At 38.3% G+C, this 72,089-nt stretch overlaps 1 long non-coding RNA gene across 4 annotated transcripts; it reads right to left on the minus strand.

Moving 5' to 3' along the window:
* Positions 1 to 5,048: 5,048 nt before the first annotated feature.
* Positions 5,049 to 55,830, minus strand: LOC131578193 (uncharacterized). 4 transcript variants are annotated; one of them, XR_009277406.1, is made up of 7 exons: positions 55,692 to 55,830; positions 53,586 to 53,693; positions 51,734 to 51,842; positions 46,561 to 46,781; positions 38,683 to 38,843; positions 10,646 to 10,711; positions 5,049 to 6,777 (listed from the first exon to the last, which is right to left on the minus strand). It is a non-coding gene; the product is annotated as an uncharacterized LOC131578193 (long non-coding RNA). The 4 variants fall into 4 exon arrangements; XR_009277404.1 differs by lacking the exons at positions 5,049 to 6,777; positions 10,646 to 10,711 and adding an exon at positions 19,858 to 20,984; XR_009277407.1 differs by lacking the exons at positions 5,049 to 6,777; positions 10,646 to 10,711; positions 46,561 to 46,781 and adding an exon at positions 19,858 to 20,984.
* Between the last annotated feature and the right edge of the window lie 16,259 nt (positions 55,831 to 72,089).

Genomic DNA, 72,089 nt, shown 5'->3' on the forward strand with positions numbered 1-72,089 from the left:
TTTGGGCAGAGCAGTAAGTAGCACTTTCTAATTTTGAGTAAATGGAAGGAGACTGGGGCAGAATCTCCTGCTTCCTCTGTAGACAGTTCTGACTCTTTTTTAAAAATCTTTCTCTGTATCATCTACCTAGAAATAATTCTGTAACACCTGCTTGGCTTTAAATATGTGAGTAGAATAGTGACTTTGATGGGAAAACCCAGATGCTTATATTTGAGAATGCTTTAAAGTGGTTAGCTAAATTAAAGCCTAAGGACAAAGGAAGCAGTTTAGAAAGTGCATCAGCAATACAAAGTGATTGCCTATAACCTGAAATGAACTCAAAACTTTTTAGCTTGGCATTTATTTACTTTAATATTCACACATAACTGCAAGTCCTGCAGTGAGAATTACTGCAATGGTATGATATGCAAGAACAGTCTTGTGATATTTTCTGCACATATAAAAGTGGAAATCTCACAAGGGAATTTGATCTTGAAAGATTTTTACTCTGATTTCTAAAAGAAAATGCATTGTTGTGATTTTGGATTAGCTACAAAAAATTTTGATACCTCCTTCTGAGGTTCAGAAACCAGTGCTAATGCAATGATCACAGTTTAATTTTTAAGCATTAACGAAAAAGAAAAAGAAGATTTTCCTTGGCAGGAGAGGGAACAAATCCACTGATTCACCAGGATCCATTTGTTTACATCAAAAAGCCCAAATATTTTTCATGGTACCCTTAATTTCATAGCCACCACTGCCATTTCCCTAACCACCCCTCATCAGTTTCACACTGAGGATGTGTTATGAGACTAAGTGGGGACATGCAAATCATGCACACATCCCTGGAAAAATGCTTGGCAAATCTGGCTTTTCAGTTTTGCATTCACTTGCCAAAAAATATTCCCTCATCCCCCAAGCCCTCCCTCTGCCATGTCTAATTTAATTTCAAAAGTCAGAAGCTTAACAGGGACATAAGCTTCCTAAACATTCTGTCATCTAACAAGGAATGTGAATTCAAAGCTTATCATTACAATTTTCTTTAAGTGCAGAAAAGACAGTGCAATCCTGTAGATATTCTTGTCCACAAGTGCTAATACAATGACAGAGTTCACATGGCTGCTGGAGACTTTAGCCCCCCTTCTTGCTCCTAAAAAAAATCAAAACACCAGATATAAGAGGTTTTTTTGTCAATCCTGCCTTGCCAACAAGACATGAGGCTTTTGTTGCTGATGCCAGAGGTTCTGAGTTGTATAAATATTCTGCATTTCACTGTAGCAAGAAGCTGAATGACTCTGTAGAGAGCTCAGGGCAAATGAGACTTACTGACCTGCTATTTCTATAACTCTGTTATTTTACCTCTTCAAAGGGACTTGCATACACTGAATTTTCAGTTTCTAAGTAAAAATAAGTCACTCATTTTCAAAGACTTCCCCTCTGCACCTTCCTTTTCTTCAAGCCCCTAGGACCTTAAGGACACACATTTTATGAGTGTGAATACATCTGTGTATGTTTGGGAGTGAAAAAGGGAAATCATAGAGATATCATTCATTTTAATCACTAATTTTGAAACAGCTGGTGAGCCTGGACTCTCTTGCTCACGCACCATCATTTTGTGCCTTCTTTTTATCTCCGGTGAGGAATTATTGCTTAAAGTGAGACTTAAGTATTTGCCAATAACCCACAGTAAATACTTTTTTTTGTCTTTTTGTAGTCCTATGATGACTGGCCTTCTTTCCCCTTCAGTAATCACTGTCTAAAAAAAGAAAACCTCCAGGCGCACTTCACTTTTGTCCCTTCCCCCTGGCAGAATGCCCAGCCTCAGTATGATGCTTTTAAACCCTTCCCCCCACAGACACAAGGTTTCCAGCACATTATTATCCTGTACAGCAGAGGGGGGGAGGCACGGCTGTGGGATATGATACCATTCAGGCAGAGATACAGGGAGATAGAGCTCTTCAGAGCCCCGGACGTTTTGCATTCTGTGTGTGCGCACGGATCCTCACACACATACACACAGGAGAAACCTTTCGGTGTCAGGCATTTCAGAGTTGTCTTGGTGAAGAAGACTTTGCCACAAGGAAAACAGGATGAATATACAATGAGTTCAGATTGTCAGGCAGCCTAAAGTGCATGTGTGTGTGTCATGTGCACACGCAAGTGTGCTGGTTTAATGAAAATCCAGCAGTAGTTTCACCAGGCTGAGAATAACAGCCAAAAAAAGAAACAATGAAGAGCCTTCCTATTGTTGTGCAATGGGCAAGTTCTCAGATAATCACTCTAGATGTGATGCAACACTCTTCACACAAGGAAGCTCCTGGGAATTGTGATAGTGCAGGACAATTCAGGATCCTATCCTGGATAAACAGTGCTATCATCCTCTTAAACAGCACTGCAGGCAGGTGACCAGCAGATGAAGGCTGCATTATTCAAGGCATTTGAATGGAAAAATTAAACTCGGATTTACTTCAAAGAATCATGTCAGCGCTGCAGCTTTATCAGTCATCCAGAGAATCAATATGTTTTTCTGTATCACTTTTGCTGCTGCAGTAAGGCAAAGAACTTTTGTGATAAACTCTGGTTTATTTTTTTCATTCTTGTTCCCAAGTGAGCAGTCCACCCAGGTCATTCAAAGCTAAGTGTCTTGCTTGCTTCCTTGCAGTTCTAGTTTTCTGGGTATTAGCTCAAAGAAATTGCCCAGAAAAGCTAAAAAATACTGTTCTCCTTGAGCTGATGACAATACCATAAAACAATTGAGTCTGATATCTTTATTTTAACTTGCTCATAGCACAGTTTCAATAGAGAAAAAAAAAAATAGAGGCAAGTGTAACTAACCAGAATTAAAATAACCTGTGAAATGTCATTAGATGAGAAGATACCATTCTACTGTTTATCCAGGGAAATGCTGTGGCTGTGGTCAATGACACCAAATGTCAGTTTAAGCTGTCCCTCCTCCCTGCTCCCAGCTGCTCGTTCCTGTTTCCATCACCACAACCATTTGCAGGCTTCCACCAAATCAGGAAACGGATTCAATTAAAAAAAGAACAAAAACCACCAAAACACACAAACCAGAAACCTAAAAATGAAACAATAGAGAACAGGGAGACTGAGGTCAGAACTGACACTACTTATTTTTTATCATCAAAGCATGGTCTTATGCTACATTTTCAGATTTTGTGATGCTGTTTAAGATACTGTCATGCTACACAATATGCTTCCTTCCATAAACATCTACAACTCTTTATTTTTGTGCCACCTTATTTGTTTTGTAGCATAAGCTGCATCCAAGAAAAGACTGAAAGTTGGTTTTGTTTTGTTTTGCTTTCCTGGAAAGAAGGCAAGGAGTTTTTTTAAGTAGATTATTTGGGAGGGCTGGTTGAATGCAGCTACACCAGTGCAAAGAGTATCTGCTAACAGTGGAGAAGGAAAGCAAGCAAGACACTGGGGCCAGGGTGGGAGGAAGAGCTGCCACCAGTGGAAGCTTCTTGAGCAGCTTTAGGCCCAACATGTGGTTTTGCACACACAAATTCAGCTGCAGGCATCGTGCTCACCCAGAAGTTCAACACACATTACTGTGTGACTGCTCAGGCAAGATAAGCCCTAACAAAGACCCTGTACACAGGGAAATCTGCTGCTGAGTTCGATTCCTATCTATATTAAGACAAGATCAATAGTAAAACTAAGGCTTGAACTTCAGCAGAGCTGGGACACCGTTTGACAGAGGATATGGACAGTGCTTCCCAAACCATCCACCACAGCCTTGAGCTGAGCCAATTCACAAACCAAGTGAAAAACCTGACCACACCTTTTACATTTGGAGCCACCTGTATTCAGATGATTAGCTTGTGTGATATGAGGATAGAAAGCTAAATGTTGACACTGCACTCAGTCAATCAAATCTTGCTGCTAAATAAAAAGGATGCCTTGAGCAAGACCCAGCCGACCCAGATTTCAAGACTGTGTAAATACTCTAATCCTGTTTATCTGCTATCTCTCAGGGAAAAGCAAATTCTCAGTGGATTCTCAAAGCCCTCTCCTGTATGTTAGCTGTGTTTGGCCACTGAAGCAATAGACAGGGAGTCAATTCTGTGGCTGGTTACCAACAGCTTGAGTTCCAAATATCAAGCCCTTGAAGCAAGCTGCTTGCTAAAGGGGAATGAGAGGAGACTGTGGTAGGTGATTTTAATAATAAATGCATTTGTGGGACCAAAGTAACTAAACAGGAGAGTCTGCTCTCACACATCCTGGGCACAAAGGAAAAAAACAAGTTCCCTGTGTTAGTAACCAAAGACCATCTCAAAAAGCATTTAACATTAGTTGGGGAAATCCCATTCCCCTTAAAGCAGACTACAAATTACAATTACAGGGACTCAAGGACCACAAGCAGCATCCATAACCCTAACTGCAAATCCAGTGTTATTTATTTATTTAAATGTGAAGGGTTTCATTGTAATTACTAGTGCTATTGCAGATCCTAAGGAGCTGTGTGGAGCAGCATTTACTTCAGAGAGACAGGGAAGTACAACCAGCAACAAAAAAACTGCTATGTTATTAAAATGCAAAAGTCTGGGTCCTTTAGTAAGAAAATTGCATTTAGAATGTGAAATACAGGTCATCTCTCATCTGCAATAAAATGTCCCTCCTGCAGCCTGTCATGGAGTATCTACTCCCTTCCAGTGGGAAGCAGGACAGCCTTAGTGCCCTTCAGGCAAGGAAGGAAGGGACACAGGAGGCCCAAAAATCCAGGCTAGCTCCTTTTAGCACAAAATCCTGAGCATTGTCCCTCTCCCTCTCTTCCATAACAGACAGTGCTTGTAGCTACTCCTGTAAAATGCAGATGTCAACTACCTTTTAATTTTTTTTTTTTCCTTTCAGGGCTCTCAAAAGGTCCAGCAAAGTAGTGTAACACTACCCTGGTTTAGATTGGGCAATGTTTACCAAGGGTGAAAGGAATTTAGTACATACTCCCTCTGCCAGGATCTGCAGGACTTGAGAAGGACTGAGTGAGGCAGGGAAAGAACTGAAGAGTTAAAAAAAAAAGAACTACAAAGCAGGCAATTTTGTTCAACACACATCCTTTTATTTTGTTCTTTAATGCCTGGACAAAAGCACATAAGACACAACAAAAGCACATTTTTTATTTAAATTAGTTCCCTGGATAGATTGCCTTTGCTGTTTTAAAAACACTTGATTTTCATAAAATTCTACACCAACACACAGTAAGGTAGAGGCAGGGAATAGACTTCCTTTTAGTTGGTAGTATGGGGAGAAGTGCTTGGAGTTTTGTTTTTGTTTTTTTTAACCCAAACAATTTAAGCAACTTGATGAATGCCACAAACAAAAAGAGCAGCATCAGTGCAACTGAAAGGTGCCCCAAAGTGAGTCAGGGTGCCAAGAAATAACCCCTGGCAAGAGGTAGGCAATGTGATTCACAATCTCCATAGAACATCTGAATCTCCCCTCAGAGGTGCTTGTCTCCATCAATTATAGATAGGGCTTGGCCAATCAGCCATGCTTAGACACCTGACTCATTCTGTCTGGCATCTGGAAGCAGTAGTGGAGGGTAAGTGATAGTTTTGCAGGGCATTTCAAAATGTTACACATCTAAGGAGCACTGCAGTTCAGATACAGGCATTCTGCATGGACTGAGGACTTGATCGCATGAGGCACCCTGTCCTTCTCTTCCAAGTATTCAGGGGAATTTGCGTACAGATAATGTCCTGCATCTTTGCAAAATCAAATCCAAATCCAACTCAATTATTCAGGGAAAAAAAAAAAAAAAAAAAGAAATCTGAATTTATAGCCGCACCAGAATTGTTCTTCCTTAATACAAACTTCAAAAATGCAAACTGAAACTTTTCTGCATGGTGGGGGTTAATTCCTGATAGACTAGAATGCCATGCTTTGTGTTGTGTAAATTTGACTATACATTAAAGCACAACTGTGACTGATTCATCAGATATTTCTGCTGCAGCTGAAAATGAATTTGTTGTATAGACAGGCACTATCACTTTGTATTTGACCATATTAGTGGCAGGGTGCTGAGATAGGATCTCTGTTTGCCTGCAGGTAGTCATATTCTTTATGCAGTGGGCCTGCTTGTTAGAATGCAATTCAGACTAAAAGTTCATCTGTGGAGAGAGATAGACTGTTCCATCTGCCTTATTTTAGATGTCTAAAACTGAGATGAATCACTTCCTTAAAGTGTCTGTATCTCTCCATGGAGTGTACAGAGTGTCTTGGACAACGGTTACATACATAAGTGAGATGGAAAAAAACCCTTCCTCTACCACTGCTTTTTCCTGTTGTGGCAAACTACTGTGCACAGTCCATCTAAATATTTGCATTTATGCAATAACTACAAATCGATATAACTCATATTACAAACTCCTCACAATTCCCCCAAGTGAATCGTCATCATCATCACAAGATTAACTTCTGCACCTAAGTCTGCTGGTAATTTGTGCTTCAGCCAAGCAAGACCTTTATCATATTCTCACCAGATTTCTTTCTGCAGGTGCACATTTCCCTGCCATAGCTGATGAGCATCATACATTTAACTATGGAGGAATAACTAATGCATAAAAAGCCTTTTTGTGAATACTCATGCCACATTCTCAACAGATTTACATAAAATCACATTCATCCTGTCCTTCTTTCTTCAGTTTCAATGTAACTCATATGAAATACTCATGGGAAGCAGAATTGGAGGTTATATATTTAAATTCCCTCAAATCTTAATTTTGCTGCCTGCTGCAGTTACAGGAATAACATTGTTGTGAGTTCTCTCCATCCAACCTAGAAAACAGAGACAATACCATATATATGAGGAAGTATGGTTGACAGACCCAAATGAAACACAACACAATTCACAGGCCTCAAAATATTATTATAAATTATTAAATTATTACAATATATTATTAAAATATTATTATATTAAAACATAGTTTGATTTCATTCAGGCCAGCAGACCCATAAAGTACAAAAAGTTCTTAGTGCAGCAGAACAATAATGTTAGTTGGAATCCTAAGGTCGTCTAACCATCTACAAAATACAGTGATAGCCAGAAGGATGAAAAATATTGCTCTCAGGTATTCTGTTAATGAAAACCAAAGTATATTATCCATGCAAATTATTTTCTCAGTGGAATTTATAGAGTAACACTTTGAAGACTTCCAAAGCTCTCTTATTTTTTGGAAATAAAATTCCATTCAGGTGAGTGAGTGTTTTCTAGCTCTTTACCTTGACTTTTAATCTGAAAACTTATTTTGCCCCAGACATCACAACCTAAATGTGCAAAGACAGAAAATAATTGACTCTTTTGCACTCCTCTTAGAACAACAAACAAAAAAAGTGAACCAGGGGAGGCTGGCACCTCAGTAATAACCACGTGAAACCTTTTGTTCTGCTAATAATAGTCAAACATGCAAAACCTGTCAGAAAGACCTAAAGATCCCTTCTCTGACACACTCTGAGGTCTTGCAGGTTTGTATTCTATCTGTTTCAGCATGACATGCATTGTCTTTTTGGCACTGTGATTGTCTTTACCTCATTCTCTGCCTCAAAAAAAATACCATTCATGGTGCCACCTTTGTGACTCTTTCGGTTTCAGATAACCTACTTTATGCTGGCTCTCCATATGTTGAGAAATTTGGACTTCACTGCCATGTGGGACTTTCGTGGCAATTCATCCTCTGTCAGAAAGGATTTTTGTTTTCCCTTGCCCTCTCATAGTACATAAGCCTTGTAGAAAAACATGACAATAAGACACGAGGCAAGCAAAAGTAGCACAACCCCTATTGCACTGTTACTGTTCTTTTTTCCTCTCCCTGTCTCCAGAGTTCCCCTGCCTTAGTTTTTCTCCATCATTGCACTAGATTTATTGCTTCAGTAAATTTCTGCAAGAGGAGAAAAAGAAGGCGCTTGAAGACCCTAGGGACTAGCAGCATGGATCCCCTGACCACTCAGTTCTGTGTAGCAACAAAAGCATTCCAGAGGGCTCGGTTTTTTCACCAGTGCTGAACCAGAGCAACTGGAATGAGCAGTGAAGGGGGTGGGGTCAGATGGGAAGGAAGAGGATGCCTGTTTGGAAGATGAAGAAGGAAGGAATGTCTGGAAAGAGAGGGGAAGCAGGGCTGGGCATATTCATGGCCCCAAGGGACATGGGTAACGGGAGGAGCAAGGGAGGAGTGGACAAAGGCTCACCATTCACTGCAAAGAACAGTGTGCTCATGAGGGGCCTGGTTATCTTTGGGGAATGAAGTGATGCTGCCCTGTCTGTTACACCTTTTATTTGACTTTGAATTCACAAGAAACATTTTCTCTTTTCAGATAATATTTTACTTGGCAGTTTGCTTTTCTAGAATGCAGTATATGACTGTTTTACCTCTTTCTCTACAATAATTTGCACAATGAAAGAAGAGGCGTAGAGAGCCTGTAAGACGGGCCATGGAATTGTCATACCATGCTTAAAGCTTTAGTTAGCACCACCGTGTGCTTCATTTAAAATCTGACAATCCCCATTCTCGCATCGCACTTCATTTAAATCTGACATTCCAGTTACCTGCAGCAAGTGCTTTGATGAAGAGAAACTTGGAGGGTAATCCACCAGGACACATTAAACTGTTACAAGTCATAAAACATCTGCACCCAATGGCAAGCTATAAAGCTGAATGGATAAAGCTATTAAATGCATAGCATTGCTGGGCTGAATTCTTCCCCCTGTGAGCACACTCAGCTGGTTCACACACAAACGGTTTTCTCATGATTGTACCATGAGCAGCTCACATGATTATGGTTTCCAGTAAGGAAGTTTGCTAGCAAGAGCTGAGTTAGGACAAATTTGCATGCTTCTAGTGAGCACAAAACAAGGAGCATATAAGATTCCTCCAGTATTTACTCAGCATATGATTTGAGATGTCTTTTCTCATCACATCTGCTGTACAACTTTATATAATGATGAAAACACCAAGAATTAGCTAAAATGAAATAATACTCAAGTAGGATGGAAAAAGCCACCAATGCAAGAAAATTGTATATTTTAGAAAGCTGTGGTACGTCTGCATATCAACTGTGTTTATTCCATTTCTTCTTCTGGGCAGGGAAATTAAGAGGGGACAAGTGGTGATACCCAGTTCCAGCTCTGCTCTGAAGTTCAGCAGAGCTACCAGAAACCCACATGGACTCAAGAAAGGCTCCTACACACACCCTGCTTAGCAAAGAACAGGTAGAACCCAGAATGAAAGGGTTCTGATTTCTTTATATCCAAACATTGTTACTGCCTTTGCTGGCTGAGATTAAATAGAGATCAGCATAGGTTTCATGAAGTCACCCACCCAAATAGGATTCCAAGGGACCGTATTTAATTTTTTAAGGGGCAGCTGAAAGCAGTACTCAAAGGGATTGAAGCAGCAGCATTGTCTGTATGGTCTCACAGAGTCTTACTGATTTTATCCAAGAGAGATGCCCTTCTTTTCAATCCACTCATCTCTTTCTACCACTGATACGCAACAGAGAATCTATTCAGTGGAAATCACTCAGTAAAATCTGCAATAATCTCTTCCTTGTCCAACAGCCACTTCTTCTTCCGTATTTTCCATGTATGGACTGACATTTTCAATATAGGATACAGTTTAATGTTACCACAGGGTCCACAGAGTCTAGCCTAGATAAGAATCAAGATTTTTGCTTTCCTGGCATTTTCATATTTTTTCCACTCAGAAGTAGAACAGCAAAAAAATATATTTCTTGCCAGATATTTTCCAAATACAATCCTGGTAAATCAACCAAAATTCTGTTTTCATAAGTCAAAATTCCTCTAATCTTTACCAGTCAGATTCTTGACACTGAAGAATAATTTCCCCTACAAAATGTTTCACTTCATAGCATTTTCCAAAATTAAAATGTTAAACTGGAAAATGGCCATCCCACTACACCTACCATATTTTGGGGTAATCTCCTCTGCAAACATTAATTCAGCTACCACCTATAGCCTGGGTAATCACTTAAGCAAACATTCTTTCAGTTGCTATTTCTGAGCAAGCACCTCACAAAGCTGTCCTTTTGCTGTATGTCTATCTTCTTTAGATCAAACAGAAGTCCCAGGATGATTCTCTGGTCATGCAAGCACAGTTTCCTTCAAGCATACTGGACCACCATTTTGCCTGTGTAAGGTACCTGTAACTCATATCACTCCCTAGGTCTTCATTTGCAGAGTATATTTAAATTTTTCAGATTGCAGCATCTCCAGGGCCAGTCTCACATTGCAGATATCTGCTTACACAGATAAAGCAAGTGCATGAGATTGCAGGATGGTAATTCTGTAATGAAAGCAGCATAGGAATTTAGACAGTATAACACTGTCTAAAGACAGTATTCCTATATCAATATCTTTTACTCTTTCTCATTCTAATTACACTGCCCTTATAAATTCACTAAAATCTTCATGTTTGCTCCTATGGTTTTCTTTATGAGAAGTTTTGAGCTAAAAAATACGTTTCATTATACAGTTTTAATTCTTTCTTAGTAATTGCTCTTGCCAATCAGTTTCCAGAAAGAATTGTGTGGTGTTTAGGCACCAGTAAGATGAAGCTGTTGTATAGGTCTGCCTTACTGCTTCTGTAGATTCCTCTATTTATCACTAGCACTTGTCTTTCACTTAACTTACAGTGTAGGCTCTTCACAGATCTTTCCTTGGAGTCTTAGGCACATTGTAAGGCTACTGCTACTGCTTCTGAAAAAGAATTATTATTATTATTATTATTACTACTATTTTCTGAATAAAGAGAATTATTTGAATCACAGCCATTGTATTTGTATATTCCAACACAGAATCACTCTTTTAATAAAGACCTGTGAACCTAAGTAGTATTTCATACACTCCTGTAGTTCCATGCAAGCATGATGAAACATTTGTCCTTTGAGCATGGCACAAACTAACTATTCACTTATGAAAGCCCACTCTTTTGGAATAAACATGTTTTGGAGAGTCACAGATAATGTCATTCACTGTTAACTTGCCAAGAAAGGAATGCATAGTATGTGTTGCAATGAAAACATGCACTTCAGTTACTCTGGGAGGCACAGCAAGAAAATTCCTCATATAAAAATAACTTCAATATGCACATCATAAATCTAAGCAACATCATGTCTGTGAAAAATACCTGCATTTTTACTAAGGGAAAAAGAACAACATATTATTAAAAGTATAAGAACTTTTGTTATTGCTATGTCCATGTGAATTCTAGACCAGACAGACATAATTTCATGTGTTACAAACAGTTACCCAGGCCTAAAGGAGAACAGTGCATATGAATCACTCATCAAAAATCTAAAGCTAAGAAACCTGCAGCAAAAAAAAATGCTGGCTTTTGGAACACTTCCTTAATGATAACATTGTTTTCCTGAGACTTACCTGGCTTATGTACACCTGTCAGACATTTGGTGTATGGTTTATTCTTTTGCACAAACAGGGTGGCATCTCTGCAAGAGATCTCACTGTAACTTCTAGTTTAAACTTTCTCAACTGGTTGGAGTAATGTATCCTTTATAACATCGTGCCTAAACATTGCCTATGTATATGGTTATATCATTTTAAGGAATAAAATGATTCTAGCAATCTGGAAATAACTTCCAAAATTTCTATTTGAATGTCTGCCATCCAGTTTTCTTATAGCGTAATCTAGAAAGATGCATTAGATTCTATTTTACCTGTCTCATAAGCCATTGTACAGTTTAAAGCTATGTTATAAGAAGCATTTCTGTACTTCTATCTTTTTCTGTTAAAAAAAAAGTAAAAAAAATAGCTGTCCTTGTAAAACTGTCTATTAAAATTAATTTAATTAATTCATGTACCCAGCCAGAATAATGGCTCTACTGGCAAACCTTGGCAAAAAATAAAAAAGCATGATCTGCTATTCTATTAAAGGAAACAGGGTCCATTTTCATGGTCTAGAACCAATGGGATTTTATCTCCAGCAGACCATTGCTGCAGTTTACTGAAATGTAAAAACAGATAAGGTGAACCATCCACTTAGTAGCTGTAATGAATGCCAGCCATGTCCTGGGGTCCATCAGGCCTGGTCCAGGGAGATGACTGTCCCACCCTACAGTGCACTGGTGTGGCCTCACCCCAAGTCTTGTGCATGTTTTTGGACACCACAGTATAAAATAGACATTAGAGAGTGTTCAAAGGAGGGCAATAAAGATGGTGAAGGGCTTTGATGGGAAGCTGTATGAGGAGTGTCTGAAGTTCCAGAAGAGACGACTCAGATCACCCCTAACTCAGTTTTAAGACCTTGATATCAGCTTTAAAATTCAGTCTCTGCTTTTGCATCGAATAGTAAATTTTTGAATCAATAACTTGATTTTTGTCTTGGACTAACAGTGGTCAGATAATTAAGAAAGCTAATTCCTAGTAGAGTCTAAATCTAAAAGTCTGAAGTCTAAGGTTTAAACCTTTCTTCTATGAGCTGAGGAAGCAAAGAAATTCCAGTAGAGGCTTCTAAACAAGAGGTCTAATTTTCAGGTGTTCTGAGCATAAGTAGCTTCTCTGATTCAGAAGGTCACTGAGCTGGGAAGGGACCTCTGGAGATGAACTACTCCATGCCCCCTGCTTAGAGTAAGTCAACAAGAAAAGGTTGTCCAAGACCATGTCAAGCTGGATTTTGAATATCTCAAGGGATAGCCACTTTTCCTGGCTTTCTTCCAGTGTTTGACAACCCTCACAGTAAAAATATTTCCTTATTTTTTGGAATTTCATGTATCTCAGTTTATGCCAATTGACAGCCCTGTCAATGGACTTTGAACTGCTGAACACAAAACTTATCAGTAAGGACCTGCTGCTTTATTTGTGGCAGCCCCTCTTGTGGCCCTTCACATTGCCTGCCAAATTCAGTTTCAGATGGCCTTTGGTTTCCCTAAGCATTTACCTCTGAATTTACCTTGGAGAGTGTCTCTGTATTTCTCCTGGGTAACCTGCCCTGTTCCCTCCTCGGGGATCCTTTCCTTTCTATGGCTGAGTTTGGTCAGAAGTAGCTTGTTCTTTCTCTAATTTTCTTGCCACCCACTGCAGGAAACCAGGGTCAGAGAGTGCTTCAGAAGTAAAAATTCTTCATTTTAACACTTTTTCTTTTTTCTACTTCTTTTTCAGACAAAGTAACTTTACAAATTTAGCAAAGCACGTGAATTTTGTCAACCATATCTGTATTATATGCCAAAAAAATTGCCCATCTATACGAAGTATTTTTTATCTATTACCTGTTTGAAACTAACTTGATGTATCTTACCCTTTTCAACCCTGATTCTGATACTGCCAAAATAAATTTGCCTGTTCCAGAGCGGAAATTTACTCTATTTTTAATTCTAAATTGTAATGTACTTTTAAAAAAAATCAAAGGTATTAATAACAGTACTTTGATATGGATTTTTTTAAAATACATGATCCTGGCAAAGCCCATGGAATCCCTTTTAAATAAGCTCAAATACTAATCAGTGTATACAGTCTGTAAATCTCATGAACTTGCACTTTAAATTGTTGTAAATCTTTTTGTTTTCCCACATACATTCTACAAAAAGGTAATATATCAAGAACCAACGCTTTTTTTTAAAAAATGGCTAAATACATACCTCAAACTGAGTCCAACCCGGATTCCTTCAATTCTGTCAAAGCCATGGATTTCAGAGAGGCTTTGTCAGAAATAAAATGGGGATTGAGAATGTGGATAAAGCAGCTTTCAGATGAAGAGCCATACACTTAGCTTCATTTTTAGCTTTACTTTAACTTAGCTTTATATGTATCTCTGATCTCTCCCTCTGAAAAAAAAGGTCCTGTGTGTATTTCATCACACAATCAGTAACAGAATTATTACTATTACTTCTGTTAAAATATAGGTACATCTGAATGGTAATTACAATGCTTATGAGGATTTCCTATTCAAATTAATATAATGGAGTTAGCCTGAAAGTTCTGTGGAGAGGACCAGTTGCACATCCTGGATTACATATGGAAGAATGTGACAAAATAGAAATTATCCAAATGATCTCATCTTGACATCCAATCTTTGTGTAGGTTATCTTTTTTACCTAGCCCCATTTTCCATGTGATAGTCCAGAATACAGAGTGAAAAAACTAAAAGCTCATATAGATAATTGGAAGACCCCAGTGAAAAGGATATTACTCAGATTTGTGGGCTTATATTTCCAGACCAGAGGTGAAAATGGTGGACTTTGTTTTCCCATTTAGCACAATGGAGTTGGTGATAGAAAATGTGGGACCATGCCTTCCCCCCAACTTTTTAGCTTACATTTAGGTCACACCTGGCACATGGCTTCTCCATATGTTTAATAGACATTTAAAAGACACAAATCAGCTTTTCTTGCTGCAATAACCCACAATAAAAATTAGGTCCCTAGGGAGTAATCTTCTGGTTTTCCAATTTATATTATCCTTTGGCCACTTCATTGTGTAGTGCTATATATTTTTCTTGGTGGTAATGAGAGATGTGTTCGCTTTTCTCTTAATCGAACTTTAAAAAATAATGCAAATTAGGTCATGACCCTGAAGTCAGGAAATTTCTCCAGTCGGTGATTGAGCAGGCTGATTATTCAGTACGGTTTCTTTAAAGCCTTTGCAATGGAATAAGATTTTGCTTAGACCACAATTCACAGCCATGGATATTTGTGTCAAGGCCTTCTGTAGGACAACTAAGCTTCCCAGTTTTACATGCAAGACGGACCACAGCCGTTTCAGTACACAGCAGCTCACTGCAAATTGTTACTGGAAAACTCAGAGCTGTGCACTTGCTAGTTTACACCAGTTATCAGTCTTAACTTAAGCAACTCAGCAGAGTTGTTTTTTTTTTCTCCCAACCATTCAAGCTTTAGAACTTCATTACTCTAGAAGTGTCATAACATCACTAAAAGCAGAGGCCTTCTAAAAAGACTGTAAAGCCTACACTGGATAAGTAACTCAGCATGAATCCCAGAGCTCCTGCAAAGAAGTTAATTTAGCTGTTGCATGTATAACCAGAAGACTAATGCAGAAAAGCAGAGCAGAAATGAGTGGCTAAGCTCAGTACAGGATACCAGTAAAAATAATACCTATTTTTCAATTCTGGTGTTCACATTTTGCAGCATTGATGAACTGGCAAAGGTAAGAGTCACAGAAACTGAATAGTGAAGGAAATGTATCACAGTGAGAGTTAAAGAGCTCATTCTATTTAGTTCATCAAAAAGCATGCCAAGAGATTAATTAATTAATCATAGTGTATAAGTACTTTCACAAGAAGGACTCAGCAGTTAGTGAAGGCCTTTAAATGTAGTAAAGAAAGAATAAAAATATCAGAAGCCGAAAACTGTTCTCGAGAAAAATCAGGTGACAGATTAAGCACAGATATTTGCTAGTGAAGGTGATTAACCATATGAATAACCTGCCAAGGGAAGAAAAAGACTCAATCACCTGATGTCTTCATATCATGATACCTTCTGGAAAAAGTTGCTATCTCTTTGGAAGATACAAACAAGAAAACTGAAAAAAACCCAAAAAACCCAAAAAAAGATAAATTATTAGAACAAATTACCTAACTCTTTCTTAGATAGTTTTTTGTTGGCTTAATGACATCTGTGAATTATTATGTGTCTGAAAGGTAGGTGGAAAAAAAAATTGACTAAAAGAGCAGCAGCCAAAGCCAGAACACAAACTGGGAACATAGCCCACTGCCTAGCCAAGAGAGAGCTGTATGGGATAAGTGCTGATTAGAAAAGAGCTCAGAGCTTCAAGGAAAGATAGCATCTCACCACATTTGATATTTGTTGTACTGAAGAAAAGAAAGAAGCTTTTGTAATATTTTATTTTTTTTTTTTATTTTTTTTTTTATTTTTTTTATAAATAGGATTTTAGCATCAACTTCTCTTTCTTTCAGACTTAAACTACTCAATGGAATCTGGATTTCTGGCTAACTGCTCAAGTCAGAGAAAGATAACATTGAGTTTTATAGGCTCAGTACAGGGAGCAAGAGGTGCAATTCAGAGGCCTGTGATCTGACTAGAAGCTTCCATGATCTCAGTCTTTTAGTCCTTTAGTCAGTCTATAAGTTCTCTGAGTATTTGTTGTTATGTCTTTCCTGTTCAATAAAACTATTTGAGTTAGTGGCTCTTAGCATACACCTTTTGCATTCCTAGTGCTCTTCAGTGCAACTTACCATTGAGGGTATATTAAAAGTAATTGGAAGGTGTCCATGCAGTCAAAGCTCATACAATGAAAGGTCTCCAAAGTTCATTTATTTTCCCTTAATCTTTAATTATGCATCTTCATTTCTCAGGCTACTGAAGAATTTTTTTTTTTGTTTTTACTATATTGATGGCTCCAGAGAGTTTTGCGTTACATTTGACTGGGATTGTATTGGTTATAGGATTCTTTTTCGTCTATTGGAACTGGTCCCAGTTGAGATGTACTCTCAGACTGGGCAGATCACCATTCTGTGTTCCCACTGAACTCATCTCACTTCTAGTCTCTTTAAATAGTTAGTGAAGCTTGGCTGTTTTGAAACATAACAGAATGACACTAATTCATACAGGCAGAGTTCATTGGATAATATTTCTGTGATTTATTTGATTATTTGTTTGGGTTTGTGCCTTAAAGTATTTGACAAATCACTCATGACAAGATTTGACAAACTCTGTAAAGCTCACCAAACTTTGGTGTTTGCTTTGCAAAACATTGGTTTAGGTATTAATTTAGTATCTGTATTAAAATGCACAGCCAGGGATTTCCATGGACCAAGCAGTGCACATCAAAATATTCCTGTTACTACTTCTCACCCACGATGACGATACAGGAAAAATTTGACTGAAGTGCCAGTGCTAGTTTTCTAAACTTAGAAGAGGGGTTTTGCAGCACTTTCCAGTACTTATGGTAACAGCTGCACAGGACAGGATCAGTCTTTTTCCTGTATTTCACATTCAGTTTCCATAAAAATAAGGTATATTAGTCAATTCTGCATGCTGCTCTAGCCAGATGACTGTACATATTCTGTTGCTGTGTCACCAAAGCCTCTGAACTTCCAAGTCACATTTATTCGCTCACATTCCAAAAAGACACATTTTTAAACAGGCAGCTCTTCCAACTTAACTTTGGTTCTGACTGTCAGGTGTCTCTTTTGGGACTCTTGGCTCACAGTCCACTGTAAGAGTTTACAGCCAAATGTTAGTGTCTTACAGCTGTGAAGAGCCAAAAGCCAAAATATATCCATGTTAGCTATTCTGTTCATGGGATTAACAGGAAAAGTTTGGGTCTCTCAGTAACAGTTGTAGTGGCTCTTCAAGGCTAGAGAGAGGAGATAGAGATACAGATTTATTTCTATGCCAGTAATGTGAATAAATAGAATGGGCTAAATTCAAGGCTGAAACGGATTGAATAAGAAAATACCATTTAAATTGTAAAACAGCTCTTGAAATTCTCCAGAATGGAATGTTCCCATGATTTTTAACCAAAAATACAGAAGTAATGAGGGTGATAATAATATGGTTTCCCACTTCTGTCCTTCTGCCGTGATGACTTTCACATCAGTGATAGGGATGCTAGTAAAGGAGTTGCATGACTGAAGCCTGCAATTACATCATTTAAGCAGCTTTAACTTTTATAATATTTTCCTCCCATAATCTTTAATGGAATATAGATTATAGTTAACTCATGCAAATCTATGACTATCAAGAGGTAGTCTGGCACAGTAGATATCTATTTCAGTTATGCTTTACACTGCATTGCATAACAGTATCTGCAGTCTTTTGTTACTTGTATCATCCTTGCTGTTATGTGACATCTCTCACACTATTCATATTCACATCTTGTACAATCTGAAATGCATCAGAGTCCTGTATATCTTCCACAGCCAACATGCAGCTTAGCATTATTAAACTGATTTGCTGGGGTGTTTTATTCATGCATATAGAAAGCATTCTGCAAGCTCTCTGGAGATGGGGATTTCCAGTCCTTAGAGAATTTTGAATTTGTTTTCAATGAATTCAGATAATTCACTGGGATTATCTAAATATTCTGTAGCTTTCAGACAAATCAGAACTTAAACTACTGAAAATAAATTAACGATTTAATTCAATAATTTCAATTTGGTTTAATAATATAAAAAATGCACATGTAAAGTGTTTTAGAGTGAAGACATTGGACTACATTTTGACATTATCAAAAACAAGACAGTTTGAATCCATCACAATTTTGCTGTTTCCTTTTTCTTCAAAATGAAATTTCAAAAATTTTCAAGAAAAGACTGAATTGTAGTAAGTGGTTGACATTTTCTGGTTATTCAACCAGAGCTCTTCCAGCCATCCCTAGTTAATATTCTCTGAAAGGAGCCAAAAGAACAGGAAGACAGTTACTGACTCATCATGAGGTATAACATACTAAATGGATTTATCACAAGCAGAAACAAATATTCCTGAGTACCATATTATATTGATTTAAAGACTGATTGAAAGGTAATCAATCTATCAGTATGTTAGGGCCTGCAAATATAGACATATATCTCTTGATGGTATCATACTGGTCTAGTTTGCTTAAGAGCATTGCATAGCAGCTGCTGCAGTTCAAGGGGGGGGGGGGGGGGGTTGGGTTTTTTTTTTGGGGGGGGGGGTGTTTTCTTTTGTTTTTTGTTAATTTTGGGCTAAGCACTTGAAGTTCTACTTTGAAAACTCAATAGGTAAGCAGGAACCTCCTGAGGTTATATTGATCCCACCCCACTTCTCAAGCAGGGTGACTCAGAGCAGGTTGCCTGAGATCATGCAGTTGAATTTTGAGTATCTCCACAGATGGAGACTCCACAACTTCTCTGGACAGCCTGTTCCTGTGTTTGATCACCTTCACAGTAACAGCATTGTGTTCAGTTGTGCTCAGATGGAATTCCATGTTTTCATTTCTGCACATTGCCTTTTGCCATGAGCACTGATGTAAAGGGGCTAGATCCCTCATCTTCAGTCCCTCCCTTGAGGCATTTATACACCTTGGTAAGACCCCCTTCAGCCTCCCCTTCTCCTGAGAGGAGGGGCTGGACAGTCCCAGCTCTTTCAGATGTTTGTTATTGAACAGATGCTCCAGGCCCATAGTCATCTTTGTGGCTCTTCACTGCTTCTACAACTGGTAAAACTGCACTTTTGTTTTACATATTGGTGCTACAGCAATCAGTTAAGTTTTGACTGCATGTGTTACGTTCTAATGTGTTATAAGTACTTTTTTTAGTGACTTCTTGGAAGCAAATTACCAGTTAAAGGTAATCTGTGGGAAAAGCACTCTGCTGACTCATGTTACTTTAGTTTATTTAAGTGCCTAATAGGTCTGCAATTGTGAACATGGTACATGTAGAACATTTCAAGGATTTTCACTGGGGTCTTATTGACTTCAAACTACAATTACTCATCGATCAAGTTAAAGGCTGTGTGGTGGCATATGTTATTTGAAGGTGAGAATGATCCACATTATTCTAAGGGGCTCTTCCTTTGTGCTTTTTGTGTGTTTGTTTTGTTTTCATTATTATTACCCAGCATTATCCAAGAATCAGTAGATCCATTCCCTGAACACGGGGTTTGTTTTTTTTTCTTTTTTTAGTCTATTACCATGTAACATTCTTAAAAATTAAGTAAACAGGAGACTGGTCAATAACCATAGCGTATGAAGTTCTCATAAGTAACAGCACGTGTTATATCAGATTTGTGACTAACATGCACATTGGTTAAACACTACCTAAACTGACCAGAGAAATAGTGTTGGTGGCATCTTTCAAAAAAGAAATACATACAGAATGGTTTTCAGAGGAAAAAAACCCAAAAATCTCTCCCTGAAGACGAACAATCTTCAGTAAACAACCAGCCTGTATTTACATTATTCACCATTTTCACCCAAGCATTTTTTCATGTAAGATATACAAGATCTGACACTGGATAAATAACTGTGGGGAACAGAAACCCCATTTACAGTGAGATTTGGAGCCATTTGATGATCTCAGTAAAAGATAATTTTTGGACATGCCTTGCATAGGAAACTAACACCACTGTTTCCATGGCTTGATACATATTCTGCCTGCATTTCATTTAGGAAATAAACATGTGTTTCTTTACCACCCAAACTTTAATACATTTCAGGGGAGAATGGCTCTTTTTTTAACTGTGACTCATTCTTTGCTAATTCAATCAAGATGGAGCTGACAAAATAATGAAGATTTTGGAGGTATTTTTACCATCTTTCTCACTCCACCAAGTGACAGTGCAAAGTTCCCTTGTCTGAATTTTGATCAAATACTTACCAGGAATGCTAAGCCTTTCAGAATCCCATAGTACCTGTTTCATGGCATGTGAGTTATTTGCTTTCATCTCCCCTTTACTGTATAAAAGAGGATCTGAGGCTGTAAAAACTTCAATCCAGAGATTCATGCAGCTGTACATAACAGATCCTTCCTCTCTCGTCATTGCAGCACAACATCAAACCAAACAAAATGTCTCAGAAAGCTACAGTATTTGCAATGAGGCTGTCACAGATCTCCCTTTCTGCTTTTGAAAGAAGTGGCTGAATGCCCAGCACCTGCCTCCATACTGACATTTTCTGAAACACCAAGGTAAAGGAATCAACCTTTGTCAATATAATCTCAGTGATTTTTTAGAAACAATGAAATGAAAAGCCTCAGTCTCTATCCTTGGTTCTTGAATACAGGATTAAAATAAAGGACACATGATTTTATTGATTTAATGAGGGATGGAGGCTTCAGTGGAGCATTCCTTATGATTAGAGAACAAGCCGTGTTTGCAGGTCTCACAACCAGTTCTTCCCCATTTGCTTGGCTTTCCCCATTTCTTGAGAACTTGTTTATGTATTTGGCTGTTAAAATGACCCGCAGAGTTCACTCCTGTGCTCCACGAAGCATTCAAATGCCTGCAGTGATTTCAGTCTGTCTCTCTCAACAGGGAAAGGAAGAAAGACTGAAGGGATTGCAGCACAGTTCTGTAAACTAAAGAGATGAAGAAGAGCAGATAGGCAGAGAAAGAGAAAAAAAAAAAACCAACTTTTAAAATGTTAGATAAAACACAGCAACAGCAACAGGAATAACACCTCCTACCTATGAAGTAGGCTGTGTGCAGAATGCATTAATCTTTGAGTATATTTTATCAGATAGGAATCCCTCCCCCCCAGCTATGAACGGAGATGTAAGCTAAAGGAGTTCGCTCATAGTGTTTTATGGTAGATTGATTCATGAACAGTGAATTTATCTTCTTCCTTAGACCTTTTACCTTTGGGTTGTGGGTTTGTTTTTTTCTTTCAGTATTCATATGATACAAAATGACATTTTCATATGGTAATCTCTCCTCCTTGTAGCATTGCTCTTCAAGATTAGCCAGAGGGATGAAACACAAAAAACAGTGACTTCCCAGGAAAAAAAAAACAAAACAAAAACCAACAAAAGGCAAAACCAAACTGAAAACTAAAATTCATTCCTTATTGTTGATTTGGCTGTGTGATAGCAGTAACAATGTTACTGAGGCTTGGCGTATGTAAATTTAACACAATGGATGTGTTAAATGGTTCTGCCATAAACACCTACAATTATACTTCTATGTACATAAATACATATAAATAAACCAGACATACAGCATTTACTTTGCCTACACACAAACCTTCTCCATTCCCTTTAGTGTTACTGACTCTGGACTTGAAAAGTTAGAAAGAGCCAGTGCCTGGGCTCACAGTTTCCAAATCCAGCCCTTCCCCTCTCACCATTCTGGCTCCCCCAAACTGAGCTACTGTCCCTCTGCCCATCTCTATTACTCTCAGTAGGCAAGTGAGCCTGAAACCAGGGGACAAAATAATTTCTTCCCAATTATCTTAAGCCATGCAAGATAACTTCCCGCTCAAGGCCGGATGCTAAAATATGCACAGAGTTCTGATGTCTAGACAGTTATAAAATATAGGTGTAGGGCTCTGGACAAGCAGAAGAGAAATGCATCCCAAATGAAGTGCTTTTATTAAAGAAGCATAATCACTAGGATAACTAATTACATCAATACCACATAGTTAATTAAAACCATTATAGTTACTATTCCCATGGAGAGGAGGTCAGACAAAGCAGCCGTCCCCCTGACTTTCCTGTGCTAACAAAAGAGAGAGAAATTAAATATATTAAACAGTGCTTCTTGTTCAGGAGTTAGCAGGACTCATGGAAAGGGCTTAAAACTAGATTTGAAGGGGGAAAAGGATAAAACCAGGGTCACTAGAGATAAGCCTGGGTTAGCACACCAGTGTTTGAGGGACACTGTGCTAACAAGTTCCTATGGTCTGACCTCAGTGGAGGTAAGGGATGGAGGCACACATACTGCAAAGACACAAGAGTTATTGATGTGTTAAGAACCAGAAAAGTCCCTGAGAATGGTTGTGTGGAAGTTCAATAACATGAAGTGCCAAGTTCTGCACTTGGGCCACAACTCCATGCAACACTAAGAGTTTGGAGTGGCTGGAAAGCTGCCCAGTGTGTGAGGCCACACTTTCAATGCTGTGCTCAGTTTTGGGCCCCCCACTAAAAGAGAAGGCATTGAGGGTGTCAAATGAGGGCAGCAAAGGCGGTGAAAGGACTGGAGCAGAAGTCTTATGAAAAGCTGGGGCTGTTTAGCCTGATAAAAAGAATGCTTAGGGTAGACCTTACCACTCTCTACAACTACCCGAAAGGAGGTTGTAGCCAGGTGGGGTCTCTTCTCCCAGATAACAAGAGAAAGGATAAGAGGAAATTACTTAATTTTTTGTTGTGACAGGTGAGGTTCAGGTTGTATATTAGGTAAAATTTCCTCACAGAAAAGGTTGATAAGCATTGGAACAGGATCCCAAGAGAAGTAGTTGTGTCCCCATCCCTGGAGTTATTTAAAAGATACATTGATGTGGTCTTTACAGATACAGTGTACAGTAGTGGACTTGGAGTGTTGGGTTAACAGTTAGACCCAATGATCTTATACATCTTTTCCAGCCTAGACAGTTCTATGATTCTATGAAGAAAAGAAAGGTTTAACAACTACAGAGTCACTCAGCGAAGAAACTCCACAGAGGTATTTATGTCATACATTTGTATGGGACTTCTTCAAATGGAATGCGCTGTAGTTCCATTAGATTTGTGCTAAAAAAACAGATGAGGAAAAAACACAGGTCTGGCAGAATTGTTCCAGACTTTTTTCCAATGACATTTGAATACATTTCTTCAGCAGTGGATGTATTTCTTAAGTGACCAGAAAAACATGACATAGTTTTGGAAGATAATGAGGTTAGCACTGACACTCAGTCAAATCTCATCCCATCCCTCCCACCTAAAGGCTGAATAGATAAAGATTACATCACTGGATGTCCAGAACTGCTAGTAAGGAAAGAGTTTTTATTTCTGTTCTCACTCATCCCTCAGAAAAATTTTCATAGATTGCTATCACTTGTCTTTTAATGACAGTAATTTTGCTTTGAATCCAGGGACTAGAGTTAAAACTCTGAGCCATAAGGAAGTCTTGAATAAGAACTTTCAACTTCTTATTTATTATCCAGTGAACACCAAAAGCAATAATACCAAGAGGCACTAAGCAATAATATCAAGAGGTATAACATACTCCAACAATACCATAAAGATCCTGCAATTTTTGTGAAGGAAAAATATGACTTCATAAGTCTCAGAAATACACTTATACATACATGTACACAGACAAACCTTCACAAAGTTTGAGAAGTGATTTCATAAAAAAAATAGACATTCCAATCATCAGTGATTGTGATAATTGTCTAAGTGAATGTTTTTCAACTTTTCAGCCATGGACTCCAAAGAAGTCCATGAGTGGTTCCCAAGAAGTATATTTTCACATTTGTCATATAGCAGCCCCGATACAAGAAGGTTCCTCTGGAGTCCTCGTCTCCCTGGAGATTTTGGAAATCCACAAATCAAAAAAGCTAGCCTAATCCCACCCTGGAAGGAAAGAGGGAAGGATGAGAAAGGGAGGCAAGAGGGGAGGGAGGAAGGAAGGGATTAGGGAAGAAAAGATGAGGGACAGTAAACACTTAAAACTCTAATTTTTGCCTGAAAGAAAGATAGAATAACCTAATATTTGCAGGGAGTGAAATTTTGCTGCAAAATAATTTACCTATCTGAGACAATTACAACTTCCTAATAATGATTTACCATCCCTCATAATCAGTCAGTCATCATAATGGTATAAATAATTGTATGATATTATATTATTGGCTTATATAGTGCTAGAAACTGAATTTCTATACTGATTTTTTTTAAAAGGGCCACATTCTCCTGAAAAGCTTAATACCCAAATAGATAATACAATCAATGAATAAAAGAAATCAAGTATTATTAATCCTATTTTAAAACAGACAAATGAGACACAGCAATCAATGATATGCTAATATTGTACATAACAATGTACAATAAAAATTCCAGACTAGTTCCAGGTGACCTGGTTTGCCCAGAAAGCCCACAAAGCACAGCTCCCTGAAGCAACTCACCTCAGAAATGATACTACTTCATCATTATGACACAGCACCCAGGTCAGGATGAGTGCAGATGTACCATATGTGACAAACTCAGTGTCACACAGAAAACTTGTGGCAGACACGGTTATGCATGAGCTGGGAACGTGCTGGAAGGGACGCTAATCTGTGTCATGATGTTTCCCCAGAGAGGGAGTGCATTGTGTTAGTGGGGTACAAGACACCATGGGCACCTGGTCATTCTCCAGTATTCAAGCTTTTATCAGGGTCTTTAGTTTGTTGTGTTTGCTGAGTCAGCCTCAGTCATGAAGTTCATCCTGAGACCAACTCAAGTCATGATTCATTAGGGACTGGCCACACTTCCAATACTAGAAAGATCCCCAAAAAGAAAAACCATCCTGTTTAATTTTGTGGGTGCCAATTTATATGGCCAAAGATAGTGTGATTTTTGTGAGTTCGAGAGAACTCACAAAAACCAAATCCATGCAACCAAGTCTCAGTGAGAGCTCTTCACAGCAGCACTGTTATGCTGTAATAGGGAAGACATGGAGAAAACATGAGTTCAGAAACTATTCTGACATCTCTGAAACATTCTGACAACGCCTTACCCTTGACAAAACCTTGATAATACCTCTCCTCTACCTTAGCACACTCATTGCACTCCACCATACCACTCTAGCAAGTAACCACATCAAATATCGAGTCTGCTGGGGAAAGTGAAGCCCAGAAGGGCCCACAGTCAAGTAGCTGCTGAACTGAGAATAACCACACAGAGAGAATAACCAGAACTGGAGTGAATAGCTACCTGATCATTCAGGTGGCTGGAACCTCTTTTCCCCACTGTTTCCCCACTGAACTTAGCTTAGAGCAATCCAAATCTCAAGCTGTCTTTATAGCAGGAAATACTTGTCAAAGTTCAGATTCTCTGAGCTCACTCCCGATTCCAAGTGATGAAAAGAGTCCCTGGCATGCTTTTTGCTCAGATCAACCAAAACTCTCCCAATCAATTCCCAGGTGTGAATCAGAAATTAACTCAATCTTTTCCAGTTACACAGTTAGACTACCCAAATTATTTCCAAATCTTTTTCGTAAATCAGCAAAATTAAATCATATGGGGAGAGCTGGACCATGGCAACAAGACAAAAGTCAAAGAAATTGTAATGATACTATTTATTTTACTGTGGAGAAGTAATTTGGTTTCAATATGACCATTGATCCCTAGACAGTCAGACATCATGTCTTCCTACTTTACTAATTCAGCACTTAAATTGCTGAAGTTCTGCTATTAATACTTGAAAATAAACCATTTCTAAACTGTCAAAATGTTTCAGAGATATCAGAACAGTTTTTGAATTCACATTTCATCCAATTTCTTCATGTTTTTGCTTAAGGTTTGCTGCCATAAATTCATACCTGTCAGCAAGAATACTGTGTGATCAAGGAAATAATATGCAAGTCCTATATGGCTTGCTTGAGTTTTTAATTGGCAGACAGTCAGAACGGGCATTTAAGAAATAAGTTCTTCACTGAAGTGAATAGGCTGACTTTAAGGATCAAGATATTGTTTTTATTCTTCTATGAAATCTAATCATACACTGTCAGAAAATAAAAAAAGACTCTCTGAATGATATTTTTACTGTTGTCATATAGCAGTTTTCTAATCCCAAATAGGACAGCTGTACTTGTCAAATGTTTTCACTGATACAAATGTTCAGTTCCAATTCAAATCAAAGGCAGACCTGTGTGCTCTCCCTGTCAGAGTGCTAAGACCAATTAGAGAAAGCACCAGACACCTACCGAAATAAGAACTCATTCTGGAATTAGTGGCACATACTGGTGTTTTTAAAATGCTCTTTTGACAACCCAAGTACACTAAAATTAAGAAATCTGACATAAAGACCCTTATTATAAAATTGTGAGGCATCAGAGTGTAGCTTTTGCTAAAAAAAACCTGATCCCACTGTGTACACTCACAATGCTGAGTATCTTCTTCTAGCTTCCTGCCTTGAGGCGCCAAGTAAAAACCTGCCAAGTCTGTCTCTTTGGAAAAAACTATCTGACTCATTTGCCCCAGAAGGACTTTACTTGTCGCATAGAAGACTTCTGGCATATGAAGCTGGAAGGCACTAGCATTGAATCCTGTCTGCCTGTTGCAGAAGCTAGGAGAGTGAAATGATATATATACAAAGGCTGTGTTAATTATTATAGGCCCTGGGGTTTTTGCTGTTTAGGAATGATCACTCAGCCCTCCACTTGATCATCCTTCAAGAGTAAGAGGAAATTATGTGCTGCTATTCTCTCTGGAATGTTCACCTATACACGTCAAGGAAAGGTGTGGATCAGTGCTTTTCGTTTGCTGGGAATTATTTATGTGAAGAAAACACTACTAACTTTCTAAGCAGTTGGTTGAAATCATTGTCATCACCACTGAGCATAAAAAATAGCCCAAAAGTCCAGTTATTCCTATAGCTCCTTCCAGTTAACAAGACAAAAGAATGCATGCAGAGTAGAAGGCATCTTCACACCTTGCTATAAAGAAACACTAAAGGGAGTCTGTCTGTAGCAGTAGCACAAAGAGCCAAGCCTTCTTTCTTCAGCTTGTGGGTTTTATTCAGACTGCATTTTCTCACTGCTGGAAACACTAGTGAGGAAGCCCCAATGCTACAAGTATAAAACAAACTGACATCCCTAAAGGTGGACGTGGAGACAACCTGTCCAGAGTCTTCCATGTGCGCCATCCTTCCTCCTTCAGACACAGACGATAATTCTGACAGCTTAAGTGGTGAATGGGCTGGATCTTGACAGCTGAAGATGAGGGGCTCAGACAAGGAGAAATCACTGAGACTGATCAAGTCCTGTGACACTGGCTTTACACTGGGAATAGGCAAAAGTCTAAAATGCAGCTAAACATACTGTCTGTGGCTTTAAAATTCATTCAAAGTAGTCATTCAATTTTCCAAGAGGTTGATGGTCAACTTGCACATAGGCAGGAGCATAACCACACCATTGCAGTGCTACCATTAAAATGCAAACAAGATGTTTCCAGCTGTAATCAGTAAATAAATTCACCAGCAATATAGAAAAAAAAATGAGAAAGAAACTAACAAAAAAATCAGCTTTACTATTCTCATCATTGTTACATTTATCAAGGTAGTTAAGGTCCATTTTCATGTGGTAAAACCAGCAGATGTGTCTAATTAACATTCTTACTGAAAGTATGATTCAATCCATCCTGAAAACAATGCTGTCTTAAGTTGATACAACAATAAATACCAACCTATTGGTAAATCAATAAATTACAGGAGTGTAAATGAGCATTGAAGCTGTTCCTTTTGCTACACTTCAAATACAATCAGCTATATCTGTGTCATTTCTTTAAAAGGTCTATGTAATAGATACACCAACTGCAATGCCATAAACTTCTGTGAGTAACCCATTTTAGCTCTTTGCTGTCCTTATTATTACAAGGTTTTCATAGTTGCCTTCCTCATCATTGTCTTCCACTTCTGTAATTTATTTGCAAATTACTATACTATGTCCTCTCCGGTCTTCAAAAATTTCTTAATAGACTGAAAAGAGCCAATTTACTAAAACCTCCTCACAGTCATGTTTGGTGGCTCAGTGATCATGGTGTTTGCCCTCTTCCAGGCTCTCTGACTAGTCCATGCCTTTCTTAAAGCTCAGGTGTGGAAACCATGCTCAATTTGCAGCCCCACCAACACCAAGGAGGATCATTTCAAACCTTCTGCACACCACGGATCTGGTTAATGAGAACGAGGTTACAGTAGGACATGTAGGCTCCTATTCACATGTGATACTCCTCACAGCCTTTCAGAGGAAACTGCCACCCACCCAGATAGTCCCACTTTATATTTAGGCACCTGATTATTCCTAACCAGGACTTCTCCCTTATGGGGTAAAGGGAATTTCTTTCTGGAGAAAGCATCAGGGCCAAAGTCTGTCAGTTTGCCACGAGTTGTCCACAAGGAATGGGCACAGAGAACAGAACAAAAACAGGTGGAGTCATGTATAAGGTTTACACTGTTCTTTGTGAACTTTTCATTGGGATCTACTGCCAATATCATCAAAAATGAGAAGCTATAAACTACCACAGACATGTATCAGGGATTAGGCAGGCACATAATGGGGTAGGATTTGGCCTAAAAGTCTAAATTAAAATGCAAAGTTGTTCATCAAAAATTAAGAAACCTAGTCTTTCCACATTCCAAGAGTTAACCAGAGACTATTTATGGATCATTTATAAAATGATATTTGCCTTGGTTAATTCACTCTTATTGGGGATCACATGCACAACTTGAAGTCAAGACTTACACAAAAGGTAGCGGCAAAGTAGTTCCTTTATATGAACTTCATATGCTAACCATTTGCCATAGAAAAGTTAAAATATACCCATTAAACAAGAAACATTTACTTAAAGACGTTTAATGAACATGGCTCTCTGATAACATTTTCAAATGTATCCACACCACAAATAAAAAAAAAGGAAGAAAACTATGTTATTTTTAAAAGATCAAACAAAATCAGCATCAGTTTAATTAGACACAAACTATGATAATTTCCATCAAGAAATGCAAGAGCTAATAGCTCTGAGGCACAAACCCATTCATTCTGTATTTCATTTTCTAAGAATGGACCTAGGATGATCTGGCTAAACCTCTACTGGTCAGTGATGGGACAGCTTGCTCATAAAAACAGTTTCTTCTTCACCATCACAGTGACGCAGTAGTATTGCTCCCACTGGGTGAAAGGACCTCCTTAAACATAACAGTGTCTAAGGCTTTTTTGAAACCTGCTGAACTTTTGGCTTCTCCTGATGCCTCAAGTTTGGAATCACCAAGATGTGGGCACCACACTGAGCATAATTTTTTCCATGGCAATTGCCACAGATTTGTGTGGAAATAACTGCATGAAGCAGTGATTGGCTAGCCCACTAACAGTTGCACCTGCAAAAACCCAATTTGTTTTCATAACCATGGTAACCACATATGCATGGAATCACTTTTATTTTTTTAACAAGGCTTGTAAGTGTGTTTTGTGGGGGGAAGCCCTCCCTATGTAGAGATACATATAACCAGACTGGCAAACAGGAGATTATCCAAAAACTGCACTATTCATAATGAGTTAGACATTGCCACTCAAAGACAGTGGTGACCAAGCTTTATAAATCCCAACCAAAAACTTACTTTTGTCAAACATTTCTGTATGCAAGCAAACTTAATAAAAGGTGCCAAAGCAGAGGTGAACAAAACCAGTGCTCCCTGTTTAAAGGGGTGGTACTGCAGCTGTGGAAACTTTCCTTACTTTCCATTCCAATTTGTCTCATCTCCAAGCTCATTGGTAAGCTCAAACAAGTTGCTGGTCTAACCAAACCGATGCATATCCAAGTGACAATTTGCATGTGCAGCTAAGGGTGCACAACCTGCACGGAGTTTCACATTCACTCATGCGCAAACCTCATTTGGAACAAAAATAATTAAAAATTAAACTTTTTATTGCAGTCAGTGGCCACCAAGCTTTTAAGTGGCAATTCATTGAGTTCCTATTTAGTTTTATGGGACTGCCTACATTTCCTTTGCACTTGGTTATGCTAGGGTTCTGAGCACGATGGCAAACACATGATAGCTTTCTCAGCAAGCCCTGTGCTCTGCAGAGATTTCTACCTGCAGAGTATTACCTGTTATTTACTGACTGGTTTCAAAATGAAGTCTCCTGTAACCCAAACTAAGATGTGACTATTATACCCATCATCCCAAAATATGCAGAAATGAAATATTTTGCAATTAGTTCAGGAATCTTTATAAGTTTGATTGCTTAAATAAGTTAAAAAAGTTTAAATAAGTTGTTTAGAAATATTTGTCTGTGTAAAAGCAAAACTGGTTGTCCCAAAGCATCTGCCTGTTATATCCCCTTATTTTGGTTAATACACATACAGCAGTCTTGAGATTTCTGGGGCACAATGAGAGAATTTTTAGTAGAAAAAAACCACTTTATGTCTGTGCAATTTCAAAGAACCCTTTTAACCTATTAATTGTAAGGCATTTCACAAGTACATGCTAAACTTCACAACTCTCCTAACAAGAAGCAGCTCAAAGGAAGAAGAAAATCAATTCATGCAAGCAACGCTGATGGACAATTCTTTCTGATGATGGTCGGTGTCTGAAACGATTGATGGCAATTACTGACACTTAGCTCAGTGATCTCATAATGAGGAAATTCAGAGAAGTTGTTTCTGGAAAGGAAATGACTGAGCTCTTGTCAGATGTGTGCATCCAAGCTTTGCACATACAAAAGAACTGCAAGAGGGACAGCTGCCACTAAGCTGGGAAAGAAATCCATGCAAGAAGAGATTTCAGCAAGCATCCCATGTTTGCCCAAAATTTGTTGGTGCACTCTACAGTCACTGGTAGTAACCAGCCCTATGCCTGCCTACAAAGAGGTCTTTGTAGAAGATCTGTTTCCATATTAGAGAAAAAAAATATTCATCATGCTTTCACTTTATTGGTTACTTAAACATTCATTTAAAACTTCAAGTTAAAACCTATTTTTGAAGTAATTACAATCAGAGCTTCTTTTCAAAAAGGCATTCTAGAAAATGAATGTCCAATATATATGTGCAACAGATGGAATTAAACATTACTGCTTGCTACTCAGGTACACCTTCTTTGGCCATTCCAAATAATTGCTTTTAGAATGCTTTAGAATTCTAAAAATCTGATGTAAGTAACTTCTCTGCTGTTCATTTAGTTAAAAAAGACACATGTATTGACATTTTTCCTTTAAAGTCTTATAAAGTAGATATTCTTAAAAGAAAAAAATATATATAATTTAATAAATTGCTTCTTATTTATAAATAGAACCATATGTATGGTCACCCTTCAAAATTTTGCCAGCTGCCTCAGATAACTAACTTAATCACAGTATTTATAAATTGTAAATAGTCCCTGTAGTAAGTTGGAGCTATTTAAGAAACACTGCAACTAGGCAGAGATCCAAAGCATACTGATTTGTGTGGGATCCTTTCAACTGAATTTCGGAGAGTTTGCATTGGGCCCTTATTGCATTAGCTATTTTCCCAAGATAAAGTATTCAAGTTTCAAACATAGCTCCAAAAGCTTCTTTCCCTGTCCTTTTCCTTTTCCTGCCTGTGTTTAAAACCTGACCTCTACTGAAAATCACTGAGTGCACCATATAAAAATCTGTGGTTATCTCAGTGCATTAATTAGTCAAGCTCCCTGAAGGCTTATGAATGGGCAGGACAAGACTCCTGGCAGCACCTGATACTGCTCCAGGTGCAGATAGTGCAGTAGCTTCACCATTACTGGAAGGTGTTCCCAACAAAAGTTACAGCAAGGTTCTGGTGTGATAGCATGTTCTGATAGGCAATCCCAGTGGGAGCCAAGCTCTGCAGCTTTGTGTCATAGTGAGCCAATTTATTACTTAACACACAGAAGGAAAGCAAAAGGCAGAACAAACTGTGTATTTACTATTTCTCATTTTCAGGGCTGGAGAAGAGGAAGACACAGCCAGTAGCACTTGATGACAAAGGGTAATATTCTGGCCCTGGGTATTCTGGGCAAAACCTACTCTGCTCACAGCTCTCACTGCAAAGTGAACTGTTGCAGTTCCCACAAAGTATATTTAATTTGGTCATGGAGCCCGCTGACCTTGCTACCAGTGAGAAAAACAACAGTGCTGTCAGTCATGCTTCAGGCAAGTAAAACAACTAACACATTCCCAGTTCCTCAATATGTCCCAGTTTGGGCACACTTACACATACCCGCATACACTTCAACATAGCCTGAACCAATACCATTAAAAGTTCACAAGTCGGTACGTAGTAAATATGGGTATATAAATATATTTATACACATGCACGCATATGCACATAAAAATTTTTGGATAGTTAACTGTGCTGCTGTAAGTATGGAAATACATATTCATTCCCCCTTTTCACCACTTACACACGCACAAAAAATTGCTTTTAGAGAACAAAAATCTGAAAAAGTAAATACTGTTTATTTTTATTACCATGTTCCTCCTGACAATCACACTGTTTCAGCTTTTGCCTGTTCTTTTAAGTATCTGGACTAAAATAAAAAAAGATTATAAATACTGCATTTATTTGGCCAGAAGAATAAAATGGTTCCTCAAAGCATAAAAATCAAATAATGAAATAGATATTATATTTAAGTTTAACCCTCTATTTAACCCTCTGCAGACTATTAATCTAATGAGTGTTTGTGAGAACCACCAGAGAGAGGGAAATCAATAGTGTGACTTTGCAGGGCTATTACTGGCTAAGCTGCAGCTGCAGGGGACACATCAGAAATCAACATGGAGAAAATCCCACATGGATGTCCCTTCTCACCAAAAAGTGAAGCCATGGTGCTAGAAGCCTACAACTCCTATGGAAGTCATGGAGAGAACAAACTTGGCCTCATTTGTATGCACCAGCCAGAAGTGCCCTGCACAGACTGCATTTGGAGCCAAGTCAACACTTAGAATCCTTTAGAGGCACCCCGAGATTTCAGCAATTGCAGCAGACCTGGAGAAGGGCAGTCAAATTCTGATCTTTGCTAGATTTCTGTGCCAAATCCATATTTGTTTTGTGAGGATGGGTATGTGTTGATTATGGTCTTCAGATTCTCTACAAATCACCAAATATCTGAATCTGGAGCTTCACATATCGTCTGATCCTCTTATTTGACCTCAGTCAACCCCATTTTTATCTTTCTCCTAATCCCAGAAAAGAGATTATCATATTCCCTGAGACTCTCAAGTATCTCTGAGTCAGAGAAAACACAGATTTCACTACAACAGTCCTGAAACCTAAGACTTGTGAAGTTTTATATGAATTCAAAGTTTGTTCCACAGAGAAATACCAAATAGCACAGAAGCTGAAAATTGCTTCTCTTGGGAAAATGTGGGAAAACACTTATGCTGACATGCTTTGCATACTTCATCCTCAGGCATACCAGTTTCACACAATTTTAATTCATGGTCATCTAGGGAAGGGGAACAAATTGGGATTTACTGCTAGCTGTGGGTTGTGCTCAATTTGTTGGCATTGGTGGTGGTGGCCAGACACACAGTTTAGTTAAAGCTATCAGGTCTCCGCACTTCCTGACCCCCCAAAAAACATAATTAAAGAAAACTATTGATTTTTTTTTGTGGTGCCAGCCAATCAGAACCAGACTCCAACACATAGGTAGGAACAGTTGCCTATGGCCAGCTCCTTTCTAAAAATCTGCTCTTTCAAGAGGCCTCCTAAGCTTTATGGATCTCATATTTCAGATGAGAGCTTTTAAATTCTGCAAATTACTGCTCATTGATGAAAAAGGGTGCAGACTGGGGAAAAAAAAGGGGAAAAAAAGAGTCTGTTGTTCCAAAACACACACCTTGAGAAACTTACATTGCTTAACTGACATCTTATTTTGCACTGTGGTGGCATAACAAATGCTGACACAACATCTGAGAAAGAGGGCAGCACAATAAGGCAAGCACAAAGATGGATTTAGGGAAGGAAATATACTTCATGTCAGATTAGGCACCTGATGGCAAATCTCATGTTGTGTAGCTGGTCAAGCTGTTTCAGATGGCTTACACAACTGATATAAAGCTATTTATTTATATTTGTATCAATGGATAATTCATGGTAGGTTTCTTGAATAATTTATTTTAAGAGCTCTTTAATATTCTTTAGCATTTTATTTGCCTCCTATAATGGTGTTTAGACATATTAATCATTCAGAAGATGATGAGGGTAAATTCTAAAAATTTCTTATCTCCCACAACTTCAGAGTAACACTCTGCTAAAGAAATAAAGGTATATGAATGCCAGAAAAATGCTTTCCCCTTAAAATTTTCCCTTCCAGTATGACTTCTATGGTATTTGTACTCAGCACACAAGACTGGGAACATTTTGGACTCCTTTCAACTCTGCTGAGGCCAATACAGATGTTGAATGCAATATTTTTATTTTTTACTTTCTGTTCACTCAACACTAGGCATTGCCAAAATCTTCCTCTCTCCTTGTGCAATCTTTTTCATTAGTACAGAGAAATATGTAAAACGTTTTCAGCTGAAACATGCAGGAAGAAATGATAGCCAGTTTATGTGAAAATAACTGATGAAACTATTTATTAAATATTGCCAGCAAGGCACCAAGAGTAATTACACCCAGTTGTCTCCAATTCCTCTTTGCAAAGATGACATTTTCTCATTCCTGTTTCCATTTCTCATGCTCTTGTCACAGTCACTAGCAGTAAAAGAGACCAAGCTCCTATTCTTTCCAAAAAAAATAAAAAATGAAGTGAACCTGCATTTTGAGCAAGGATTTAGTAATCTGGAGTGGAGTCTAATTGATGACTTCTAGAGTGAACACAATATCTGTTAAGGAGTTTCCAATTCAAATAGACATTCTGCCTCAAATCACTTCTTTCCCTAGATACTATTCTAAACATGAGGGAGATAAAGGAACAGAGGAGTAGAAGAGGGAAAGTAGTATTTTTGACTACTACAAGGTATTTACATATAAGGAGTTGCAAGAAATAGCACCAGTTGAAACCAAAGGACTTTAACTCTGCCACTCCATTGCACGAACAAAAGCCTGAAAAATAGAGGAGAAGAAAACCTTATTTTCTGAGAAAAAATATTTCAACAAAGTAAGAAAAGCACACACTATAGTGGGGAATGTTTTTAAAGCCTTCTTTCAAATCTTCTTGGCAAATAAAGTTTTGTTTGGTTTGGTTAAAAGCAGTGTGGCTTACGCCTTTGGCATTCAAATTTACATTCTAATAAAAGTGTGCTTATAAACTTGAATAACCACACTGCACAGTCCCAAACACTGCACCCCTGAATCTAAAAGCTGCTACTGCCAACATACGTATTTTGCCCAGATCTCTCCATCTGCAATCAATTACTTTCCTTACTAGAACCAACATTCCCAGTCTTTATAGCTTACTCACAATTACTAAACTGTAGTGCTGCTCTCCAAAAATTGCAATTTTTTCATCATCTTTCCAATTCCGTATCAAATTCATTCGCTCTAATTATGGCTTTTCCATCAATTTGCAAAACTTTGCAAGATCATGCTGGATTCTGAGAATGAAGCTGAACTTCCTTCATTCCACTGAACATCCTCAACAAAGGGAGCTGCAGGCCAAGGTAACTCCTCATTTATATCTGTGCAGCCCTGTTGGCTTCAAATTATTCTTTCTGATACCCACACATAACTCAAATTCCAGTGCCTTATTATTGGTGAAGTTGATTGGAATGTATTAGACTGTTGACAATGCACAATGCACATGAAGAAACAGATTAATCACCTCTTTCTCCCTCACATCACACTAAAGGACAAGGTTTGTTCAATAAAAAAAGCTGCCACTTTCCAGACCAATTTTCACACTCTGCATGCAATTTAAAGAGCTACTGCACGTGACTCATGATTTTGTTGGCCCTATTGAAAGCAATAGTGCCGTTTTCCCTACTGCATCCTACTTCATCTGGAAAGCCCTAGGGGGTCCTGGAAAAAGTTGCTTTTACTTAGCCAAATCAGACAGAGAATAGAGAGTGAGCTGGTCATTGCTAACTCTAATTCTTTCAGGTTCAGTCCAAGTGCTTCAGAGTGATAGAAAGTTTCTACAGTGTCAGAGCATAATACAGTGCCTTTCAAAACCCCATACAGAGAACACAGAGAGAAAGAGAAGAAAATTCTGATAACCTTCAAGGAAGTGCCTTCGCACCACTGAGAATTTTTTTCAGGCTTAGACTTCATCATGAGAACTTACAAATGCCTAAGTGAAGTTCCAGCCGAAGAGACTGAACATCTGAAAGATTTATTTTCTGGTAGACTCATGGATGGCAGAAAGCCTGCTGGTACCCAGAACTGATTTAATTAATTTCCAAATAAAGTAAAACAGACCCAAAAAATCACCCTGAAGAGATATCAGAACTTGTAACCAAAATAACACATCAGACAAGAATCAGTGGGAAGTGACATGAGCTATACTTGCCTAAGACTTCCTTCAGACTATGACAAATCCCTGAATGCTGGGCCTTTAAAGAAAGTCAATGGATTAACACTGGCAGAAGAAAATAAGGAATCGGGCCCAATACATAGGAAGGTGCTGGCATTTTTACAACATTTACTACTAATCCTGTAGTATGTCTGACTCTAAGTGACAGCATCTGGCATTATCATAAATGTCAGTTGCGTTATTGTTGCCACTTTCACCCCCTAATCTTAGGGAAAGCAGAGCTGTTAAGATGTTGGAAAAGTGATAGAATATTTTATCCTGATGTTACGAACATATGATCACTTGTAGCACTCTGCTATCATGAAGGGGAAAAGAAGTGCTAAAGCTTCTGAGCTGCTCACATAGGATTCAGCAAATTGCTAGGTCGACAGGTATAAGTGGCAGAATGGGGGAAGAGGAGCTGTTGACTAAACTGTCTTCAGTGCGCCTGCTTCACTGGAGGTGCGGGAATGTGCACACATGGGAAATGGGGGAGTTGGAGGGGCCTATGAGACATTACACAACGTTGCAATGGGATACCAAGGAGTTATCTGTGTGTGCTGAATGAGTTGTGTGAATCATTCTAAAAATGCCTCACAAAACCTGGCTACCATGCCACCTTGGACTGTACTACATACATATGGATAGAGATAGATAGACAGACAGACAGATAGATAATCTGCACCCCTTTGGTTTAGAAAAAAAATATCTGAAGAATCTCCAAGACCCTGAAATCGTAAGTAAGATTCTTTCAGTTATCCTTTTTATCTATGAAAAATAAAAAAATAATAATATCTCTGTAAAAACTACAGAGGAAGAGGGAAAACAATTGTGGCTAGTAGAACAGTGTGGCAAACATCAGGAATGGACCAAGATGCCCTACAGTGCTGATGAAACCTTTTAGCCAGACCAGCCATACTGAGGGTAAAACACATCAGACTGGTGACACATCCACATTTATACCCAATGTCATTGTTCATTGCAGCATTACAACTCCCAGTTTTTTTCTGGGATCAGCATTAAGGATAATATACTCATCAACCCTTCACAGATTAAATGGAAATATTTTAATTTTTTTTGTGAGTGAAAGACCAGTAATCTTTTATTTCTTTTACTCAGAAAGGTCTTTTCTCATTCTCATGTGCTCACATTCCAGGTAAAAGAGCTTTAACATTAAAAGCATAATGCCAGTAGCACACAGTCTTTAGAAAGAATAGCATTAGTCAGCTTCAGGAATTTCAAACTTCAGTTGATCTTTAAATTAATTTAAGCAAATATAGGAGTTGTAAAGTTAGTAAGAATATGCTCTTGACTGAGACTCTTTTGGATATCACAGGCATTGGTTGTAAATTAACATTTTTTACATTCACCAAACATCCTGTTAAGGCTTCTTAAGATTAGGCAGTTCATGTTACAATCAACTTTGTTTTAAAAAAATAAAATCCTTCTTTGAACACCAACCTTTGCCCTGAGGCACATCTGCTGAGGAAGAGACAAAAACAGGTTACATCATCTTGTTAGTTTAAGATGAGGCCCTCAAAATATATATTGAAAACAGAATCTTAAGAAATCACATATTTTATTTTTATTATTCCAGGAATACTGAGTTGGCAAGCTTGTCCTTGAACTTACAGTGCCAAAATTAATACAATTATACACAAAAGTCTTGTATTACACAAAATACAGTTTATATTTGCAAAATATTAATACTTGGCAGAAGGTCTTTCACCATGGAAGAATTTCAGCTTGCCTAACAAACAACTACACTTACTGAATAACCCCACAAACAAAAGAGGAGTGGTCCCTATCTGAAGTATTTACTAAGTGAACATGGAACAAAAACCCGGAAGGTTGCTCTCCCACTTTCACCCAAGAAGAAACAGTTGGAAAGGCAGATCCAGCTCTCAGGGGCACTTCAGTAATGGTTAGCACATTGTTGAATTCTTGGGTTCAGACAAATGTCTCAGCACCTTGCAGAAGTGCTCTCCTGAGTGCCACATGCTCTCTCTTCTGCCCTCCCAGCCCGACACAGCCATGGCAGAGCTCTCTCCACACAGAAAGTGGAGGCTGGGGAACACCTCTGACCAACACACTCACACCTTCCAGTAGCACCCACAGCAGAGCTGCTGGTGATCAAGGGCTAATGTAACCCACCTTTGGTGAAAGTGAGACTTGACCTCTTGCTAGCCACTGCAAGGGACACAAAGATGCATCTTCCCAGCCTTTTGCCCTTCCGAATCCTCTTCCTTGCTCCTCCAGCTGGAAGTGCATGGATGGGCTGCTTCATCTGTCACCTGAGCTTGGGAAGTGTGAGCCTGAGGAAATCAGTGAGCAAGATGAAAGGGAGAGCATGGTCACTCATCTTGAAAGAACTCATTTCCCTTCCCAAATGCATCTTCCTCAGTTCATCCATCTTCCTGCCACCTCCCATTTTGAAGTGAGGTGCCTTTCCTTCCTTTTTCTTTCTCCCTATCACAGTCAAATTGTCTGGCTCTTTCATTCACCCTCTTCAAGCATAACATAGTGCTATGGACAGGCAATATTTCTTCAAGGGTGTAAAACACACTTCATTGTGCTGCAGGGATAAAAACATGCCTGCCAGTGCACCTCCAGAGAGAGGGACACTTGCCTCTTGTATAGATTTCAGCTTTGGAGGAAGCTTACAGGAGATAGTAAAATAATTGCAGGTGAGAATTCCAGTATCAAAGACTTCTTTAGACCTGACTAGCTGATGCAAATCTTTGTATGGCATCCTCATGACCTTGGTATTATCTTGAAAAGAGAAACAGCCCATTATTCTTTATTCACCACTTCTTAGGACTCAATACAGAGAAGTGCCCAGGAAGTGTATCTCTGAATCCTCAGGCACCCACAGACAACTGTCAGTGCCCATTTGCACCAGTTTTCAACAATTCAGATTTTAATGCCATTTTTATTTCCATGAAATCTTCACTATTTTCAGCTGTCCAAATATCATTGTTTCAATAAAATACTGGCACTGCAATGTTCCACAAGAGCCTTTTAAAACAACTGAATTATAAAGTATTACCCAAAGGGCATTTTTTTCCTCATTCAAATGGAATAATAACAAAATTAATCCCAGGAGGAAAAGTACATCTCAAGACAAGAGCTTTTACAGCAAATTTAATATGTCCAGTTGACATCCAGTCTTTACTGAATTGAGTGAAAGCTGGTTCCTCAGAATAGATTCACTTTTCTTATGATTATGATGGAGAACTTTCTGTGTCATGTTAAATCATTGCCAAGTAATGATAGTTAAACATGTAGTCATGATCATTACACGTGTCATGGAGCTTAAAATCTGAAAAATTCACTCATAAAAGCTTCAGAACTAGGTGGAATAAGCTAATTGGATAAATCCAAAAGACTGGAAAAGAAGACATCCAGAATCATTTGGCTTCTTACCATAGTGTTGGTCAAGTTGGCTCCTTCATGTTTATCCAGAGAAGCAGGGAGTGTTTTAGGTTCACAGCCCAGATCTCTTGGCTGCCTGGTTGGTGTCAGTCTAGAGCTCCATCAAACAGTGCAGCTTGCACTTGGGGTAAAGGGCTTTTAAAGATTACTGTGCTACCATACACACTCATAATTCTGATGGAAAATTAAATCTCTTTCTGACTATGTTACTGGGAGAGCAATCCAAAGGGCACAAAGATCTTATGAAGACACCTTCGTTTTTCCAAGGATCTTCAGACTGAGGTTTTCCATGAGAGTTAGATGCTTGAAAATATTCATTTGTAAACCCTGGCAGAACCTCCAAAATACCTTCCTTCAACTTTAGAGTCATACACCCTGTGAAACTCTGGCCCTCAGTCACAGAAGTCAAACAGTGAAGCACCAAGTAGCTAGCCCAGATTTCTTAGCTACTTCTTCTAGAATGAGCACTTTATGATAACATCATTCTGCAAGATTGCCAGGTTGCTTTCTTGTATTCTCAGGATGTTTTGTCCAGGATTTCACTCAAACCATCTGCTCCTTCAATCTCATTTATTTTTATTTTGCACTATATCACATGCATTAAAACAGAGATTAGAAGACTGAAAACTTGGGGGGAAAGGCTGCTAAATAAGGAGGTATTAAAATGAGAAATCACATCCCCACAAAAGTGTTCCAAATTAATCAAGGGATAGTTTAAGTCGAGCATGGTATTCAGCACTACCTAACTTCTGGTCCTACTTGATACTGATGGAAGCTTCTTATGCCATGCCTGTGTAATGACCCATGAGAAGTGAATATATTGCCTAAATCCACTTCTTACAGCGTATTTGTAGCTGTTGCACAGCATGGCTAAGACAATAGCCATGACTTAACACCCTGGCTAGTGGCACATCTATGCAGCCAGCTGACTGAATTATTGTTCAGAAATGGTCTAACTAGCCTTCATTAAGAAGCAAAATAAAGCAGGCTTTGTGGAAGTCAATTCAGTAATGGCTAGGTGCTTTCCATCACTAAGTGAGGTTATATTAAGCTGCAACCTGCAATACAGACCCAGGACTAAAATGAAGCCACAAAAACTGAACCACCTACATATCCTCAGAGTCAATCCTCTCCAAGCAGGGCTCAGACAACAGTAGGAAAGTAAGTATAAAAGTTCCTGGAGCTTTCCCTCTGGCAGTTTTCCAGGGACATTTCACCCACAGACAGAGACCCTGTGCAAGGGTTTCATCCAAATCTAGACCCTTTTGCCATGAACAGGAATATATCAGTGTCCTTCACTCTCAATCAGGCACTTTTCTCTTACAGCAAGACTCTTGTAAGTCAGTAATCTCTCAGTCTGATACCTCAAAAATATCATATAGAGGTGCTCCTAAGAACTCTCTTCATGCTGCTTCACTTCTAGACAAACATGCCATCCAAATGAGATTATTATACCAGGCATCTCATGCTAAGCAAGGTACTAGAGTTCCAGATAGAGTTCCTTTGGCTCCCTGCATGATGGAGCAGCTTGGCACTACTTGGAGTTTCGGGGAGTGGTACAATTCTCAGCTCGTTTCATCCAGGGTTTGCATGGTGATGGACAGTCAGGCTGTAAGCCTGGGAAGCAGGAAGGGAGCTTGTTTGCTCAGCCTGAATCTCTAGGGTATGCTCACTGCTGTTCTAATGTAAATGTTTATGAGGGATGCAATAAAATATTAAACTAAATGAATAATTGATATTTACTTTATAGTAATTCAGAACCTTGCTTGTTTGAATAAAATTCATTATTTACAATATTCTACTTAACTAGGAGTGATTTCTCTTTGTTCATGCCACTTACTAATTACTTGTTCCATCTGACACATTTTCCAGAGTCATATTGAGATGGTTATTGGATGTCAGTGTTTAAGGGCTTAGTATCCATTTTCCAGATACTCTCTAACATGAAGAGAAGAGCTTCACAAACATATTTCTTGCACAGTGAATGATCTTTATCTCCAGTCTTTGACATGCACAATCATTACAAAGATGTAGGTATAATAATTAAAGCTGAATGATGGGAAAAGATCCCCAAAGTGCTTTATCTAGCACACAGCTTGAATTCAATACACTATATCTGTCCTTATAATACCCATTATGCACGAATATTGAAATGAGAATTTAATTCAAAAAGTGCGTGAATCCTCAAAACTGCATACCCAAAGTCCATCTTCCGGGAAAAAAAATAAATTTGTTAAAGTCTTTAGTCATGCAATTAAAGAACAGAAACTGAACCTCATGATTAATGCAAGCCCTGAAAAGTGAGTAGTTAAAATTGACAGTCTACAAACAGCACTCAGCTTGAAAATTATCCATCCAAAATACCCACAGCAAATTTACAAATTCCAAATACAGGTAATGCAAACAATTCACTTTTGTTCCAGTTAATTATGTAATCAGTTCAATTAGTACAGTCCAATCTCACACATCAATTCATGTTACATATCAACAGCCCTCTAACATGCCACTAAGCCCAATGCACACTCATGTTTTGTGCATACTTAGGTAATTATGGAATGTGCAGTGAAAAAATAGAAAGAGATCCTTTCCCTGCTAAAAGCAGGGCTGCTCCACGCAGCAACTTTCACCACCTTTCTTTTATCACTGCAATGTGAGAAACACCCAGAAAAGAGGAGGAACACTGTATGTGGGCTGCTGCCAGAAGTTCCTCCATCAAATTACACTGTAAATCTGCAGGAGTAAAGAATGTTATAGCACTGTTATAACAAACATGACATAACTCAGACAAAAAGCTTTTCACAAATTAAGTGCCAAGTGTCTCCTCCTTGAGACATAATCAATGCAATTGTGGAGTGGCTGAAAGGCAGGCTGCATGCATCTAGCCTCTTGAAGAACAGCTTTGAAGAGGGGTTCCCAATAATCATGTGGCTACCCTGCTTGCTAATTCTTATTGACAGATTAAAAACTGAGTATTTATGCTGGCAAAATATCAGTCACCCTTTCTGGCTGATGCTTTACAGGTAAGCAAGAGGAGATTTCTATGATTTTGTAGTGTTATGCCAGTAAAATCAGTCAGGAAATACAAAGTGCCAGGTTGCAATTTATAAAGTTACTTCACCTCTGAGTGAACTCTGAAATTTTGCAGGGAGTTACTGGAGAGTTGGCATGCACAAGAAACAGTGGACTGAATTTCTGAGGGAAAAAAAAAAAATCACTGATTATTTCAGAGATCACCTAGAGGAGGGACCTCAGATTAGAATCCAGCTCCCCTTCAAGCTGAACTGAATGTAGAAATCATTACAAACATATCACCATTGAAGAAATTTTTGATTTTGATTCCACTATTGACTTTTCAATTTTCAGACTGCTATTTTTGTGGGTTACTCTAGGCTATACTTGCATGTATGTGTTCTCTCCCTGTGCTCTATTTTTTTCAAATATAGATTTTAATAGATACATTATATGCAACTACATTTTGTCTACAATTTTGAAAAAGAAAATTTCTATTACTAAGAGTTACACCTTTTGTAGGCACAGAGGACCTAACACACAATGGTTCTTCTGAATTATTATATTATCCTTAAGACAGACAAGGCAAACTTAATCAAATTCAGAAAAAAATAAACTAAAAAAAACTCCACATTAATTCCAATCCTTTACTCCAATCCTGTGCTGTTTTCCCTGCATATAGGGGAGCTTTAGGGTAAGATTGATAAGTATTTAGACATCTATGACTTAGAAGAATGAAGTACTGGTCTAAGTTAGTCATATAGAGTCTTCTACAATCCATTGGAAAAAAAAAAAAAAGAGGGAACTTTTAAAGCATAAATCACCTCCCAGAGTAATCATCCACACAAGCCAAATGAATTGCCTTCTGGGAATATCTCTTTTTCTCCACAAACTTCAAGAGAGTCAGGGTGTCTGCATTGCAAAAGTCTGTAATGAATACTACTGACTTGATTTCATTTTTAATTTAAAGAAAACAAAAGTCTTCAAGAAAAGTGTGTACCCACGTATTTTGAGCTTCTGTCTAGCAGTTTAGCCTAAACAGAAAATCATGATGGACAATGTAAGAAATGGTGAGAAATAATGCAAAAAAACAGATAGAAAGAATCACAGTGCCATGAATATTTTAATACGTGCGATAATGCGACTTCTTCAGGAGACCTTAGCTTCTGAACCAGGTAGTATCACACATTTTGTTCATACCTGCATTTGAACTTCAGCAAAGTACGAAGAAAGCATTTCAGATTGAACACAACCCTATCCAAGGCTCTCACGCAGCAAGGACTCTGCTCCCTGAGCAGCGTTAGGAACGATGTGTGATGTACTGACTGCAACCCCCATTCCCCATCTCCCTGAGCTGCTCACGGGGAGGAGGTACAGCTGGGAAGGAGAGAGGGCTGGAGAGAAAGGTGACTGTAGATTTATTTTACTTCTCATTATCCTGCTCTGATTTTGTTAGTAAAAGATTAAATTAATATTCCAAAGCTGAGTCTTTTTCACCTGTGATGGTATTCAGTGAGTGATCTCTCTTGGACCTTATTTCAATTCATGAACCCCTTATTATATTTTGTCTCCCATGTCCACTTGTGGAGGGGAGTGATAAAGCGCCTTTGGTGGGTGCCTGGTATCCAGTCAGGGTCAACCCCCTGCAAGTGGCACAGTAACTGGTGAAATTTGAGTAATTACTTGAAGTAAAGTAATTTACTCCAGCCATCATGGTTCTCATATCAGTGCAGGCCCAGAAATGAGGAAAGAGGCAATTCACCATTCTTTTTCAAGGAGGATGTATGTCCTCCCATGCAGCAGTACAAGGGGAGGCCATGAGGCTCAGAACACATACGAACATTGCTTTGTAGAAACATTAAAGAGCTTTCCACTTGCCAAACATAAAAGACACCAGCTACACTATGCAATGTTCTTTTCAAGTCAAAGTGCCTGAAGCTTCTCTGTGTCTGTTTTCAGACCCATTAGATCAAGGTCCAATTGATTTTGGTTGCTTCTTTAAATCCTTGACTTCTTAAATGTCCAAGTATTGTCTTTTTACTGCTGCATTTTGTAGTGCAGTATCCTTCAGGGAGGCTTGACATGGATTGCTCCAGCCCGCAGTTAAAAGGGGCAGCAGTACCACGGATTGTGTGACCCTGCTATCTTCAAAAACCACCTTTCCTCAAACTGTAAACAAGAGCTTGCTGAGGATTTATTAGTGCATGTGGAGAGTAAACAAAAGCCTACAAGGATCGTGTCAGATTACACTACCTGCGAGTGGTGGTTTGCAAGGCTCTCTGAAGGAACCTACTGCATTTGTGAATTATTGCAAGCCTGGCAACATCACACAATGATGAGAGCTTAAGAGGATACTGGGTAATAACTTGACAAATCATTCTCCATCCTCCGCAGATATAACATGCTTAGTGATATCTGAATTTTCACATTGCATCACTTTAAAATGACTAGTTGTAAACATGACTAAAACTAAAAGGATTAACATTCCTTAGATATTTCACCCAAATCAGCTACTCCGAAGGAGGCATTTAGCCCAAGCATTTCTCTGTCTTCAACTTTCCTCTGTGACACAACACTCAGAAAAAATGAAAGGTACTTTTCAAAATTTGTCAGTGAATTTAGTGCTTGTGGAAATGAAGGATTTATAACCCTAACTAGAGCCAAACACACTACATTGGAGAAAATTACATCCACAGAAGCCAGCATAAGTTCTTCAGCTCTAACTTGAAACATCCTAAATTCCTGGTCCTTCCTCAAATTAACATTATTGGCTTAAAAATTGTGAAAATAGTGCTCACAAAACAGTCATGTCTTGCTTATACTTGGTGAATGCTCAGTGAAGAAGGAACTAGCTTTCTTTTTAAACACTCCTTCTGAATTAAGGTGTGCCACATAGATCACCTTTCATACAGACATGTATATTTGTTCATTTGTTTTCTCAAGTAAGAGGTACCAAAAATGAAATTCATGTTAGGAAACATGTAAAGGGCTTGCCCTAAAAATACCAAAGAATCCCCTCTCATGCTTCCCCAGAACTGGAGCTGACCTGAATAGAATAATTTCAGACTGTTTTCTGGGAAATGCCTTAAACTGTGCCCCATAGTGGGATATTGACATAACCTATGTCTGCTCTGTGGACTCCAGGAGCAAATCCCAGTTTTGGTAACCGTCATTCCCCTCCCCACAAAGACTCACATATCCTGGTTCCCATGTAGAAATACCACCCCAAAAAAGAATATGCCAAAGTGAATGGCATTGGCTTCCACTGGGAAATGAAGATGGATACTGGTGGATAGGGAAATGAGAACTAGAGAATCAAATGCTATTTATTTATGGATCAAATATGAAAAGACCAGCATTAAAAAATTCCATGTATTCATACTATGTTTCCTTGAGTTCCAGATACCCATAAATCTAAGGAAAATGTTAAAAATTTAGTCCATTTCTATTGCTGCTGACAGGGAATCCATTTAGAAACCCTTCTAAATTTTATAAAGAATCTATATGCAATAAAGGAACATTATCAGACAGAGAAAAAAGGTGCAGAAAAGAAATTCTCAGAGTAATTTTTTCCCACATTTCCTTTACCTTTGGATAATGAGCATGCTATCCAAACACCTGACTGTAAAAACTGCCAATACTGTGATCCAGACATAATAGTGATGAGCAGCTAATCAGAAACCGCCCTAAAATAAATCCTGCACAGTATTCTTTATCCTTAAAAGCCTGTCTTGGCACCAGTTTGAATCTGTGAAATGTCCATCTTCATACTTTACTAAGAACTTTTCTCATGCAGGGTATGAACATGCCTGAAAAAAAAAAGAAAATGTAAGAGGTAATAATCTTTGTTTTTCAGGGAACTGCTGCAACCTTCCCTAGAGCTGTCCTTCTCAGAAAACTGGGGGGGAAACAGGATGCTTCCCACTGGCATAGGCACTTGTATGGTGTGAGGGACTCCAGGAGCCTAGTCAGCTGCCCCACTGGCAGCACAGGGTGCCAGGATCCTGGGTACAGGAAAGGTTAATGGAAAAGAGGAGGGAGAATTGGGGCAGGGAAAGGAAGGTGCCCCTCTAGAGAGCTGCCTAGTGAGATCTTAAACTTAAAGCCCTTCTATCAATATTTGCCATGGTCTGAGGAAGAAACAGGCTGCACTACTTTGTGGTATCTGTAGTGCCTTGCCATGCACTCCACCTATCCAGTGCAAGGTCTCAGAGCAGGGAGCAGGCAGAACACTCCTCCCAGAACTCCTAAAGAGAGACCCTGTTACATTATCTTACCTTTGTCTGTGCTCTCAGCAGTGGCACTAGCCCTTCTGTGCCCACCTCCACTCAGCTCCACAGCTCACCCCAAGATGAGGTGTCCATCACAAGCCAGGTGGGTCTCCAGCCACAGGTGTGACACATCTCCCAGAGCCCCTGCAGCCAAGTTTGCCCCTCACTTTGAATTTGGCCATATTGTCTACTCAGTTCATGCTTTTGGACTGTGATAGATCACTGACTCACCTCCTGAGGATCTCTTGGATGACCAGTATTTTTTGGAGGCATGTGAGACTGCTCCACGTGTCTGCTCCAGAACAATTGGAGGAGACTAATGTGTTTTCATTGGTGAGAGAGCCAGGCAAGTGTCTATGTATCAGATGTAAAATGATATTGAAATAACAAAGCATTTACTTAAATTCACATTGTTCAAACAAAAGGCAACCTCACCTATTTTCCTTCTTCAGATAGGATATTGACAGGTCCAGTTTTTTATTCAGTTCACTTGAGACTTTAACATAACAACCAAACCTGATGCTGTTAAATTCCCAGAAATCATTTTTATGTGGCCAAAGAAAGATGTGGACACTAGAGATTTTAAGAAAACACAGCGGTGTTTATTTGATTTTCTTGTTACATAAATGGATTTTATGTACTGGAAAAGTAACTAATCTTGATAGATGTGCATGTGGTAATACAGCTGATGGTTACTGAAGCCAGACAATGTGAGCTTTCTCTTTCCAAGCTTCTTATTGAGGAACTGTGCTAATACTTAAGTAAATAAAATGACAAAAAGAAAGGAGATAAAAACACAGAGCTGATTAAGATCAAATTAAAAATAAATCAACAGCAAGTACTACTGAAATGCAACTCCAGGAGCTACAGCAGTGTCAGAGCATAATGCAAATGAAGAAAAATGCATTGATCTCTAGACACAAACACAACAATTGTTTCTTCATATACATCATTTGGGCATTTTAAAAGACATTTGTTTGGAATGTCTAAATTGATTCAGCTCATGAGATCATTTCACAGCAATCTTCAAAAAAATGGTAAAGCTTATCAAAGTAGTTGATGGATTACACTTCCCCACATACAATAGGACAGTATGAAATATCTTTCTCTACTTTGTCATCCTAAGCTTCAAAAATAATAATTCTCTGTGTGTATCATTTGGGTGTCTATCCAGAGCAAATCACTTCTTTCCCCACATTTTTTTAAATCTGCTTTTTATTCCAACACTGAAAAACAGCAATTTATTTTAACTCTAGAAGTATGCAGGGTGCTACATCTAGAAAGCAAGAAAACACAATGTGGAGCCAAATGTCCAGCACAACTCAAAAGGTACAAATTAAAAAAAAAAAAAAAAAAAAAAAAAAAAAAGGCTTGCAAACTTCTAGTTATTTACCTTTCTTAAAGCATCTCAGTAGTTCCATGAAAGTCACATTGAAAGTTATTCTTTTAAATCTGTTCTCTTAAACTTCAGCCCACTGAGCATTAAGTCAACTTGCTTAGGTAGAGACACAGACCTTAATGTTGGCTCATCTCCAGTCCTGATATTGTGACTCTAACATTGCTTAAGACACTTGGGTTATCTCCTATTCCTCTTGGAAAATGCATTGGAAACTTGAAGTTCCATCTCAGTGTTACCAGAGATGTTCCTTTAATAATAGACATTAGAGACTGAAATAGAATCTTAAGTCATTTTATCCTGCAGAAAAATATTGCAATAGCTCAGGCCTCTTAAAAAGCACTGCAAATGTCAGCAACAAGCAAAAGTACAAGCACTTTCTTGAATACCTGACCATTTTCTACACTTCCTTATGTATTTATTTTAAGTAATGAGTACAGCTGCAGCAGCTAAATTAAATTTCATTGAAAGAATGCACTTAAGAGGATGGGCAACAACATATACGGGCACAAAAATAAATGACAGGTTTGTTTCTCCTTCTGTGTTTATAATGAAAGACATTAAAAGCAAAGCTGGAAGCTGAAGAAAGATGGGAAGATTCAATGAAGATCAACAAAGGGTAACTATTAGAAGAGTGGAGAAAGTAGCAAAACAGTCATGGTAACAGGAAGAGTGGTAGCAATGCCAATAATAGAACTGGTTTGTCAAGGACAGGCCACATGATGAGAGCACCATCCTGTTCACCCTGCTGCAGCACAGCCAAAGTGCTCACAGTTTGTGCAGCTGCAGGACTGGTCTCACAGATTACCACAGTTCTGGATACAGGCAACACAGTCAGCCAGCTGATGAGGGAGAGCTGTGGGCAGGCTGCTTCCTGAAGTCCTGTGGCCACAGACATGTTCAGCTCATGGCCTCTGAGGTATCTGAAGCCTACTGAGATGGTGTGATAGCCCACCTTCCCTGCTACAGGAACAAAGTACATGGGCTACCTGACCAGGGGGTGGAAACCACTCTCATGTACTGTTTTCTTACTTCTGCATGCCAGTAGATCTATGTCAATCATGTATTTACTTTTATAAGTATAGAATAATATAATTTATATAATAATATAATATAAATAATATATATCTATTTACTTTTAGTATAGAATAAGGCAAAAGAAATTATCACTGTTCTCAGCCGTGGTACAGCTTTCCTCCTTAGTGATCTCGTGAAACACAATGCTTTGGTTTTTCAGTATTTACACTGCAGTGCAGCACCATCAACTCAGAAGGCAGATCCCATACTTGCTCTGCACATAAAATCACAAAATATATGATTGTAACAGAGACACCCAAATTTATATAAACCTGCCAACTAGGGCTTCCCCAGATGCTTTTAAAACCATAAGCACAAGATCTCTAAAACCAAAAATGAAAAGTTAAAAGTTTCAACCTTCATAAACAGCAGAATGCTTTGATCAGATCTCGTTTGTGATTGTGATAATTATATAGGAAAATATGTCAGTGCAAATGTTTGAAAAACAAAGGACATCAAAGCACCTAAGAAGTCCTGTTTCGTTATTTGCTTTAGAAGTGTCCTTGACAATATTCCTGTTGGTAACAGCCTATCTCTCAAATGGCTAACTACACATCTGAAATAATTATAACAGAGCCATAGCCAAGCTACAGCACAAATTTTAAAATGATTGAATTCAAAGCAAACAGCATTACAGGAAGCAAACAAAAAACCCTGCTGTTTCATTACACACAATTTGATTAACCACTAGTTCAAATCATGATATGGATAGTCATTATATCATAACTTGCCAAAAAAATGCAACTATTGAAGGAAATGGAGCAGCTATGGAAAGGGAAAGTTAGCCTGAAGCATGTTACCTGCTAATCAGAAATAATTTTTAAAGATTTAGTGATCCAAATCTTTCAACTCTTCCATAGCTTCTGCATCCTACATTCATAGCATTCAGAAAAGGTCAATTTAAGTAGCATCGATACGCCATCAGGGAGGAAGGTATATTATATCCAATAAGGGCATGAACCAGTTGACAGTGAGAGAAGGTGATAAAACTGATAGGTGGGTGGTTTGAAATAGTTTTTGCCTACAAGGGGGTGAGAATCACTGCTGGTTGGGTACTTTCAAGGGAGAGCACAGAAGAAATGAGACCGATTATACAATTACTGTAATATTATGCAACTCAGAAAAGGTCAAAATGTAATCATAACAAGAGGGATGCCTTATCTGGCTTGCCATTTAAATATTGCATTTTCCATTTAAATATTGCATGTTTGTCATGCAGGAGTGTGGGCAAGTGAGATGAGAAGCTGTTTCTTTCACTGGATGACCCGTATGCAACCTGGACTCCCTGCTTTGCCATTATATGACTGAGAAGGCAGTGTTAACTTTGGCTTTCAGTCTGTGACACTTTGGGAAACACAGTTGGCAGAAGAGTGATGTTTTTCTTGAAGGGATTATTTCTTTGGGTTGTTGTTTTTTTTTTTTTTTTTCCCTGTGGCTGGTCAAATTAAATTAAGTTGTTTTGCTGAAGGAAAGGGAATTATTTATTATTATTCTCTGCTCTTAAAGTTGGTTAGCTCTGCAGCATATGCAAATCTAATAGGGAGAATAGAAAAGAATGACTTTAATTCTTTAGGGTGGATGATGATGAGTAATTCCTGTCTTTAAAGATGCCTCAGTGAAACACCCATGGGCAGTTCCTTCTGGTACATGTTAAGTATGACAGAAGACCTCAGAAAAATCAAAAAGCTGAATTTACCATGACAATTTAGGGTAGGAATTCTGTTTGTACTTTCGGCTAGCAAATAAATTTCTACATACATGGAGTCATGAAATCATAAAGAGTTAAGGGGTTGGAAGGGACTTTAAAGACAACCTGGTCTCAACCCACCTGCCATGGGTATGAATATCTCTCTCTGGACCAAGTTGCCTTATCCAACCTAGCTTTGAACACTGACAGGGTTGGAGCATCCACAGCTTTCCTGGGCAACCTGTTCCAGGGTCTCCCTACCCTCACATTAAAAAATATTTTCCTAATATCCAACCTAAATTTTTCCTCTTTATCTCCTCTGCTACTCACTGGTCTCCATGTGGACTATGAGCTGTTGAGCACAATTCTTTGTGTGCAGCTGTCCAGCCAGTTCTTTACCCATCGAGCAGTCCATCCATCAAATCCCTGTCTCTCCAACCTGGAGACAAGGACGCAGGTGTGGGACAGTCTCAAGCACTTTGCATAAGTCCAGGTAGACAATGTTAGTTGCTCTGCCCATATTCATCAATGTTGTAGCCTTATCATAGAAGGTGAGCAAATTTGATTTCCTCTTTCTAAAGCCATGTGTTTGGCTGTTACCAATCAGCTCTTTGTTTTCCATGTGCCTGACTGGTCTTTAGTTCCTCAGGTCTTCTGTTTTCCCCTTTTTAAAAATGGGGGTTATATTTCCCTTTTTCCAGTCATCAGGGAGATCACCTGACTGCCATGTTTTTTCAAAAATCATGGATAGCAGCTCAACAACTTGATCCCTCCAGACCCACAAATGAATCTCATCAAGTACCACAGACTTGTGCACATTCATGTTCCTTAGGTGGTCTCAAATCTGATCCTCTCCTACAGCAGATTTAGAGTTTTCATTCCCTGCATTTGCCTTTCTCAATTTGGGCAGCATGGCTGGAGCACGTGCTGTTGAAGACTGAGGAACAGAAGTCATTGGGAACCTCCCCCTTCTCTTTGTCCAGGTTTGACAGGTCTCCCATTTCCCTATGGAGAGGGCCCACATTATCCTTAGTCTTTCCCTTGCTGGCAGCATATCTATAAAAGCCCTTCCTGTTATCCCCAGTATCACAGGCCGGGCCCAATACTGTCTGGGCTTTGGCTTCCCTAATCTTGCCCCTGTCTTCCCATACAATTTCCCTGTATTCCTCTCAGTCCAACTGTCCTTGTTTCCACCTCCTGAAAGCTTTTTTTTCACTCTGAGTTTACTCAGCAGCTAATTGTCCACCTGTGGAGGTCTCCTGGCATTTTTTCCCAATTTCCCCCTTGTTGGGATCCATTGTCTGTGATCTTGAAGGAGGTGATCCTTGAATATCAGCCTTATCCTTGGGCCCCTCTGCCTTCCATGTTTCCATCCCATCACCCTCCACTGAGTAGGTATTTGAAGAGGCCAAACCCTGCTGTCCTGAAGTCCAGAGAGCTCGCTGCTTTCCGTGCTCACAGCCCTGAGGACCTCAAACTCCACCGTCTCATCATCGCTGCAGCCAAGGCTGCCTTGGAGCACTGCATTCCCTACCAGCTCCTCCCTGTTGGTGAGGTCCAGTATGGTGCCTCTTCTTGATGGCTCCTCAATCACTTTTGTAAGGAAGTTGTCACTGACACATTCCAAGAACCTCCAGGATTGCTTTTGCTCTGCTGTGTTCTCCCTCCAACAGATATCTGGTTAGTTGGAATGCCCCAAAAGGACCTGCTTTACTATTATTTATCCTTTTTAAGAACAGTAGTGATTACCTTTCCTTCTACCTATTTACACCTAAAGTGTTGCTTCGCATGACACCATAAATAAACTAAAAGCAACAAAGAAATCCACAAAACCTAATACAGATCAGGCAAACTGAAGCAATGTGGTCTGTGTAGGAACTTTTACAGAAAAGCTTTACAAGGACAGGACCTGTAAGCTAAGCACTAGCACTTCCTCCCTGGCCACAGCCTTGGAGAATTCTCCAACATGTGCAGAGCCAGGGTTATGCTCCAGGTGTCTGCCCTGCTATCCTGAGTAGCCGCCTCATCTACTCCCCATTGCAAGAGCCAGCCATTTCTCGTTCCTTTCTTCCTCTTCCATGTTAACTCTTACTCCTAATACTTTCAGTAGCTAAAAAAAAAACCAAAAACCAATCAGAGACATTATCTGAGTTTCATCCATAACATATTTAGGAGAAATTACCTTTGGTTGGGCTGTACATTATGCTGGATCAGGGCTGTACATGTTGCTCTGCCTTTTGTCTGGGTAGAGGCTGCCTACACACACCCAGACTGCAGTGATTCCTCAGACCTAAAAAAGAAATATATATATATATATGCAGATCCACAGAGAAAGATGGAATTTCTTTAGCAAAAAAGCAGCAAGGTTTGAGGTGATGAGATTAATGTTTTCACTTTTATAGTGAGGCCAACAAAGAGGTACTGAGGAGGGATAGAAAAAATTCCAGGGGACATTATCAAAAGGTGAAATTACCTGTAGTATCTGATGTGATATCATAATTCACATCTGGAGGAGAAGGTTAGTAAAACCATTGGCAAGTATTTGAGAAAGCCCTGTAAATACTGCTTAAAGTCAATGTTCCTTTAAGCAGATGTATATCTAATTGCAGAATCAGAATCTGCTCTGTTTGTATAACCGTGAACAACTTCAATGACTTTCTGAAGGACTTCAGTTTATTATGATTGAACTCATAAGTTTAAATGTTTTTTAAACAAATGGCTTTAGCATAAGTATGTTTTTGTCCAAGCAGAGGCATGCTTTTAGCTTCGGGTCTTTCACTGTTTTCTTAAGTATGAAGACATCAGGTCAGATTTATCAGATAAGAATAAAATTAACAAAACCAATACTTGGGGTGCCAAGTACAAGGCTTTCAGGCAATGGGATTGCAAGTTAATAATTAATCACCCATTTGTGAGCCATACTTAAACAAAACTTCTTGCAGTTTAAGTCAGGAATATGAAGATTAGGCCCTCAGCCATAAAACAGAATAGCAAGAACAAGAAATTTGTATCTATATCAAGAATTTATATCTACTGTTACTACAAACCCTTTCTTTCAATCTAAGGCTGAAATTTGTTCTCATAGAACACCTTAGAAAAGAAAAATATATTACAAAATATCTCTGTTCATGGACAATGTGTGAACATGCCTTCTGAATACCTGTCACTGTGTGATATTACTGACAGACAAAAAGGGAAAAATTGTACCATAATTAGAGGGGAAAAAATATGCTAAAAATGGGTTGCTAACCAAATTCTTTAATATTTTAATGAATTATAATTCTCCAGATCTAAAGGTAAATAAGAAAAGCAATATTCTTATATATAGAAATAGAATTTTTTTTATAAAGAAACTGGAGGAAACCTTAATAAGCTACAATGTCCATCCTACTGTTCAAAAATATTAAAGTTTGTACAATATTAATACAAAATAATTTCATGGCAAAAAAATTTGTTTCTATAATAATATCATTAGGCACTGTTAAGAATTATTAATGAAAATTAGCTTACAAAACATGGCTTCAGTTTATAAGGAAAACATTGACTTTAACAAATTAGCTCACACATAATGAGCTTGCGGGCCCTGCTAGTGATTATTCAGTATTTGCTTTGAAATTAACACAGGGGGTAAAGAGAAGCTGCTCCTGGACTAGTACCAGTGCCACCAGTATAGCTGCAACAATCACAGAGACTTTTCAGGAGAGACAGATGGAATTAAAAGTGACGTTGGATGAGATGGCATGAGTAAAATTTCACCAACTTTTTAGTAATCCTTTTAGTAATCTTCTCATCTAAATTAAAATCTTAATAACACCAGCTTCTGTTGAAGACTTGTTTGAGACCAGTTCTCCTTCGTCAGCTCTTCTTCCGAATCCATTACCTAAAAACCCACAAGCAGTGTTACCCAACATCTGCATACAAAACAAGCCCCGCTGCAGTTCCCTGTATGAAAAGCTGGTCATAATTTACCTCACGTACATAGAATCAAAATCATTTCAGCTGGAAAAGTCCTCTAAGATCAGACCAAGTGCATTGGGCATCAAAGTCCAACCACTAAGCCAGCATCACCAAGTCCATCACTAAACCATGGCCCCCAGCACCACATTTACACGTCTTTTGAATACCTACAGGGATGGTGACTCAACAGTTTCCCCGGGCAGCATGTTCCCTAACAACCCTGTCAATGACGAAGTTTTTCCTAATATCCAATCCAAGCCTCCTCTGGAACAAGGAGAGGCCATTTCCTTGTCCTATCACTTGTTACCTGGGAGAAGAGGCTGACCCCCACCTGGCTACACCCTCCTTTCAGAAAGTTGAAGAGAAGCCTCCTTTCCTCCAGGCTAAATACCCCCAGCTCCCTCAGCTGCTCCTCACAGGACTTGTCCTCCAGACACTTCACCAGCTTCGTTTTTCTGTCACCCGTTTGAAGTCTTTCCCACTGAAGGAGCTGTGTGTGAACTATGAATGTTTTAATCGCTGCTCAGCATCACAGGTCCCTCCCTCCTCTCCTTGCCTTCCCTGCCTCAGGCAAGCAGTCAGTTTTCAAGAAAGCCATTCAAAAACCAATCAGAGACAACTTCATTTAGTTAAGGTTCTCCTCCATTTGTTGTTCACATTCAAAGTGAGATATTATCTGTGGTGAGATGTAAACTCTGGACAATTGATAAAATATGATTAAATGCTTAACAAATAGCCTCACTTCTGTTGTCCAGTTTGTATGATAAAATCTTAATTCTGTGAAAGTAATTGCTTCTGAGATTTTCAAGTAGGCAATAGGCTGTCCAAACAGTGCTGTTCAGTCACAAATTCTGAGGCTATTGAAGTGTGAATCAGACAGTGTAGACAGAAATTAAAGCCTACTTATGATGAAGAGTCTGTGTTCTCTTCTTAAACTCCAGGTTTCTTTGTGGTTAGGGGAGAAAACTGTTCATAACAGCTACCCTTTTGTGGGTTTGTATTTTTAGAACTTGTTGTGGTCTTGTGATTAACAGCAAGGAATGGCCACAGGGTAATTGTAATATGTTAATGAAACCCCACTCTCTGCACAATTTCCTTGAAGATTCTTTTTATAGATTTCACATTGGGGAGGAAATGAACCATAAAAAAATGTGCTACATAGAAAATGATAAATCATTTACCACTTACTTACTTTTTTTCCCTTGCCGTATCACTCTCCAGCTTATTAAAACATTTAATTTATTCACTTGTCCTCCCTGTGTGTAACTTTTATGGATTTTGCTTTTTCAGGTAAAATCTGCAGGCATTTCCATACTTAAGCAACCACATTCTGTCATCTAAATGACTTAATAAAATTCTTTTCAAAATTACTTCACGTGTGCAACACTCCTTAATTTATCTCATTTGTCGTCAGGAATTGGAACTCTATGTGAACAATTTAGGAACCTTTTCTCTGGATATCTAGTTTTAGTTACTTGAGCTTGAAAATTTTGGCAAGAGTTCATCACCTGGAATAATGAATCCCTGAATAAAGGACAATTTGTCACTGTGGGAAGAATGCCAAAAAGTATGTAAATCCTCTAGGTTTTCTACTAGCAGTAAATGCCTATACTTCTAGAACTGGTGATTCTATTTAAATGTATATAAATATGGCCAAGTAATTCTTTGTTTTGAGACATTTTGAAGAAAAAATTTAAGGTAGACTCAGTAATCCCCTCGGGGGGGCTGGACGCTGATACAGACACATTACTTAATAGCACAGAAGCATCATTTGACTGGTGCCTCTCTTGTGTTCATGGCCTTTATTTCATGGTGATTCACTGATGTTTTTTGATTGCATATATCATACACCAAGCTGATATCATCAATAAACTTCTTTCATTAAATGGACAGTAATGAAATACCATAATTAAAGCAAAGTGGAAGTCCTCTTAAACTGAACAAAAGCTATTGAGGGTAGTATCCTGGAAAAGGAAATATTCAGTCACTTCTTGCATTGTTGGTACTCCCACAGGATCAAGTGACATGCTTTCACTGTGATGTTATGTACCCAATTAATTGTTTTCAAAATACCGTGGACTCTGATATCTCTCTTACGAATAAGCACAATGAGCTTTTTTCCAGGCAAGCCATGTCCTGGACTTTACTTGCAATGTAAATGCAAGTGCAGAGAACATAAATAGCCTAGTAAGAACCTGAGACTGTCCCTTTAAATTAATTCAAATTAGCAGCCTAATATTTTATTTAATTAATGTTTTATTAAATTATTCTTTGAGATATCGAAGGTATTAGTCCACCCTCTGACTCTGCAGGTTTCAATACTCAGTGATGTCAGTAAGGTATGGACATAAAGTTGAACTTGTTGTTTCTCATGTCTTCCCAGGCTTTCCCAGCATCTGTTGCACCTTTTTTGGTATGCACCATAGACCGCATGTTGGTATAAGAACCGACATCTCATTTTGGTGACAGCATGGTGTTTAATAAACTACACATCTGCTGGAAAACAATGATGCAAAATACAGTTTTGAAACCTACTGACTTCTGAGGTAGGTTCCTAGATGACTTACATACCTATGTAAATTTAATTTTCTATTTTTTGTTACCTCCCTCGCTAGCTTGCTCAGCCTGTTCGCTCATATTCTGTACCTTCTTTCTTTCATCAGCTTGCTCAGTGTGCTAGGCAGTAAGCTGTTTGTCATAGGGTACCTGTCATTTCTTATATATCTGTAGAATGCCTCAGCTCTGCCAGGGATTACAGATGGTACTGCAATGTAAGTGTTATAACTCATAGGAATGTAAAAATAAAATCTGGTACATCTGTGTTACATATAATGATGTTTTATTTTCTTTACATGCTCATTATACTCTAACTAAATATGTCAAAAATTAAGTGAACAGTGCTCAAATCTGCAAGGATTATATCAAGGGATGTGACAAAACCATTAAAGGGTAGAGAATTCACTTCATGGAAGTCAAAATACTTAAGTGTCAGTGGATATTTCAACTACACTGTGAATTATTCCACAAAATATGTCAAATACTTATATACAGAAACTGCTTCTGCCGCTATTAACTAATTACCACATTTCCCCCTACTCCATACATAATTCTTGATTATACATGCCAATTCACCATCTCTGTTTATCACCCCTTCTCTGTCTTCTTGCCATGCTCCACTAGAACCTCTTCCTTCTTTCCAGCTCAGAAGACCTTGTTAAACTTGATTGAAGGAATTTCCTCTCAAAAATTCAGAGCTATCAGCTCCAGAAATTATAACTAGAACATTCGGGGAACTTCTTCTAATATGATGCAATCTTTTAGATGGTTTACTAGATTATAGACTATATAGACCAGGACACTTCTCTCTCTATTGTATGATATTTAGGCAAGCCATTTTATCTCCACTTTAAATTCACATTTTTGATTAAATACTTTGAGTTCTCAGGATGATAAACATTATAAGATAGCTAATTTCCTTTGGGGTGCTTACCACTTCATGGCTTAGTATGCAAAAATAATCAAGCTAGAGCCTGTCATTATATTCTGCTTTTCTCATGTCCCTTGCTTTCAATACTTCTATTAGCCTAGAAATGCGTAGGTTTTTTTTCTCATTTACAACCATATTAGAGTAAATATTGATCTCTTAGGGGTTGAAATCCCTTTTCTCCTTCACTATGTATAGCAGGGCCTCTCTGTTTCCAGGTGACGAACCTCAGCTGTCTAAAGGGGGATAAAATTAATTTTGGCCTCTGTGGATAGCCAATGCTATTGTGACAGGTGTAATCTTTGTAACATGTCCCAGCTCAGCACGAGAGACAGTCACTTAAGAATTGTTTAGGTCCTGGCTTGTTTCACTTTATACCCTGACCAAGGAACAGGTAAGGAATGATGCAGTGGTCTGTCACCCCAGACCATCTCAGCTTTTGCTGGATTTCATGATATTAACACGAAACGTCTTCTATCCTAATGATCCTTGTTTGGGTTTTCTAGGGAGAGCTTTAGTTATTATTCCAACAACCAAGGGAAAAAAAGCAAAGATTATACCAGTCATGATTTGACACTTGAAGCAGATGTACTCCAGAGGAGGACTAGAACACATTAAGTGCTCTCCTATAATTTCTGATATCCATGGTGGCTGTCACCCACTAGCTGAAGCTCATAAAAATTTATCAGCACTTGACAGTGCACTTGGAAAGACTGAATTCTCTAGAAATATGCTTCACTGAGGAAACACAGGAAAGTTGGATTGCTTACAATGAAGTGATTGAAATGACTGCCAAGAAAAATGCATGCAGGTTTCATTATAACTATTAATCTAATAGGTTCACATTGTATTCTTTATTTAAATCAGAAACATATCTACAATTTCCCACATTTACACTACTATTAGCTTTAGTAGAAGAAAGGAAAAAACAGATGAGGCGTCAGGCTTGAGACTGCAAGCACTGTGTGTAACCTAGAAGCAACTGAGGCCATTTTCTTCAATACAAAACAGAAATGGAAACAATCAAAACCTTCTACACCACTCCAGCCAATTTGCTCTCCAGCTGTACTCAGTGTCTCTTCCAAACACTGGTGCACACAGGCAGTCAACCACTGGATTTCAACCCCCATAATCCCCATCTTACCATTCTTTGTCTGATTTTCTCTCTATAAAACTAAAGGAAAGATTGGAGCTGACAACCTTGTGCCAGACAACAAAATCACTTCCAGCCCATCTCTGATGTGAATGTCCGAAACACAAGAAAAGAGAAATGGAAGGGTATACATGCAGCAGTCTGTCCAGAACTGCAGTCATGGGCTACTCTATTAGAAATGTCTTTATGCCTATCATCTAGACTAGTCCATAAAATATCTATATTTTATGCCACACCTATGGCAGCTACCAAAACTGTACTGCACTCTGCAATAAACTTCAGTTATTTCATAAAAAGGCAAGGAACACAAATATATTGTGCCACAAAATTAAGAGTTTCTTCACAGGATCTGGCAGAAAGGAATTGTTCAAATAAAATTTCAACAAAATACCAGGAAGCACATGATGTTCCATGGTACAAGAAAAGGTTTTAAAAATACCACTGAGGTAGTCAATCTCAGCCACAGGAAAAACACTTCCTGACCCCAAATCTGGTCACTGGTTTAATCCTGACTGTATGAGCAATATACACCAATCAGACATGTATAAATTTAATGCCACTAAAAGTACTTTATACATCTCTACCTCCATTGCCTAAAGGCAGGTGAAAAAAAGAACTCCCATTATGGATCAAAGAAGGAAAATTCTATCTAGCCCTAAAAGTAATCACTGGAAGCCCTGAAGCATGGGATTAATATAATATAAATACAGTATATACAATATATATTACATCACCTTTTAAATTCAAACCTCTATTAACTATCTTGTCACAGATATTAAGCAAATTAAAGACTTAGCAAGTGTATTCAGTCACAGAATATTATCAATGCATTCCTGGAAAGAACTTCAGAAATTCTACTCTACAAAATAGCACTGTATCTTATGCTTTTAACCTGACACACTGGAGTACAGAAGATTGCTTCATAAACCTATCATACAGAGCAAGTTATTCATTAAGCTCCTATTCTCAAGGAGGTGTTAAGGCACAGAAAAATGTGACTGATAGAAAGTTACTATTTCCCAGAAATATGACAAGTATTTTACTTTTGGAGATTTTGACTGAGGTTCTGTCTCTGGTATGCAGTAGTGATTCTTCAGTGTCAGATGCATCTTTGAAAATCTCGTAATCTAAATTTCAATGCTTTTGGCAATATACGTTTTAATAAAGTCATGAGTCATAACTCTTTCAGCATCCAAAATATTCAGCATCCAGAATTATGCAGTGTTGGTATTTCTGAGGTTTACCAGTTTCTAAAAGTTGCAGGGACAGGGACAGCCGGAACTAGAATCAGCCTAGATAAGATAATGCCAGCAGAAATCCAACCGGTGCTTTTCAAACATGTTTGTAATGGCTGTGGAGACAGAGCTTTTCTGCCTGCTTGAGCAAGTACAACCACTTATGGCAAAGCAGCTTAAGGTTTTGATTATGAGTTATTGAGGTAGGACTGAGACCCATTTGCCAGTCAGATCATCTTTTGCTGTCATTTCTTGGCTTATGGTCAGCCTGGTCCAATAGTTAAAGATTTCCAGTAGAGAACCAGACTCTGGCAGTCTGCAAGACTCTACTAGACCTATTAATCACTCTGATTTTCAGTTGACCTCTGGACCATTTTTAGTAACAGAGGCATAGGTCTAGTTAGTGAGACTTTTATTCCCAAAGGAGTCATATTTTCTTATACATTCTTTTAATTTATGTAAGTTGCCCAGGTGCCAATAGGATGGTCAGTATAGCAGATCTGAAAGAAACAGTTAAGGAGCCCTGAGTAATTGAATGGCTTTGCTTAAATCTTTATTAAAAAATACCTACCACAACAGACAATTCTACAGCAGCAAGCAACACAGAATCTCTTTTATCAGATCTCCTTATTACATATAGTTCAGCATCTATTTTGAAAGGCTTTAAACACAAAACTAACTAAAAGCAATATTTAACAGAGAGTTATTTTCTATGTCACTGTAAATCATTGTTCAGCTTTATGCACTGAAATGGTGGAGCTGTTCTGAGTCTGTTATTTCCTTCTGTTTGCATTCCTACAGTAAAGAATAGATGGAAGAGAACAAAGAGGGCATCTGACAAATATGACAACCCAAATATTATAGCCAAGAAGGAAAGACATAAGGAAGACAGAAAGGAAAAGAAATGGCAAGGCTATGCCAATAGTTGAGGAGTTTTTTGTAGGCTATATCACAAGGTAATTGGCTGTGATGTGAATTATGCTTCCCAAGCCAAATGTGAGAGTGCTTAACAGACGCAGAGGTCAATTATCTCTTAGTAGAGCCTGCTCAGAGAAAGAGGCTACTGCAATTAGAATGCACTATTAAAAATGGTTAGCCATTTTACTATTTTAAATCACTACTCTTCTCAAAAAGCTGTGCACAGTAATTCTTGTCATTGTATGCCTCACAGAATACTCTGTCCTTGGAAGAAAAAAAATCACTAAAAATATTATTCCTCTGAATTTCTTCTGCTATGAGCCTTGAAACTCTGAGGTTATTCAAATAAAGAAACCAGAAATTTATTTCTAAGTACTGTATATTGCTCAGTTCTATATATAGTACTATATATATTTACCTTGTCAATAAAGGGAAATTTAGAGATAAACAGCACTTAGGGAAAAATAGGTTGTAATTTGCAAATATGATCCAAATTCTCAGTGTTGACAGTCTGTAAAGGTGTTGTGAATTACAGGGCAGTCAGACACAAATTAGGACTCTGTTTCACTTCTGTTCACCTATAATATGACTGGACTTTGAAATCATATTTGCTCTTATATCTTCTTGAGGAACTCTATCATTTTTGTGGCCTTTATTAACAAAAGTAAATCTTTTTGTTGCAAACAATGAAATATGAACTCTCTTCAGGGTCATATCAGGTTTTCATTCAGGACAGAAGTAGACATAATACTGGCAAAAAACTGTCCCAAAAGATATCTGATATAAAAATAGATGTACTTTTCTTATAATAATGCATTTACTTAAAGAAAATTATGTTTTTCAAGATGTTTGATTCCAGCCTCTCTACAAAGGACCTTCAGACAGAGAAGTTCAAGCCATACTATGGTGAGTAAAAAACAAGGTGGGGCTCTGCCACAAACAAAAAAAAAAAAAAAAAAAAAAGAAAAAAGTTATATCAAGCACTGAAACTGTTATTTCACATATACAAAATGTAGCCTCTCACCAAGTAATTAGCACAATAAAACCAAGAGCTGTGGTAAACAATAGAAATACAATGAGCAACACAAGGAGCAAAGAGCCCTTTCCCAACTGACACCAATAAACCACAAAGTTTTGTTTACTATGAACATTCTCAGCAAGGCTGAATATGGCATTTCTTTAGCTATCACTCAAGAAATCTCTTTGTTTGAGAGCTACTAGTAGAAACAGGAAATGATTATTCAAAATGATCAACACAAACCTGAAAATACATCCTCTCCAAAGAGAAGAAATCTACCCAGCAAATAAACCCTCCTTCATTTTCTAAGTAAAATCAGTTGAGAGGCATAATTTCTCTGAAAAGGTCTCTGTTTTCCTTCCTTCAAAATACAAAAGTTGCTTAAGCTCTACTTCCATTTCAAAACTCTATTATCTTGTGTACATTTTTGTTTGTTTTCGTTGCTATGTTCCTCTCCTGAGAGATTAGTTTCACTGATCTGTAAAGAATTTCATAACAGCAAAATCTGTTCTTTTACACAAAATTTCAAAAATGGTAGCATTGAGCTTAAATTTTCCACAGCCCATCCCAATTTAGGATATTGAATATGCACTTGTTAGAGTGCTGCAGCATGCACAAACAGTCTTACAGGCACAATTATCTCTGACGCATGTATGACTGCACAAATACTTCATTCCTTAGCAAAACTGTTATTCTTACAGAGTTTTAAAAATTTACTGTGAAGAACACTAATTGTCCTCATTTGGTTTGGGGGGGGGTGGTTCCTTCCTGGAAAGATGTTATTTTGAAGATTGTTTGGTGCTATTCTAAGGAAAAGGTAAAATCATACAACTAGAAGAAACCACCTAAACTTGTGGTGGAACTTCAGATGCGGAACATGTTCCACAAAATCCTCTTATTCAGACATTTATACTGGGAATTATACTAGTTGCTTGCTTGCTTCTGAGCTAGCCAGGCCTTTGTCATAATTTAAGAATTTTATGTAGTTTCCTGTAAGTGTTCAACCAGGCCTTATAAACAAAGAACATATTAAAAAAATAGAAAACATTACATGTGAGTCCAGGTTCCTGTATCAACATCCCAGCCACCCTCTGGAACATCAGTTAACCAGCTAGTGCAGAACCCTTTAAAACTTCTGGGAAGTTTTAGCAGACTGGGGTATTTTTCTGGTTCAGACATCTTAGAAGAACCATTTTCTACTTTAATGGTTGATGTCATCAGATGCTTTACACACAACCACTTCTTCTGAATACTAGCAGAGAGGTCAAAAGGGTCACAAGTTTTCTTTTTCCCAGCACAGCTTAATGGCTGTTCAGGACTAACATTTTAATAATGGTTAGCTCTGAGAACAATGCAAAACACTATATATTTTTTCTCTATCTTCTGCATTTTTAATTTGCTTTGCAGAATAAGTCGGTAAATGACCCAAGCAGGACTCAAGGGTATTATCCTGACCTGCAGAGGCCATGTTTATCCCAGTAGCAAAGTATATGCATACAATCTAAGTTAGAGTTTTCTCCTCCAGTTCCAAAAAAGAGGTTACATTTGTCAGACAGTCTTGTTAGACACCAACAGCACTGACTACAAGGGCTTGGAAGAAAACAGCAAATGGATAAAGATATCTCCTGGAGGGGCAAATGATTCTGTTGAAGAGCCAGAAGGACTCTTAAAATCCTTGATGTCTGTATATCAAACTCCTGCAAGAATACACTGGATACACATGGGTTTATGGCAGATACAAGGATATACTTAAGGTTTAGACATCCGAATCTTAATCTTTCTATCCACAGCTGCTGTGTAATCCAAATTTTCATAATTCCTTTGTTTATTGCAATCCCTTGCAGCATGACACAATTTGAGAGTCTTCTACCAAAAGGTTATATACATAGTTGAGAGGAACAGTCCACATGCTCAGAATCACATATCACAGAGAATACACAGCTCATGTTGTTCTTGCTCTCTGATGGGCACAGTCAAATCCAAGGTTTCAGAAACCTTTGTAGGTACTCACCTGCATGAGTATCCCTGTTCACAGCCCTGTCCTTATTATTCCAGAGCAAAGAAACTGTTAGCCTTGAGAGAGGAACACATTTCTTGAACACAGGGAACTAGTACATGAGGCTGAAGTTCATGTCTGGAAGAGATCAAGACACGATACAACCTCAGCTGTACCAGCGCGAACAGCTAAACTTACTTTTTGGATTACCTTCCCACCTGTGTATTTTGAGGTCTGTGTCTTACTGATTTGGTAAAGGATCAGGGAAAACAAAGAGAAAATACCTCTTAACACGTATTCTTCCTAGTCTGGGAACTCATTAGAATACTCTGGAAGACTCCCCAAGAGCCTCAGGGAAGGTAGGTGGAAATTTAGTAAGACTGAATATACTCAGTCTAATAATTGTCCTCAAGAGGTATTTCTCACAACTGAAGTTGTAACGTATTATTGGTTTTTTTAGTTTGTCTGCTTTGGGAGGATACGGGAGTTTCTATTTTTGAAGTGCTAGCTGACCACATAGTGTACAATGAAAGTAGTTGAGTTTGCTAATTTGAAATGACTCCTAAAGACTTTAATATTCCTTGCACTATAGCAACGCAGAAAGTCATTCCTATTTAATTAGTTAGGCCAAAGTATTTGCAAAACAATTAAGAATGTAATTTAATTTTGGTGTTTGGTAAACATCCAGGGATTCATTCATTCTGAACTTATGACCTACATGTTGAGTTTACTCTGCAAAGTATCGTTAAACCAGTCAGTTAGAACTCACAATTAAAATGCGTGACATGGCAAACCTAATAAGTATATATTACAAATTAGAAATATGTGTTAGAAATTTTCTTTTTAAAAAGTCTTCATAGCTTAGAAAATGAACCATGGGGTCAAATCAAAATGGTGTCAGTGGGGAAGTCCCTTTGGAAGGGAAATGCCTCATGAAGTCTGAGGCATTTAGCCTTTTAAGAAATTATTTTCCAAGTTGCCTCCTCATTCCAATGGAAGGACTAATTCAGTGTACAGGTTCCAGCAGGGAATTGTGCCTACACAAGCAGCTCCCACCAGGGCAGATATAGGCAGTGATAGCATTACAGTGTACTAGAGTCAGCCTGTTCCTGCGGGGAGATAACACGAAAATTCAGATGACAATTGACAATTCAGCCTGGACACACAGCAGCAGCCATGTCACAATGGGTATTATGCAACATGCCTACATTATTAAACAAAAAAAGCTGTAGAAGGACACCACATTTACTCTTACAAGGATTAGGGAATGCCAGTACTAAGATTGTCTATCCAGCCCTCATTATCCCCTTTTGTATATGTAGCATGATTGTCTTCACTCATGTTCACACACTTTCCTCCCCATGAGACTTCCCCTGGCACAGTATCTAAATGGGTGATTATTCAAATTTTCATTTCATCTTCCTTATTGGTTATTTGAACTTATTTAATGCCTATCAAAACCTGCAGTGATTATAAAATTATTCACCCCTTCCAATTCCTCATTAGGTTACTCACAGTCACTTCTAAATCCTTCTCAAGCACCAATCTTTACAATGTCCTGAAGGGAAGAATGAGTATTAAGAGTCCATCTTAGAGCAGAAGAAAAAGGGGAGTAAATCCAAAATTGTCAAAATTATCCATTTTCTGTGCCTAACATCATGTATTTTACAGTTATTTATATACTCAAATTATAGTTCTACTTAACTTGAAATGTAACTGAGTGCTGAACAAGAGGCTTCTTCTCTGCCTGCAATTCCTAACCTTGTTCACTCTTCTTTTCCCACCTTCTGCAGTTCAATGAGACAGACTACTAAAGGAAGGGCACCACTCTGAGCACAGCAAAAAAGCACAAATCAAACTTGAATTTCTCAAATCCCGTTCCGTACCCTCAGTGAAGTCAGAAACTTCAGTGACAGACCAGCTACAAGCATTAAAAATCTAAATTATACTAATGACGGCGATCAAAGTAACACTTTGAAAACAAAATAAAGTTTCAACAGGCTATCAAGTTTAAAACAGTTCTGATACTAAAGAATCATATCATGGTTTATATCACATAAGCAACCAGGGGAGCCTCCTACACAATGTCAAGATGCTAATTCAAAACATTAAAGATCTGGAGCTGCTGAACGAAGACATGTAATAATTTTTACAAAATGGCTGAAACTATATTATTGTCCCAATTTATAAACAGATAAGATATTTTTACTCATAAAACTCTCATAATGAACTTTCCTGAAGCACAAACTGAAAGCAGCTTCCTGGATGGGTAATTCTGAGAAAAAGGTAACTGTGATCCTGGATTTATAAAGGCATGTCCTGAAAGGCATTCCCTGTAAGACTTCAGCAGCTACAAGGAGAAAGAGGAGCTCATGTCTTTAAAAGTGTGCATGCACCCGGCTGCAGTGGGAGTCATGCCCCAAACTCTGCTGGAGGCTTGGGTGTTCGATGTCAGGCAGGCTGTGGTGCTGGGCCGTAATTCCGCTCATAGATGTCAGTGTGTGCCCGTCCTGCCCACACCTGGCTCCCCACAGCTTGAACCCTGAGATTTCCCTAAGCAGAAACTGCCAGGCATCTAACACATATCAAATTCATGCCTGTTTTCTGTGATATAGCCAGACATCCACCAGGGACAAGGCTGAAACCACCAAACCCATTTTACAAGTGACCTAAGCCAGAATCCAGCTCTCCAGAGGCAAAAGGCTAGTAAATTAACCTACTGTGTCACCTAACCCTTCACTATTGATTAGTAATTATTCTTTTCAAATGAAACAAGGACATAGGACATAAGGTCATCTACAGTATATCCTGAGAAAAGCCAATGTTTCCCTACATCCTTCCATCAATCACTGTTGAGCGCTGACTTGAAAGAAAAGGTTCTCATTGAAATACAATTAAAAAAGTAATTTAACTCAGTCTGCATAAACCAAGAAGAGCTTGAGGATGTGAACTAGATCTGAGATAGGCATGACTGGCACAACTATGGTCAATTTTTCTTCAATCTCAAGAACCCATTGGAAAATTTAATTGAATAAGTGGTCAGTGGGTAAATAAAACAACCTGGGACAAGTGGTCCTAGTGATGCCCGCTTAGTGACACTCAAAATTCTTCCATACTGGCTCCCTTTGGCTACACTTACCTCCCTCCTCCCTTTGATCATTCTATTCCTTTGTATCTCTTCCTACCTCTAATTAACTGCTAATTAATTGATTGAAAAACATGCTGCTCATACAAACGCACCCACTGAATTATTTTATTACCTAAAAAAAAACCCACTCTACCTTTTTTTGAACTATAAATGTTTCAGATAAAGGAACCATTGAGAAAATAAATATATCTATATCCTTTTTGGATACAGCACTTGTAAACTTGATGTAACCAGTGATCCTATAGTGTCCTCTGTAATAACCAATGCTGTATTCTCCTGAAGATTGACTTAGAGCATGGATCCATCTGTTCCATTTTCTAGGTCTATAGGCTAAGTTCTGAATCCCAGAAACCCCTCCTTAATCGAACTCCAAGATATGTTCTATGTTTTGAAGCTGAGACTTGCAATGAGCTTTACTTCAGCCAAGATCCCAGGTCAAAGCTGCAATTTCAGACATCAGAAATTTGCTTTCTTTTCAACATACCATAAACGCAAACTTTTCTGCAGCAGCATAAATTCTGTGGTGCAAATTCTGAGCAGACAGAAACATCATAGTCTTTAAAACATTATTTCTGCAAGACACTTAATCGTTAGAATCCTTTAGGAATTAGTGTTACTGCTTTATTAAAAAAAAAAAAAAAAAGAATGGGAGTCAGTTGTAAGTCTCCACACTGTTTTCCCGAGATTTTGAACAGTTCTGCCTCAGTTTAAAAGAAAATATATGATTAGTTTACAATTTCTTCCATGATTTCAGAAGACATATGAGATTCTCATACCTAAGTTACATGATCACATATGTAGCATGGGAAATACAGAACACAGTGTTCTTGATATATTAACGCCATAAGTTTACAGTAACAATTACAGCACAAAGAGAAAAATTTAAATTTTGGTTATATCCTGTCAGGATATTTCTAAGGTAGTCAAACTTGTTTGCTGTTTCATGGTGAGTTTATGATTCTAATATCTTAAATATGTATGAAGTGTACTTTATCTGAATTCATGTTTGACATATAGAAATAATGGAATCTAAATTTCAGCATTTTGCCTAAGGCCACAATATAAAACTATTTTAGAGCTAAGATTATCATACTGTTCAGTTTGGTGGCATTTGGGTTTTATTATTATTATTATTATTATTGTTATTATTACTTTTTTCTACAGTAGAAATCTCAAAACAGGTATTAACCTTACACGCTATATGTGCTGGATCCAATTCTCAGATCCAACTCGGACTGTTGCTAGCAAAGTATTTACCTAGAAAGCAAGCTAAGAACTGACCTAAAAGGAAAGACTGGTCTGAAGGGTAGCCAGGCTCCTATCTAATGTGCAAGGAGTGTATCACTCCTGAGGCTGAAAGCAGCTGAAAGAGAGCAAAGCCTCCCACCACAGCAGTCTGCTTGACTCAAGCCAGAACAGCCTCACTTTTATACCCTTTAATGCACTCCTTATGCAGCTTTATATCACCTTTGAATGTATTCCTCTTTCTAATCCCAAGTATCACAACTTTTTATTCCAGTGAATGCTAAGGAAGATCCATGTCATGCACCTTTCTCTAGATATCCCAATCCTGTGCTCCACAGCTCCTAAGTAGCATTTCCTATGTAGATCTCATGTCTATACACATCATCTTTTGTCTATACACATGGACCATCCTAATCAACTGAGTCTGCCAACTACTAATTTATTTCTCGTATCTTTTCAGCTGCATCTTCTCTACTGCTGCAATAGAAGGTATTTCTTTATTTTTCTAAAGGCTCTTCATTGCCATCCTTGGCTCTGAATGCTTCACCCAAGGTTCCACTCAAGTTTGGAAGGAGTTTTCATAAAAACCCAGAAAGTCTGCTCTTATACCAGCTCATCTTAAAAACATTTTTCACCCTACAAATAGATTTTGAGGAACTAGTTTGTTGCTATGCTGAAAATATAATTCTCAGCATTATTGTATCATTCCTTTCTTGTCTTCTCTCCCTTCATCTTTCTGAATACACCTGTTGCCCTTGTTTTTATTTGGATTGTGCACTGTGTGACAGGGAGCTTTTCCGATATACATCAACATATATAACATAAAATGATGTTGGCAACTTTTCCAACCCGTTTCTGAGACTGATCAAAATGTAGGACATATCATATTTCACTTTTGCCTGTTTCCACAATCAGATGTTAATGTATTGCATCTTTTAGATTCTGACATAGATAATGTAGAATTAAAGCACCCTTCCCCCACAGTTTACTCATTTTTAAGGTTTAAAAGTTTGCCTGATTTCCTCCAATACTATTGAGCAATGCAAAATTCATCACATAATTTCTTACAGAAAATATTTAGGCCAAGAGTTTTGGTGTCCTGAAGACAAACATTTGAGTGCTTTCCCAGCTTGGTGTGGGACCTCCTTCCTCTGGCATTTGTCCAATATGTCTTGGAAAGATCCTTTCAGTTTCTCTGCTCACTGAAGCTGGAGCAATCCTAACAGTTTTCTCAGTTCAGACCACTAGAGTTTTATCATTACCATGATCCCACATTCACATTTAAAGTTGATTGTACTTGATTGATTTGTGCTTCTCCTGTAAAGTGTTAAAATTTCTGTTTTTCTTGGTGATAACATTTGTAGTGAGCTATACCTCTTCAGTAGTTTCCAACAAGAGAGGAAAAAACTGGGCACTATGGTATCAGGAAGTTGGATACTGCAGACGACAGAGGATCCATTTATTCAAATACTATTCCCAACATTTTCAATAGTCTTTCTAACATTTTCACATTACTTGAAAACTGATATTAAATATTTATATTTCATCCTAGTGCTAAGAACGCTTTGAGAATAAACAAATGATCCTGTGAAAAAAGGGTTTGGTAATAAAATAGGGTTAACAGACAGGAAATGCTTTGGCAGTGGATGAAACCTGATTGCTGCTCTTTGTTGCTCTAACAGAATGACTGAACAACATAAATTTGATTGTGACTCCCTGCAACTACTAATGAACAGGTATAAAGATTGTAAATAATGAAAAGAACGATTAACTGTGTCTAAGAGTTTAAGCAGACAGTGGACATGAGCAAATTGAAACTAGACAGTTACTTCAAACTGAGGCCAAAATATTAGCAGAATAATGTGAAGACCTCTTTACTGTTTACACTAATGCTTTCTTTGAGCAAACAGATGTTCTAGAATTGTAAATCAAATACATTTCATGAATGCTAACATCCTCTGGAAAATAATGAGCTTGCTAGAGTTGGATTACAAAGAAGTCTACTTCTTTAAAAAGGAATTTTGTAGCTAGCAGATTAACTAAATCCAAAAGTTCCCTATTGTGACATATTTCTAAATTTTTTAGAAATCAAAACAAGTATTATTAATATAAAAATGTCAGTGCCCAAGCATTTAAAATTACCTTCTTTAATAATTCTTTTTTAAAATATGCACATCTGAACTAGAATTACAATGGCTTTAACCCTATGGATTAACATCGTACAAGAGACCACAATCATGTCAAAGCAGCTATTTTACTCTGGTAAGCACAAATTGGATATTTTTGAATGTGCAAGTCAAGTGAACAATCTGTCATTCATATCTTCATGCTTTTCAATGGCAGGTGTTTTTTCCCCTCTGGCACTTGTTTCGATGTATCACCCACCAGGAAAGGACATTATTCTGGAAGGTTTAGCAAAAAAAGTATTAAAATGTAACCACAAAAAATTTTTCAAGTGGCATTAAGGATCTGATTTAAACCCACAAAATCAATGAAATCTAAGTTTAAGTCAATTATGATTGACATATGTCC

The sequence above is a fragment of the Poecile atricapillus genome, chromosome 3 (genome assembly GCF_030490865.1).
Source record: "Poecile atricapillus isolate bPoeAtr1 chromosome 3, bPoeAtr1.hap1, whole genome shotgun sequence".
Lineage (NCBI taxonomy): Eukaryota > Metazoa > Chordata > Aves > Passeriformes > Paridae > Poecile > Poecile atricapillus.